At 42.6% G+C, this 72,089-nt stretch overlaps 1 pseudogene; it reads left to right on the top strand.

The window, feature by feature from the left end:
• The first annotated feature begins 25,470 nt into the window (after positions 1–25,470).
• On the top strand, positions 25,471–54,541 carry LOC111969458 (liprin-beta-2-like; annotated as a pseudogene).
• Positions 54,542–72,089: the final 17,548 nt, after the last annotated feature.

The following is a 72,089-nucleotide window of genomic DNA, read 5'->3' as shown; positions in this document are numbered from 1 at the left end:
CACACGTCAGACTCCATTACCAAGACCTCCACTCTTGACATGGCACTGACCCCTGAGAGCACTAAGGACATGATCATTACTGATGAGGATGTGAAGGATGACTCTGCTACAGATTTGATCTCCACCCTAAAAGACACCTATATGGAGAAATCCATCAGTGAGACCAGCCTGAAAGACCTCATCGCTGAGTATGAAGATGACAATGAGCTGAAGGATTTGGCTGCCTCCGCTACCACTGCAACTGATAATGCCAATGAGGATGCAAAGCTGCTGGAACTTGCAGCTCTTTATGACTACATGTTGACAGTAGAGACCAAGCTGCCTTTGGATCTCTGAAGAGCCAGTTGGCCTAATGAACATTTCAATGTAGCAAAAGCTATACTATGATCAATTAATAAAACATTTTTTCTGCAGCAAATTTTCATTACTGTTGAAATGTGACGCAGCATGTTTAGATTAGACCTATTCACCAAAAATAATACATATTACTGAATATATCAGCATAGAGTTCATTTGGACAATAATGATCCATAGGAATATTGCATTCTGTAATGTATGAAATAACATTCACCCACAGCGAATACAAATCAGACGTGTTCAATTTTCTCCCTCTGTCCGTCCCTCMCACATCCTGATGAGGTTTAKATTGTCATGTTATCCAGCCCTTAAACTGTTTAGCATTTTAATAACACCTCGCAAACTCAGGGCCTAATTACCTTTGTTACACATGCATCAAATAGAGTCCTCCTATCACCACATATCTGGGCCACCTGAAGGTGCTGTGTTACTGGTGGGTTTCCAACAGATTACAGGGGGATTGGTTAAATCAGTCAACCTAAATAAGGATGGTGGGAACATCCTCATACTACAGCACATCATTGTCTTTGCCTATATTACAGGAGGGGAGGATATATTGGTGTCATCAGAGTAATTGATTAGCACACATACTGTATGTGTCGTTTTATCACCTTGAATGGTGACAGAATAGAGAACTTTGAAACTATTGAATTAAGTGTTAAAATGCARGGTGAAAAATGCTCYGTTAGAAAATCACTTTGWGAATTTAGGTATTTTATGAATTCTCACAGGTAAGATTTCGGTCAAACTGCACTTTTCTGTCTCTGTAATGCCTGTGGTCACCAGCTGTACAGCCTCCCCAGAGCTGCATATTCCAGTGGCCTACATGCATGGATAATGAGCTGAGAGAAGTAGTAGTAGCAGCACATCGTTTAGGGCWACAGCCAAGCTGTMCTTCACCTGAGAAACCCCCTAGTTGTACATGACTCTCCACAATAAAGATCAGCCTGACATCAACATACTGTTGACAAAGTAGACATGGAATTAAATCAACATAACATAGATACTGTACATGTATGTAATTAAGCATGAYGTTTTTGATGATTGTTAWTCTAGAAAAGATGCAGAACATATTAACTCTGAAAGGGGAGGGAGAGAAGAGAGAGGGGGATGAATGGGTTGATATAGAGGAGAGACAGTAGGAGGGATGGTGAGATGTRTCCATCTATGATTTCAAATATGAATCTACCCAATAAGGGGATCAAAGGGTCTCTCACCCAGGTGTACACACAGACATGCACATACACATAGACATGCACGTACACACACCTACACACACAAAAGCACACACACACATACGCTCACACCCACTCCTCTATCCACATTAAGTGGTCAGGGCATCACAGTGATCTAGTTACTACAAGGACATTGAGAGAAGCCATTTCTTTCCTCTAGAGACAGCAACATTGATGAGGTCTCCAACAAGTCTGTGAAACAAAAGATTACATCATCATTTTAATCCAAGTACTTTTCATATGACTGCACAGTTAGATACATATTACTACAGTGTGGACCATTAATAGAGATCCACACTCTTTTCACACTTCGGTAGGCTATCTATGCCAGGGGCTATTCTAGATCCTGAGCTACGAGTATCCATTGACCTGGCCCATCATGGCTTTAAGTGACCAGTCTATCCTCAGGGGGATACTACTGACAACACATTGAAAATGGGTGGGGTTATATCCTGCCTGTTTGTTCCTGTCCGGGGGTATCGTCGGATGGGGCCACAGTGTCTCCCGACCCCTCCTGTCTCAGCCTCCAGTATTTATGCTGCAGTAGTTTATGTGTTGGGGGCTAGGGTCAGTCTGTATATCTGGAGTATTTCTCCTCTTATCCGGGTCCTGTGTGAATTTAAGTATGCTCTCTCTAATTCTCATTTTTCTTCTCTTTCTATTTTCTTTCTTCTCTCTCTCTTCTTTCTCTTCTTTCTTTCTTTCTTCTGTCTTTCTCTCGGAGGACCTAAGCCTAGGACCATTCCTCAGAACTACCTGGCCTGATGACTCCTTGCTGTCCAGTCCACCTGGCCGTGCTGCTGCTCCAGTTTCAACTTTTCTCTGCGGCTATGGAACCCTGACCTGTTCACGCGACGTTTTCATATATCCATTTGTTTGTCTGTCCCATACACACCTGGTTTCATTCCCTAATCATTCTACATGTATTTAGCCCTCTGTTTCCCATCATGTCTTGTGTGTAATTGTTGTTTTGTTATTGTGGATATTGTCGGGCACTTTACTTTTGTCATGTTCCTGTTTTTGGCACGTTAATGTTTTTATGTTGCTGTGTATTTGGAACAGAATTAAAGTGTGCCTGTTTACTACACTCTGCTGCTCCTGCACTGAATTCACCACCCTGTACACACCTTTGACAGTCATCTAAACATTTGAACATCTTGGCTATGTTCTGTTTAAACTCCACCGCGCGCAACAGCCAGAAGAGTACTGGCCACCCCTCATAGCCTGGTCCTCTCTAGGTTTCTTCCTATTGTTCTGGCCTTTCTAGGGAGTTTTTCCTACCCACTGTCACGACGTCAACCGAGCAAGCTCTCCTTCCGTTCGGGTGCCTCGGCGGTCGCTTCACGCCTACTAGCTGCTACTGACTCTTTTTCCTCCCCTCCTTATGTGTTTATTGTATCACCTGTTGAGGAATTGGCAATCAGGGTGCTTTATTAGTCAGCCAGCCTGTCTGCTTCTTGTGGGATTGTGTCTGTTTCTTCTGGATTTCGGAGTGGTTCGTGTTTTGTTATGGTTTTGCTCTCTATGTTTGAAGACAGGTGTTTATTTGACACCCAGTATCGGTTTGGACATTTTTGGTTTACGGGTTGGGAATTAAACTCACGTATTGAAGCTCTGCTGTTCCTGCGTGATTCCACACACACCCCGACACCTAGAGCGTTACAGCCACTGTTCTCTACACCTGCATTGTTTGCTGTTTGGGTTTTAGCTGGGTTTCTGTACAGCACTTTGAGATATAAGCTGATGTAAGGAGGCTTTATAAATACATTTGATTTGATTTATAATACTTTTATTTGATAGCCAGGCTCTATTACGGTCTGTCAGTTGCTTTTTTTGCTGGCCTGTCTTCCCTGCTCATTTAGGACATGATGGACAGTGTGTGTGTGTCGTCTTCATTAATGTGTGTGGTGCATGTTTCTAGAGCATGCATGCGTGTGCAAATGCATATAAGTGGTGTGTTGTGTGTGTGTGGTGTGCTTGGGGTGCGTGTGTGTGTGTGGTGTGTGTGTTGTGTGTGTGGTTGTTGTGTGTGTGTGTGTGTGTGTGGGTGTGTTGTGTGGTGTGTGTGTTGTTTGCATGTGGTGGTGGTGTGTGTTGTGTGTGTGTGCATGTGTGTCGTTGTTTGGTGCGTCCATACCTGCAAACTGTCGTTAGTGTCTGAGTGAAATGGATAAACTACTGTGATCCATCCAGTGCCTACAGAGTGTTAGCCTATCATGTTGTGTGAGCTTTTAACTAATCGCCTCAGCGGATGACACACAGAGTAATTATCAGGCTGACATGTAGCACTTAAAAGCTGACACTAACACGGCGCTGACCAGGGAGGTTGCTATCTTCTTACGCTACTTGTGGCTGCGATCTGCTTTTAATAGTGCAGACTAGGAGGAGGTATGAATGACGTGTGCATGACTCTTGCTCACTGGGCTGCATGTATTCACTGAGTCGACTCTTGGACTACAACAAGCATGTATTCTGATTGCCAACAGTAGTACTCGGTGAATGTGGCACTTGATAATCAACTGTATAATCATACTCAATGTGGAGTGATTGACCTGTGCTCAGACACTCTCTCCTTGCAAATGATGCAGGCAAATGATGAGAAAATTAAACTGCTGCAATAGGGTGAAGGCAGAGGTTGAGTAGAGTACAGGCAGAGAGAAAGAGGTAGAGAGAAGGAAAGAGAGCGACAGACATACACTTGCTGGATCTTAATTTGATCCAGTTCCTACAGCAGAAAATACAGACATACAGGCAGACTAGTCTATAGGAATAGGCTGTTCACAGTGTTCTGGGATATGTGGATATGTGTACTAACTTGATGATGTCACAATGCCCCGTTACCAGGATGGAGCACTATTATTATAAGGAACATTATGACGGTAACATGTTGCCACGGAACACACTTATGTCATAATCTCAGACCACATTGAAAGTGTCAGACAAGCTCAGGTAGAGCGCATTAGCTACATTCGGACGATCTCTCAACCTATAACTGATTTGATTGATTACACATTACACTACCTTTGTCGGACATGGTCAGAGACTAAGTACCCGTCCTGAGGTATCCCACAGGAGAAACCAAAGGAGACACGGAACATAAAGAAAACCCAAGAAGAAGAAGAGGATCCCTCAAGCCCTGACCTTTCTTCAGCTGTTTACACTGCTGAGCTGCGTCAAGGTGAAGAAAAACCCCTTTGATCCCTCCCAGAGTGGTGAGGGGAGAAAGGGAACAACGATAACGATACAAACAACAATAATGACTCTGATACTGGTGAGTGTTAGGAGTGTATATTATTAGTGCCTACATAGTACAATATATTAGGCTTCACTTGAAAAAACAGGTCATGTGTCTTAAAATGTGTTCACTACAGCTTGGCTACTCTGGAGGTGACGTGAAAAGGATCAAGGAAAGAGTAAAGGAAAGGTTGGGGGAGAAAATATGCATTGAATCTCAGGACCACAAATGCAGAACGACACGAGAAAAGAAAAAGACATTAAACAAAGACCTAACTCGGTAAGACATCCAAACTTGTTTATTAATGAGGATTAAACCAAAGCTTTGACAACTGATAATGACCACAATAAGGAAAACACAGCATATTGTGTTGAATCTGATCCTTTGACATGGCTTGACAAATGTGATAATGTCACAATGCCCCTTGGGATGGGGTAGGCCCTAATAGTTATTAGGAAAATTCTAAACAGAATCCATGGAACGTCCCAACTCTGACCTTTGACGTTGAAATTGAAATAGTTAAGGTAGGGGTTAAGGTTAGGGTAGGGGTTAAGGTTAGGGTTTAGGGTAGGGACGTCCCAAGGATCACAGACAGCACTAACCCTAGTTATTATGGAGTAACATTTTGACATGGAAACACACTTAGGAAATAATATTTGTGGTCAATCAAGCTAGAGCTCATTGGCTACATATATTCAACATTGATATTGTAGTTTGAAATATCAGTAGATTTCTAACTGATGTACTGATTGCGACACTGAGGTCTCCTCTGAGGATCAAGCAAAGGAGACCCAGCAGAAAGAGAAGAAGAAGAGCATCCATCCAGCTGTGGCGGCCCTGCAGATGTTCACTCTCTTCTGCTGTGGTGGGAAAGTCAAGCTGAGGAAGACTGGTCTCTCTCAGAACAGACAGAGTAGAAAGGACCAGGACAAAGACAATGCATCTGATACTGGTGAGTGTTATGGGGTGTCTGCTGATTAGAWATAGAATAAGATTGGCTCCACTTGGAAGAACCTGTCTTCAAAATCAAAATGTCTAATCTACACAGGCTCGGATGTGTCTGGAGGTGATGCTACAACAAAAAGGGTAAAGGACAAGAGTAATGGAAAGGTGGGGAGGGAGAAAGACCGTACTGAAGTTCAGCTGTTGAAATCATCTCAAGACCACGAACCCATAAGTACAACACCAGAAACAGACAAGGGAACTAATTCGGGACAAAGACCTAACTCTGTGAGACAACAAAACATGCTGTATCATATTTAATTGTGAGCAAAAGATCTTTCCAATAATGCTGTGTTATCATTGGGTGTTACAATTGTGTTATGCAGGAAAATCGAAGGACACCCCGGCAAGTGAAGACCCCTGTGGAGGAAATTTACATAAGACCTGACTCTCCGACTCTACCACGTGCCAACGTAAGTTACTGAAACCTAAATTACTATATGGACAGACAGAGATTCAAACATCTCGACAATTTCCCCTCTGACCTCAACCTAACCCCCCTTTTCCTCCGAGTAGAGCTCCCTCTCCCAGGTATCCCTGGCTAGGWACCTGGCCGTCCTCCCGCTGGAGTGGCAGCTACCTGGAGTCCCTCTGACCACCTCGTCTACGGCAGCTAGGACAGAGAGAAAGCCATCCTCTACCAACACTTCGACACATGCGCAGATGGAAACACAGACAACAGAAATGAACACATACACACAGACCACTGCAGCCTCTCAGAGCCAGACCTCCATGGTCTCATCGGAGACCWTGATAGATGTTCACACGTCAGACTCCATTACCAAGACCTCCACTCTTGACATGGCACTGACCCCTGAGAGCACTAAGGACATGATCATTACTGATGAGGATGTGAAGGATGACTCTGCTAMAGATTTGATCTCCAACCTAACAGACACCTCTATGGAGAAATCCATCAGTGAGACCAGCCTGAAAGACCTCATCGCTGAGTATGAAGATGACAATGAGCTGAAGGATATGGCTGCCTCCTCTACCACTGCTACTGATAATGCCAATGAGGATGCAAAGCTGCTGGAGCTTGCRGCTCTTTATGACTACATGTTGACAGTGGAGATCGAGCTGCCTCTGGATTTCTGAAGAGCCAATAGGCCTAATGAACATTTCAATGTAGCAAAAGCTATACTATGATCAATTAATAAAACATTTTTTCTGCAGCAAATTTTCATTACTGTTGAAATGTGACRCAGCATGTTTAGATTAGACCTATTTGTTTGAATTCACCAAAAATAATAAATATTACTGCCAAGGGAACAATCAAACCACTACAGGTAGGGGAGAGTGAATATATCAGCATAGAGTTCATTTGGACAATAATGATCCATAGGAATATTGCATTCTGTAATGTATGAAATAACATTCACCAACTGCGAATACAAATCAGACGTGTTCAATTTTCTCCCTCTGTCCGTCCCTCCCACATCCTGATGAGGTTTAGATTGTCATGTTGTCCAGCCCTTAAACTGTTTAGCATTTTAATAACACCTCGCAAACTCAGGGCCTAATTACCTTTGKTACACATGCATCAAATAGAGTCCTCCGATCACCACATATCTGGGCCACCTGAAGGTGCTGTGTTACTGGTGGGTTTCCAACAGATTACAGGGGGATTGGTTAAATCAGTCAACCTAAATAAGGATGGTGGGAACATCCTCATACTACAGCACATCATTGTCTTTGCCTATATTACAGGAGGGGAGGATATRTTGGTGTCATCAGAGTAATTGATTAGCACACATACTGTATGTGTCGTTTTATCACCTTGAATGGTGACAGAATAGAGAACTTTGAAACTATTGAATTAAGTTTAAATCTGCCGTTAGAAAATCACACACACGCTCACACCCACTCCTCTATCCACATGAAGTGGTCAGGGCATCACATGATCTACTTACACCGTTAGTCCAGTGTACGGTCGTTCTCTCCTCTTCCTTGAAGAGACCTGGACAAATAAACGAAGAACGCACGAACAGGAACAGACTAATAACGAACGACAAAACGAAAAGTCCCGTGTGGTACGAACATACAGACAACCAGGAGACAACCACCCACAAAAACAATGTGAAACAACCTACTTAATATGGTTCTCAATCAGAGGAAACGTAAAACACCTGCCTCTAATTGAGAACCATATCAGGCAACCAATAACCAACATAGAAACACAAACATAGAATGCCCACCCAATTCACGCCCTGACCAACTAAACACATACAAAAACAAGAGAAAAAGGTCAGGAACGTGACAATACCCCCCCCCCCCCCCCCTCAAGGTGCGCACTCCGGACACACCACCAAAGTCTAGGGAGGGTCTGGGTGGGCATCTGTCCACGGTGGCGCTCAGGCCCTGGGCGGGTCTGCACCCCACATAGTCAATCCCCGCTTCCGTATCCCCCTCCAATGACCACCCTCCAAATAAACCCACTATTTAAGGGGCCACCCGGGATAAGGGCTGCTCCGTACGTAGGGGCAGCAGCTCCGGACTGAATGACGGCAGCTCCGGACTGAGGACGGCAGCTCCGGACTGAGGGACGGCAGCTCCGGACTGAGGGACGGCAGCTCCGGACTGAAGGACGGGAGCTCCGGACTGAGGAACGGGAGCTCCGGACTGGCTGACGGCTCTGGCTGCTCATGGCTCGCTGACGGCTCTGGCTGCTCATCGGCTCGCTGACGCACTGGCTGCTCATGGCTCGCTGACGGCTCTGGCTGCTCATGGCTCGCTGACGGCTCTGGCTGCTCATGGCTCGTTGACGGCTCTAGCTGCTCATGGCTCGCTGACGGTCTGGCAGATCCTGGCTCGCTGACGGCTCTGGCAGATCCTGACTGGTTGGCGGCTCTGGCAGATCCTGACTGACGAACGGCTCTAGCGGCTCCTGACTGACGAACGGCTCTGACGGCTCGGGACAGACGGGCGGCTCTAATGGCTCGGGACAGACGGATGGCTCTAATGGCGCTGGACAGACGGATGGCTCAGATGGCGCTGGGCAGACGGATGGCTCAGATGGCGCTGGGCAGGCGTCAACTGGAGGTACCGGGCTAAGGACACGCACCATCAGGCTAGTGCGGGGAACAGCAACAGGGCACACTGGACTCTCAAAGCGTACTATAGGCCTGGTGCGTGGTACCGGCACTGGTGGTACCGGGCTGAGGGCACGCACATCAGGACGAGTACGGGGAGAAGGAACAGTGTGTACAGGGCTCTGGAGACGCACAGGAGGCTTGGTGCGTGGTGTAGGCACTGGTGGTAATAGGCTGGAGACACGCACCACAGGGCTAGTGCGTGGAGGAGGAACAGGGCTCTGGAGACGCACAGGAAGCCTGGTGCGCGGTGTAGGCACTGGTGCACACGTACAGGAGACACCATGCGCTCTACTGCGTAACACGGTGTCTGCCGGTACTCTCGCTCTCCACGGTAAGTACAGGGAGTATGCGCAGGTCTCCTACCTGACTTCGCCACACTCCCTTTTAGCCACCCCCCCAAAACTTCTTAGGGATAGCCCCCTATTTTTCAATTTTCGCCTAAAATGACATACCCTGTCACGCCCTGACCTTAGAGATCCTTTTTATTCTCTATTTGGTTAGGTCAGGGTGTGACTTGTGTGGGCAATCTATGTTTTCTATTTCTTTGTTGGCCGGGTATGGTTCCCAATCAGAGGCAGCTGTCTATTGTTGTCTCGGATTGGGGATCATACTTAGTCAGCTTTTTCCACCTGTAGTTTGTGGGATCTTGTTTTGGTACTGTGCTGTTTAGCCCTACTAAACTTTACGTTTCGTTTGTACTTGTTTTTTTTCGGTGTTCATTGAATAAAGAAAGATGTACTCCTACCACGCTGCACCTTGGTCCACTCATTCCAACAACGAGCGTATGTGTCGGGGGGCTAGGGTCAGTCTGTTATATCTGGAGTATTTCTCCAGATAAAATACAAATGTGTACTGTTAGTGGTACTGGAGGACTGGAGTTGGGAACAACTGCTCTACTACAAAATTATAGAACAAATAAGTGATTGGAAGCTGACTTCTTGTTATTATATGATACTATATGATACTAATAATCTTTCTCAGCTCTATCTTTCTCCCTTCCTCTGAACCGTAGAGTTGTATTGTTAATTACACAGACATTGCTCTGTCAGCGAGAGCGCATGGAACAGACATAGCATCTCTCCATCCCTACACTGAGGAGTGGGGAGCCATGAGGATGCACTTTGAAGTTCTCCACAGACTAGTTTATTGGTGGAGCACAATGATGGAAGGGAGGAGGTATGGAACGAGAGAGAGAGGGAGAGAGCGAGCGAGAGAGAGAGAGTGAGTGGAGAGCGAGAGAGAGCAGCCAATGGAATGTCAGTTCATCACTATGATAGGATTATTAGAGGACAATGATAGAGATATTAAAGTAATCCATTGGTAGAGCTAGTGTTTTTCCACACCTTCCACTCCTGTTACAGGAAGACACAGTGAGTGAGATTGAACAGGTTGGCACTATTAACCCCCCATCTGTCACGTTCTGACCTTAGTTATTTTGTATTTTCTTTGTTTTAGTTGGTCAGGGCGTGAGTTGGGTGGGTTATCTATGTTGTGTTTCTATGTTGGGTTTTTCGTTTGGCCTGATATGGTTCTCAATCAGAGGCAGGTGTTAGTCATTGTCTCTGATTGGGAAGCATATTTAGGTAGCCTGATTTCTGTTGTGTTTTGTGGGTGGTTGTCTTCCGTGTCTGTGTGTTCCACACGGAACTGTTTCGGTTTTTGTTCGTTCAATTTATAGTTTTTTATTTCAGTGTTCAGTTTGTTCTATTAAAGTTTCATCATGAACACTTACCACACTGCACTTTGGTCCTCCTCTCTTTCTCCAGACGAAGATCGTTACACCATCTCTTTAAATCCTCCTCATCAACAGCAAACAGCCATCAGCCATTCTGAGACACACTTAGATAATTAATTTGATGATACAGCAGTAGCAATACAAGAATATAACATCTATAGAAGAGACAGGAATGCTTATGGAGAAGGTGTTGCTATATACAGTATATTCAGAGCCATTTTCCTGATCTTTTGTCAAGTGTTACTGAAGTGTTATGGTTGCAGGATCACTTGGCACATCTAAAACCTTTCCTTTTGGGGTGTTGCTATAGGCCACCAAGTACTAACAGTCAGTATCTAAATAATGTTTGTGAAATGCTTGATAGTGTATGTGATGTAAACACAGAGGTCTACTTTCTTGGGGACCTGAATATTGACTGGTTTTCTTCAAATTGTCCACACAAAAGGAAGCTTGTCACAGTGCCAGCAAACTGGTTCAGGTTAATAATCAACCTACCAGGTGTTTATAAACATTACAGGAACAAGATCATCCACATGTCTTTTTTTAAATTATTATTATTACATTTTTACTAACACTGTAGAACTTTGTTCTAAAGCTGTATCCATACCCATTGGATGCAGTGGCTAGCTATATCCAGGAGTTCCAAAAGCTGGTCCTAAAATAATGTGAAGTGATCGTACGAAAGATTTTGATGATTGCTTGAAAGAAATTTATAATAAGAAGATTTTGGGAGCTGTACTGTTAGATTTCAGTGCAGTGATATTATTGACCATAACCTGTTGTTGAGAAAATGTATGTGTTATGGCTTTTCATTCTCTGCCATATTGTGGATTCAGAGCTACCTATCTAATAGAACTCAGAGGGTTTTCTTTAATGGAAGCTTATCTAATGTCAAACATGTAAAGTGTGGTGTATCGCAGGGCAGCTCTCTAGGCCTTCTCACATATTTTCTATTCATACCAATGACTTGCCATTGGCATTAAACAAAGCATGTGTGTCCATGTATGCTGATAATTCAACAATATACGTATCAGCAACCACAGCTAATGAAGTCACTAAAACCCTTAGCAAAGAGTTGCAGTCAGTTTTGGAATGGGTGGCCAGTAATAAACTGGTCCTGCACATCTCTGAAACTAAGTGCATTGTATTTGGTACAAATCATTCCCTAAGTACCAGACCTCAGCTGAATCTTGTAATGAATGATGTGGCGGTTGAACAAGTTGAGGAGATTAAATTACTTGGTGTGTCCTTAGATTGTAAACTATCATGGTCAAAACATATAGATTCAATGGTTGTAAAGATGGGTAGAGGTCTGCTTTTTTGACACCACACTCCACAAAGCAATTCCTGCAGGCTCTAGTTTTATCTTATCTTGATTATTGTCCAGTCGTGTGGTCCAGTGCTGCAAAGAAATTCCTAGTTAAGCTGCAGCTGATACAGAACAGAGCAGCCAACCTTGCTCTTCATTGTAATTAGAGGGCTAATATTAATACTCTGCATGCCAGTCTCTCCTGGCTGAGGAAATACTGACTGCATCACTTCTTGTTTTTATAAGAAACATTGATGTTGGAAATGTCAAATTGTTTGTATAGTCAACTTAGACGCATCACTGACACACTTACCCTACAGACATGCCACCGGGTTTTTTTTCACACTCCCTGGGTCCAGAACAAATTCAAGGAAACGTACAGTATTATACAGAGCCATTAGTGCATGGAACTCCCTTCCATCTCAGATAGCGCAGCTATAGTGAACAGCAAACCTGGATTCAAAAAAGAAATGAAGCAACACCTCACAGCACAACACCTCTCCCCCATGTGACCTACTTGTTGTGTGTTTGTTCTGACATGTATGTGTAACTGATAGATGCACACACAGACTACATGTTCATGTTTCTAAACGTATGTAAATTGTAAAGTATTTTGTCTGTAATATCTTGTTCGTTATATGTGGGACCCCAGTAAGACTAGCTGTCCACCCTTGGTGTCGGCTAATGGGGATCCTAATAAATCAAATCAAATCAAGAGGGGATACGCTGTGCTCAGTGCAGCAGTCCAGTCCACCTCCTGTCCTGACTGAGCAATTGATTTCTCCACTCTCTGGGAACTGCATTAGCCAGAACACATTTGTGGAGAGAAGGTCAGTGTCATCATGATGACGGAATGTCAAGTTCACTAAACCCAGCAGTCAATCACACAGGCAGACGCATGCACGTACACACACGCACAAACGCAGGCAGATAAGCAGGAATGACTACACACACACATACACATATATTTGTGTATTGATTCTGTTATTACAATACCTTGCAACATTCACTGAGATAACACCTTTAGACCCGAGTCCCAAGGTGCAGTATATCAATCAATCAATCACATTTATTTATCAAGCCCTTCTTACATCAGCTGATATCACAAATTGCTGTACAGAAACCCAGCCTAAAACCCCAAACAGCAAGAAATGCAGGTGTAGAAGCACCTGTATATTATTCCTCACCCTACCTAGTTCTGCTTGGTTTCATGTATGAAGTTAAAATGTTGATCCTGTGATCAACGGTGGATCGTGCCTGTGACCACAGTGGTGGAGGTCGTAACACAGAGACGTGGCCTTTATTTGTTTAGCTAATGGCCATCACTAAAAGGAATCCAATAAGCCGTCAGGATACACCCTGTGGCCATACAAGTGTCTAGGGGTCTGAAAGGAAGACTGGTAGAGTGCATAAACACACTGACAGACACACATAGAAGAAAACACACATTGTCCCTCTACAAAACACTTCCTACCAACACACCCACATATAAACCCCTATGAAACACACACACCCTGCATTTATCTGGCCGCTAATGGTCTTGGCTGGAGGATGAAGGCATTTGTTATGGTCTTCAGGAGAGGCCAAGGTTTGTACATCATCACTACCCAGGAGGCACCGCTCTGATCCCTCCGCGCCAATCTTTGTGTGCAGCTCTCTGAGGATTCACCCAGGCTCACTGCCCTGGGAAGCAATCTATTCTTCACTGGACTGTACGAGCATTTCTGCTTTTACAGAGAGCTGCTTGGCCAAGCTGTAGCCAAACACTGAACTGGCAGTTTTGATCATTTTCAAATTAATAGCAACAATAATGATCTTTACTCTCATTGGATATAAAATATATTACGTGTGTAACAGTCGTGGGAGGATAAAATACTCTGCAGAGAGAGCGAGAGAGAGAGCGAGAGAGAGAGAGCGAGAGCGAGAGCGAGAGAGAGAGAGAGAGAGAGACAGAGAGAGAGAGAAAAAAAACAGGAGGATTCATTGGATAAATGGACTGACATTTTTTAAGCGAATCAATTCAGTTACCCCACTCCATCTTGCGCTTGTGTGTTCCCTATGTTATGATGTGCAGTCTACGTTATGATGTGTAGCCTATTTTATGATGTGTTTTTTGCTGAACAGTATATTAGACAGAACACCATTCATGATTGCCATACACACAACATTTGGTCATTGACATACTGTATGTAGTGATTTGATGCTCTCTGGTGGCCTTGTAAGGCATAGCAGCACATCACTGCCTCCCCATGCTCTCCTATACAGATAGCAAAGATGGTGGATAATGAAGATGCTACATAAAGGATGTTAACCATAAAAATAAAAAGGTCAAGGTTCCTGTCGGTGTAAGTGGGCGTTTCCGCCGTGCATTCTCAAAGATGGTCACAAAGGAGAGGGAACGCCCACTTAGACAGGAACCTTCACAATTGTTTTCAACAGGAATCTGCCTGATAACCGCTGGCTCTGGTCTACCTAGTCCCCCTTCACCACCGCTCACCCCACCCTGCCCGATCAGAAAAAAAATTGCCTGTGAGATGTTTCGCTTTCTCTACCGTCTCTGCTGATAGGACAAATACACTGTCAAAAGAACACACAGGTGAATGCAAATGGAACAGAGGAGCAACAGTGGAACATAAACGCTCTATTACAAATGATTCTGCAACACAATACAATTTCATTTGGGTTATGTGAACACATTACACTACAGAAGACACAGTGCATGTACCATATCATTAAAGTGCTTTTGTTATTCCCTGGCCAGAAATAAAAGCCTTTATTTTGCCGACAACCACGGTTGTGACTAAAATAGGCCTAAACGTCGAAATGTTCATTATACACTCTTAGAAAAAATGTCTGTCCCCATAGGAGAACCCTTTTTTGTTCCAGGTAGAACCATTTTGGGTTATATGTAGAACCCTCTGTGGAAAGGGTTCTAATTGGAAAATAAAGGGGTTCTTCAAAGGGTTCTCCTATGGGGACAGCCAAATAACCCTTTTAGGTTCTAGATAGCACTTTTCTTTCTAATAGTGTACCAAAGACCTTGAAATAACGACAAGATATCGGTGGTAGGATGATGCTGTACTCTGGTTCTGGTCAAGGACTTGATATAATCTGACTAATCTGATACATTTTGTTGTGGTGCAGTTCAGTTGGTAGGTTATCACTCCTCCATTGATTGCATCTCTGCCACTATGGAGCCAGAGTGCTATGAAATAACAACCTTATCTGCGATTCAGTAAGTAGTCTACGTATCGACCCTTGGGTGTGTGTGGTTACAACACATTGGCAAACATACAGTACCTGTCAAAAGTTTGGACACACCTACTAATTCAAGGGTTTTTCTTTATTTTTACTATTTTCTACATTGTAGAATAATAGTGAAGACATCAAAACTATGAAATAACACATATGCAATCATGTAGTAACCAAATAAGTGTTAAATAAATCTAAATATATTTAATATATTAGCCACCCTTTGCCTTGATGACAGCTTTGCACACTCTTGGCATTTTCTCAACCAGCTTCACCTGGAATGCTTTTCCAACAGTCTTGAAGGAGATCCCACATATGCTGAGCACTTGTTGGCTGCTTTTCCTTCACTCTGCCGTCCAACTCATCCCAAACCATCTCAATTGGGTTGAGGTTGGGTGATTGTGGAGGCCAGGTCATCTGATGCAGCACTTCATCACTCTCCTTCACATAGCCTTTACACAGTCTGGAGGTGTGTTGGGTCATTGTCCTGTTGAAAAACAAATGTCCCAGTAAGTGCAAACCAGATGGGATGGCATATCGCTGCAGAATGCTGTGGTAGTCATGCTGGTTAACCTATTTAATCCCAACGGTCACAATAGTGACCGTAAAAAACGTTTTCAGTTATAAGGCTCTAAAAATGTTACTGAATGATGTATCAATGCATTTCCAGCAAATATTGAAATAATAAAGGGTCTCAATGAAAGATGTGCAGTGTCACATGTTTAGTGTGAATTGTCACATGACCAGAGCTGTTTACTTCCTGGTTGCACCATGAGAAGAGGATGGCTGCATCAAAGCTCCCAAACAGAAGGTTAGTAAAGTATGTTAACATAAAGTTAGGACAAGGATTTTTGGTACACATCATCTTTAGGGTGTCTAGTATTGATATATGCATTTGCAATTACTCAACTTTGTTCAGTGTGGTCATAGAATGAGTAAACATGTTGACGGCAACAATAGTGACCGGCGGGATAACACAGTGCATCTAGGTATTCACATACTTATACACATACATAGTTCTTGTTTTACCTAACTTTCTACTCTGTTCTTTCTTTTCGTTTCACTTTGAGTCAAGATCTGGATATGTTTGATCTAGGTGACCGCCCAGACAAAGCATGCAACATTGCAGTTATCCCTCAAAATGAGAAAGATGCTGTCCTGAGTGATTGTGATAGCGATGGGTCAGATATGGACATTTGCCAGCCAGGCTGTTGAATTCATATGCTGAACAGATCATGACAGGAACAACGTTCCAGCAACAGTGTGTGAAAACCTTGTGAAGACTTACAGAAAACGTTTGACCTCTGTCATTGCCAACAAAGGGTATATAACAAAGTATTGAGATAAACTTTTGTTATTGACCAAATACTTATTTTCCACCATCATTTGCAAATAAATTCATTAAAAATCCTACAATGTGATTTTCTGGATTTTTTTTCCTCATTTTGTCTGTCATAGTTGAAGTGTACCTATGATGAAAATTACAGGCCTCTCTCATCTTTTTAAGTGGGAGAACTTGCACAATTGGTGGCTGACTAAATACTTTTTTGCCCCACTGTACGTATATATAGGCACTCATTGTGCAGTGGCGCTTTTTAAATATATATATATATATATATGTATATTTGTATTTTGTTCAGTGTAGGTCTCTACTTGAATGCATATTCTACAGGCTACCTCTATCCTAAATGTTACCTTTATGTTCAGTGGGAATGAATCACATGACTGCTATACAGGTGTTAGTGAATGTTGCACTAAAATGTCACAATGACAATGTTACAATGAATATTGCACTAAAGTACAAGTTAAAATGTTACAATTAAGTTACAATATTAATGTTTCAATACATGTTGAACTAAAGTAACAATGTTGAAATAGGTTGATGGTTGTTGTCTTTTTGTCTTTGCTCTCAGTATTCATATCTTGTTGTATAAGGGTTTTTGATGTATAAAATAGTCACACTAGAATGTGACGGGGCATTCTAGTGGCAATGCTGGGGACTGCTAGTGACAGAGTTTTAAATGTGTTAATAATTGGATTGGGATATATAAGAACTTTGATAACTGCATAGGAGAAATATGTTAATTCCGTTTACATCCCATTATCCCACCGGTCACAATTGTGACCCACCATAAAACACACTTTTTCACCTACTTTTCCATTAAAATATTTTTAAAAAGAATGATTGATTACTTCAAAGGGTTACTAATGACATTTGATTTGGATATTTTCATGTCTGGGGAAAAATGGGTTAAGAGTGCCTTGAATTCTAAATAAGTCACAGACAGTGTCACCAGCAAAGTACGCCCACACAATCACACCTCCTCCTCCATGCTTCACGGTGGGAACCACACATACGAAGATTATTCGTTCACCTACTCACAAAGACACGGCGGTTGGAACCAAAAATCTCAAATTTGGACTCATCAGACCAAAGGACAGATTTCTACCAGTCTAATGTCCATTTCTCGTGTTTCTTCATCTTATAGGTGTCCTTTAGTAGTGGTTTCTTTGCAGAAATGTGACCATGAAGGACTAATTCAGGCAGTCTCCTCTTGAACAATTGATGTTGAGATGTGTCTGTAACTTGAACTCTGTGAAACATTTATTTGGGCTGCAATTTCTGAGGCTGGTTACTCTATTGAACTTATCCCCTGCAGCAGAGGTAAATCTGGATCTTCCTTTCCTGTGGTGATCCTCATGAGAGACAGTTTCATCATAGCGCTTGATGGTTTTTGCTACTGCACTTGAAGAAACTTTCAAAGTTCTTAAAATGTTTCATGCTGACTGACCTTCATGTCTTCATGTCTGGACTATCATTTCTCTTTGCTTATTTGAGCTGTTGTTGCCATAATATAGACTTGGTCTTTTACCAAATAGGGCTGTCTTCTGTATACAACCTCTACCTTGTCACAACACAACTGATTGGGCAGTGGGCAGTGTTCGGAAGTTCAGATGACTGACGTGCCCAAAGTAAACTGCCTGTTACTCAGGCCCAGAAGCTAGGATATGCATACAATTGGTAGCATTGAATTGAAAACACTCTAACGTTTCTAAAACTGTTAAAATAATGTCTGTGAGTATAACAGAAGTGTATGGCAGGCGAAAACCCGAGGAAAATCCATCCAGAAATTTCAATGCTAGCCTATGGGATATACAAATAAATAGGACCCAGATTGCAGTTCCTATGGCTTCCACTAGATGTCAACAGTCTTTAGACAGGGTTTCAGGCTTGTTTCTTGAAAAATGAACAAGTAGTTGTAGTTTATCTAAGGTGTCCCTCATTAGAAAAGTAGTCTTGTTGCGCGCGTGAATGAGGTGCATGCTCTTTGTTATTTATCTTCCCTTTTGAACATACTATTCTCCGTCTTAAATATTATCGTTTATTTAGATATTAGACTACCTGAGGATTAATTAGAAACATCGTTTGACTTGTTTGGACGAACTTGACCGGTAACTTTTGGATTCGTTTGTATGCATGTTGAACGAGGGGATTACTGAAATCAATGGTGCCAACTAAACTGACATTTTTGGATATAAAGAAGGACTTTATCGAACAAAACAACCATTTATTGTGTAGCTGGGCCCCTTGGGATTGCAAACAGAGGAAGATCTTCAAAAGTAAGTGATTTATTTTATCGCTATTTGTGATTTTTTTTACGCCTGTGCTGGTTTGAAAAAGTATTTTGATGTTGGGCACTGTCCTTAGATAATCGCATGGTATGCTTTCGCCATAAAGCCTTTTTGAAATCTGACAACGCGGTTGGATTAACAAGAAGTTAAGCTTTTAAATGATGTTAGACACTTGTATGTTCATGAATGTTTAATATTACGATTTTATAATTAGATTTTTCCAACCTTACCGGATGTTGTCGAATTTGAAACGATAAAATAAATCACTTACCTTTGAAGATCTTCCTCTGTTTGCAATCCCAAGGGTCCAAGATTCACAACAAATGGTTGTTTTGTTCGATAAAGTCCTTCTTTATATCCCAAAAAAGTCTGTTTATTTGGCGCGTTTGATTCAGTAATCCACCCGTTCCACTAGTTCAACATGCATACAAAGGAATCCCAAAAGTTACCAATAAACTTCGTCCAAACAAGTCACACAACGTTTCTAATCAATCCTCAGGTACCCTAATATGGAAAAAAATGAAACAATTTAAGACAGAGAATAGTGTGTTCTATACCGGAGATAAATAACGAAGTGCACATCCTCATCCACGCGAGCCACAAGACTACAGTCCAAATGACAGCCACCTTGAAAAACTACAAATTCTAGCTCATTTTTCAAAAAACAAACCTGAAACGCTTTCTATAGACTGTTGACATCTAGTGGAAGCCATATGAACTGCAATATGGGAGCTATGTATGTGTATATCCCATAGACAAGCGTTGAGAAGGACAGTGACCTCAAAATGTATCTGAACTTCCGAACACTGCCCCCTAGCCCTAATAGGTTAAAGTAAGGCCCCTGAACTCTCGTGTATTTTCTGCACTATGCAGTGATATGGGCAGTGACCATGTAACGCTTTTACAACATAGAGAAGTGCGTTGTTATCAAGGGGCTAAGTATTGACACTTTTTTAAATTGAGAGATGATCTTAAAGTTTTCTTTACTGACCAGAATTTTCACTTGTCTGACCGCTTGCATGATGGCAAGTTTCTCACACGACTGGCCTATCTGGATGATGTTTTTTCTCGCCTGAATGATCTGAATCTCGGATTACAGGGACTCACCTCAACTATATTCAATGTGTGGGACAAAATTGAGGCTATGATTTAGAAGTTGGAGCTCTTCTCTTTCTGCATTAACAAGGACAACACACAGGTCTTTCCTTCATTGTATGATTTTGTGTCTGCAAATGAACTCAAGCTTACAGACAATGTCAAATGTGAAATCGCGAAGCACCTGAGTGAGTTGGGTGCTCAACTTTCCCGAAACGGATGACACAAACAACTGGATTCGTGAGTCCACTTACTGATATCTGAACCAGAGAGCCTCATCGAAATTGCAACAAGCGGTTCTGTGAAAATTTAATTTAATCAGAAGCCACTGCCAGATTTCTGGATTGGGCTGCACTCAGAGTATCCTGCCTTGGTAAATTGCGCTTAAGACACTGATGCCCTTTGCAACCACGTATGTAGCCTCATTATTGTTATTTTATTGTGTTATTATTTTTATTTTTTTTGACTTTAGCTTATTTAGTAAATATTTTCTTAACTCTATTTCTTGAACTGCATTGTTGGTTAAGGCCTTTTAAGTCATCATTCCACGATAAGGTCTTAACCTGTTGTATTGTGACAAAAACAATTTGATTTGAATATAGACCAAATAAGAGGATTATATGATTACATCTGTGAACAAAGGATGTAATACAATGTGACAATGTGCATTAGGTTTAAAGATTTATATATATTTTCCTGTGAGTAGGTTTGTGTGTGTACGCGTGTGTGTGTAATAATACTGCAAATAGTCTAAAACAGGGTGTAGTGACAGAGATGATGGCTGTCACCATTCTGTCTACATCACCCATAGGGTTTTCACTTGGACTTTGTTATGACAGCCACTGGTCCATATTTGCATTGGTTATCAGTATCCAACTGTCTGTCATCCTGTCCTCCTACTGTATGTCCGTCCTGCTGGTCAGTACCATCTTTATTCTTATTCAACCTTGTTTCCAGTAAGACAGTATTTTATAACTTCTGTATTCTCAGCCTAAGGGCCAAATTACAGCCATAAAAATGATACCAGGCATGAAAAAATAAAGAAACACAAGACAATTAAGAAATCTAGAAATATTCAAACGAGCAATGTCACTCCGGAATATAAGTCTCTAAGGTGTAGGGTGGAGTATTGGGTGGCAGCTGACTAGTAACAGTGACTAAGGATTCAACAGTCTGCTGGCCTGGAGATAGAATCTGTTTTTCAGTCTGTTGGTTCCAGCTTTGATGTACCTGTCTCCACCTTGTAGATGGTAGCAGGGTGAACAGGCTGTGGCTCGGGTGCGAGGTCCTTGATGATCTTCTAGGCCTTCCTGTGACTCTGGGTGCTGTTGTTGTCCTGAAGGGCAGGCATTGTGCCACCAGGAGTTGGGCAGACCGCACCACCCTCTTGAGAGCCCTGCAGTTGCGGACGGTGCAGTTGCTATACCAGGCAGTGATAGGGCAGTGTGCAGTGCGAATGTGATTGTGTCATCCGTGGATCTTTTGGGGTGGTATGCAAATTGTATTGAGTCTAGGGTGTCGGGTATGGTCCTTGACTAGTCTCTCACAGCATTTCATGATGACAGAAGTGAGGGCTACAGGGCGATAGTCATTTAGTTCAGTTACCTTCAGGACATATGAATGAAGTTAACAAGTTATAGAAATAAAGGGAAGACAAATGGAGTACTTGATCAAGGACAATTTTTTAACCACCCCTTTTTCATGGTTTTCAAAGTCTTGTCTCATCGCTGCAACTCCAGTACAAACTCAGGAGAGGCAAAGGTCGAGAGCCATGCGTCCTACGAAACACAACCCAAACATGCCGCACTGCTTCTTGACACAATGCCCACTTAACCCAGAAGCCAGCCACACTAATGTGTCAGAGGAAACACCATACACCTGGCAACCGTGTCAGCGTGCACTGCACCTGGGCCCACCACAGGAGTCACTGGTGCCTGCCAAACGTGGACAACACTGGGCCAATTGTTCGCGGCCGGCTGCAACAGAGCCTGGACTCGAACCCAGAATCTCTAGTGGCACAGCTAGCAGTGCGATGCAGTGTCTTAGACCACTGCGCCACTCAGGAGGCCCACAAAAACAAAACACAAACAATGCCAAGGTTGCGCTCCCATCCCAAGTGGATAGGACTGCTAACAATGACAAGAACTCCGCCCGCAAAATGAGAGGAACATTTAAAGCCAAAAGCCACATCCATGGAGGATATTTACATGGGGAAAAAGGCTATTGTTGTTTTGCTGTAAATGGATCTAAGAGGTAAAGAGTATTCCTTAAAGCTGCAGTCATCTGAGTGCTGATTATAATCTCTTTGACTGGTTTTGCATTATAGTCCATGATTGTAAACTGTCCCATCTCTTACTCCCCTCCCTTCTGCTCCTTCTGCCCCTCTCCGTCTCTCTCAAACCTTGCTCTCTCCAACTCTACTCTCACTCCCTCCATCCCCCCCCTCTCTCTCTCTTTCTCTATTTCATTTTCTTCTACCGGTGCATGGTGATCCGGTGAGTAACAGTGTATGAAGTAGCCCGTTGCCATGGCGTCAGATGCCAGCCACATGCTGGAGGCAGCTTTGGAGCAAATGGAGGCAGCCTTGGAGTAAATGGATGACATTATCGCTGGTAAGTTTCCATTTTATTATGACCTCCTCAAAGACAACCCGGCTTGCAATTACTGCTCTCTTTAGACTGGTATTTGATAATGTCTTGAAGGTTTAATTGAGATTTAAATAGATTAACTTAGAGTAGGAATGTTACAATGTGTTCAGTACTTTCTAAGCATAATCTAAAAAATGGTGTACTTTAGATTTTACATGAAATGAGGAAAGGAAAGTTCCTCTTGTGATTTTGAAGTTTGAGATACTGGGATTGAGTTTGTTCCAACTAGAACTTATTTACTGGGGGAAACTCTGCAGGTTTTGATTAGATGGTCCTTGTCAGTAGGCTACTGTACATCAACCTTTCTGGTTGTCTTTGAAGCTGCCTCACTTCTTCCCCCGCCTGATCTATTCCATTCATACTATCATTTTTATTGCATTTACATTTTGGTCATTTAGCAGACACTCTTATCCAGAGCAACTTACAGTCAGTGCATTCAACTAAGCTCCATAAAACCACATATCACAGTCATAGAATGTAAAAACGTTCCTCAATAAAGCAGCTGTCAGCAATAGCAAGAAAGACAAATACAACAGTAAGGTTTGATTTATATTTTCTTCATCCTTGTCTGTAGTTGTCCACCTCACTCTTTAACTAGCTCTCACTCCATGTTGTTACAGGGGTGATACATTTCAGTCACCACTGTTTGTCACAACCACAGCAGTATATCAGATGACTCTGTTGGGGTTCCTGTAAGGGGCACAAGACACACGGCTCTAGTAATGGAGATAGCATAGTGCTAATGACCCCCAGCACACTGCTCTAAGACTGAGAAAACAGTGACATCACCCATAAAGATGGTAATACAGGCTAGCATAATGCTAATAATGCTAATTCTAGCAATTCCCGGAATAGGGCGACAACTAAGGTGACATGAGATCATGAATATATATCTGTGCAGACTAGTGCAATATTTAACTTTTTAGGGATAGGGGGCAGCATTTTCACTTTGGATGAATCGCGTGCCCATAGTGAACTGCCTCCTACTCTGTCCGAGATGCTAATATATGCATATTATTATTACTATTGAATAGAAAACACTCTGAAGTTTCTAAAACTGTATGAATTATGTCTGTGAGTATAACAGAACTCATATGGCAGGCAAACTTCCAAACAGGAAGTGAGAATTCTGAGAAGGGTCGATGTTAAATTCAACGCCTATTCAATTCCTTGTAATATATGGATCTGTTTGCACTTCCTACGCCTTCCACTAGATGTCAACAGTCTGTAGAACGTGGAATGAAGCCTCTAGTGTGGTGCCAATGTAAACCGAGATTTGTGGATATAAATATGCACATTATCGAACAAAACATAAATGTATTGTGTAACATGATGGCCTATGAGTGTCATCTGATGAAGATTATCAAAGGTTAGTGATTCATTTTATCTCTATTTCTGCTTTTGTGTGACTATCTTTGGCTGGGAAAGAATGGCTGTGTGTTTTGGGGATTTGGTGGTGATCTAACATAAATATATGTTGTGTTTTCGCTGTAAAACATTTAAAAAACCGGACACCATGGGTAGATTAACAAGATGTTTATCTTTCATTTGCTGTATTGTACTTGTTAACTTCTCTGCGCTACGGATCCCTTTTACGGGATCATTTTCCTAAACAACCGCTGAATTGCAGGGCGCAAAATATTACCAAAAATATTTCTATTCATGCAATCACAAGTGAAATATACCAAAACACAGCTTAGCCTGGTGTTAATCCACCTATCGTGTCAGGTTTTGAAAATATGCTTTGCAAGGAAAGCAATCTAAGCTTTTGTGAGTGTATCAATCAATGCTAGAACAGTTAGCCTTATATTAACTTGGTTAGCTTGGTCACGAAAGTTAGAAAAGCAATAAAATTAATCGCTTACCTTTGATAATCTTCGGATGTTTGCACTCACGAGACTCCCAGTTACACAACAAATGTCATTTTTGTTCGATAAATAGTACTTTTATAACAAAAAAACGCCATTTGGGTTGTGCGTTATGTTCAGAAAACCAAAGCTTCGTTCCAATCGACAAAAATTCCAAAAAGTATCCGTAATGGTCGTAGAAACATGTCAAATGTTTTTTATAATCAATCCTCAGGTTGATTACATAATCGATAATATTTCAATATTCCGGACCGTAACCTACTCAATAAGAGAGAAAAGGAAAATGGAGAGCTACCCTCTCGCGCACAGGAACTAATCTGAGGACAACTGACTACATTTTTCAAAATAAAAGCCTGAAACTATGTCTAAAGCCTGGCCACAGCCTGAGGAAGCCATTGGAAAAGGAATCTGGTTGATACCCCTTTAAATACAGATTTTTTTTTTTTTATCACGTCCGGGTTAGATTTTCTCAGGTTTTCGCCTGCAGAATCAGTTTTGTTATACTCACAGACAATATTTTGACAGTCTACCTACCATTCCTGGTCTGTACCACATCTGTGACAAGCATGTGTAGCAGAATGCTCCCTCTCTCCGGTGCCCCTTCAGAGAGATCACAAAAGTAGCTACATCGATGGGTACTTCAGAGAGAGAGAGCGAGAGGGGGGGTGGTAGAGCCAAAAAGAACAATGCTTGTGTATGAGACGGAGAGGGAGAGGCATAAAAAGAGAGAGGAAGACAGAAAGAAGAGAAAGAGAGAGAGAGAGAGAGAGAAGAGTTGGTTTTTGTGTGTGTGTGTGTGTGTGTGTGTGTGTGGTGTGTGTGTGTGTGTGTTGTGTGTGTGTGTGTGTGTGTTGTGTGTGTGTGGTTGTGTGTGTGTGTGTGTGTGTGTGTGTGTGTGCGTGTGCGTGTGCGTAAGAGAGAGCGCGAGAGAGAGAGAAAGAGAATAGAGAGAGAGAGGGAGGAGAAAAGGGAGAAGAAAGGGAGGGAGAGAGCCAGCTGCGTGGTCTGAGTCGTAGAGCTGCAGTCTGATATTAGAGACCATTTCACTTCTCAGCCTGCCTCTGTCTGGGCTCCAAACCACACAGCCAGGGTCCGAACCAGACACAGCACACCATAGGGTCCCCACTACAGTCTCTCTGCAGCAGACAGAGGGAAGAAGAAGATAGAAGGATTCAGAGAGATTAACAGTGATATAGTATCTTTCTTTCTGAGCTCTACTTTATTAATCATTCTCTCTGTCTCTCTGTCTCTTCTTCTCTCTGTCTCTCTTCTGTCTCTGTCTCTCTCTGTCTCTCTCTCTCTCTGTCTCTCTCTCTCTGTCTCTCTCGCTCTCTGTCTCTCTCTCTCTCTCGTCTCTCTGTCTCTCTCTCTCTCTCTCTCTCTGTCTCTCTCTCTCTCTCTGTCTCTGTGTGTGTGTGTGTGTGGAGCCTCATTGCCTTGCCAGGATAAATTGCAGTGTAGAGTTTGAGAACGAAATAGTCAAAGCTACAATGGGCCAACAGAATGGAGTATAACATAGATTTTTATAAGCATTTTGCCTGGCTAAAAAAGGTAAGAGACTTTTTGAGTTTCACCTTTCATGCATTTACGCTTGCTACATCTGTTATAGAGGAATCTGGTTTTTGTTATTGTACACAGACAGTGAAATTCCTTGCATACTGAGAGATGCACAGGAGAAAGACTTGTGTTGTGGAGTGGCTCATTGTAACACAGATAGGAAACATTGATAGTACAGACTCATCTGTTTTGACCGTAAGCTTGAAATTTGTACGTCATACTGTCCTAAAAAGCAACAAGGTGGCTCTCCCGGGTGGCGAGTGGTCTAGGCACTGCATCGCAGTGCTAGCTGCGCCACCAGAGTCTCTGGGTTCGCGCCCAGGCTCTGTCGGCAGCCGCCGACCGGGAGGTCCGTGGGGCGACGCACAATCGGCATAGCGTCGTCCGGGTTAGGGAGGGTTTGGCCGGTAGGGATATCCTTGTCTCATCGCGCTCCAGCGACCCCTGTGGCGGGCCGGGCGCAGTGCGCGCTAACCAAGGGGGCCAGGTACACAGTGTTTCCTCCGACACATTGGTGCGGCTGGCTTCCGGGTTGGAGGCGCGCTGTGTTAAGAAGCAGTGCGGTTTGGTTGGGTTGTGCTTCGGAGGACGCATGGCTTTCGACCTTCGTCTCTCCCGAGCCCGTACGGGAGTTGTAGCGATGAGACAAGATAGTAATTACTAGCGATTGGATACCACGAAAAGGGAGTAAAATTAATTAAAAAAAATAAATAAATTTAAAAATTTTAAAAAAGCAACAAGGCAGTAACTGCTCATAGCGTGAAACTGAGAAAAATTGCTTTTATTTACCTTGGTTTCACAGTAACTTTATGCAGTTACTGCTAGCATGACCGCAATTTTCTCCAAAACAGAATACAATAGAGGCAGGATACTTGTCCACATGATTAAGCATGTATTTAATGTTGCAAAAAGGACATTAACTCATTTTTGACCAAATGAGCAGTTACTGCCTTTTTGCTTGGTAGGGCAGCATAGTACTCACCTGTTCTGTTGTCTGTAATTTCTACACCTTCACAGAACAAGGCCGATATAGGGAAAAGCTTGGGAATTGTTGAAGAGCAACAGGTAGCATTCAATAAAACATGGTAACCAGCTTTCTGGAAAACACTTTACATTAACATTTTAGTCATTAAACAGCAGGTCCCCCATGGGAATCCAACCCTGGCATCAACCACCTGAGCCACACGGGACCCAACTCTCCCTGTGTTTCTTTACTGAACAGGAATAATATCATATTTTACTTATATAAGTTTAGTTCATTTTTATTTTTACAGGGACAGTGCACATTAATCAACGATTCAGTAAAAGTGCCGGTTTTAGCCAGCCAGCAAATTTTCAACCGCAGTCCCTGGGCAGGTTCTTAAAACAATTACAATACAGACAAACAATGAGCAGTGAGCACATGCAGAGCAACATTGAACAATAGCACAAAAAGCAACAAAACAAAATACATAAAAGCAAAAGTGTTTCCACACCTCACATGCTACAGACAACATGGAAAGCGGCAATACACAGCTGGGGATTATGTTCAACAAGTCTGATTGGCCTTTAACCATTTCTTCATTTTTTTGTGAAGGTGAGATAGGTGGTGCAGTTATGTGTGTCTGATGACAGTGGGTTCCAGACATGGGAAGCTCTCACAGAGAAAACAGATTGACTAAAGGTGCTTTTCCTTATTAAGGGAACTATATCCATAACTCTGCAGGCGATTATGATTGGATGAGCATCTACATAGCCTTCATACATGGTACGATAACAGGAAAACTTGATTTCCGTATGGTTCAATTAGCTATATGGCTAATCTGTCAATCCATCTGTTGAGGAACTTTTACTGAATTTCAGTGAAGAATGTGTAGTCTGTGGCTAAATGGATGTTATCTAGGATAGGAGGAAAACATTTAAACGAGTCACTAAATGGGAACCAGATCTGGTATGGTGAGCTTGTGCACCAGGCTTAACCTGTTTCACGGTCCCTGTGGCCAATCAGCAATCAAGGTCCCAGTCACCAATCAACAATTAGGGGCAGGAAACATGTGTCGGGAGAAGTGCATACTGGGATGCGTGAAAGATAAACACCAGACAGGTCAAGAGGTCATAGTACCTGAGGAGAATAGATGAATGGATGGGCAACATGTTTTTTTCACTTCAGACTTTGTCGTTCCTCTGGGAGGTACAGTACAGAAAGCACCTGAAATAGACCTGATAGGACAAGACTGGATGTAGTTACGATCAGCCCATTCCTGAATTCTCCTTCACCATCTTGTTGTCATTAGGGAGATGTGATTAACTCTTTGCTGGCTCGTACCATCTGGACCTCGACGTTACAGGTTAACTTGTACGCAAAATGGCCTGATAGATGATTATATACGAAGTCTCTTTCTCTTTTATCAAACTGACTTGCTTATTTGGACTTGTTTACAGGATGTTTATGTTGTGCAAAAATGTGTTATTTGCAGCACTTGAAATAGCTGAAGAGAGAATGTATTTACATATTCTATTGTTCAAAAGATATATGGCTATATGCATACTTTGTCTTCTTTTTCTTATGACTCTTGAAGGAAGTTAAACTCCAGCCACATGCTGTAGATTCTGAATCTTCAACAGTTAGATCTGAAGAGTATTCTTACATAGTCTATTCTTACATAGTCCTCACAGTCACTTTGCCACAAACTTTTTGGCTGTAAAAAGTCTGGATTTCTCAGTAATTTGCTCTAATTTTGTTTAATTCTTTATATGAACGGCTAAGCAATTATTTAGGAAGGCCCGAGGTCTTGCACACTTGGTCGAGAAGCAAATATCAAATTATTAGAATACTAAAAGGTTCAACATCATTTGATGAAAGCTTAAGAAGCATAAACCTCTTACAGAATTCCACACTCGCGGCCACAATAGGTTATTTAAAATGTGATACCAGTGCTGTGTGTGTGTGTGTGTTCTTGTTGTTCTCTCCAGAGTCTGAGCTTTCATTTCAGGGAGCCCTGGTTCAAGATAGAGCTGACACTGTGGGTAACTCCTCTCACTTCACAGTCGTATTTGTACTGACCACAAATTGACCAGTAACTGATCACACCTCTGTAGGTAAACCAGCGGTCCCCTGTGAACGGCGAGACTAACCAAGAACGATTGACACGCTTAGAGGGAGACAAAGAGTTCCTTGCCCTCCAGGTAAGATTACCTTATGGCATGAACAATACATGCATGTGCATGTTTTGCATTTGTGTGTTTGTATGGGAGAGAATAGTGTGTTTCGCTGCACATTGGCATATAAAAGAGTTTTGTTAATGGATATACCCTTCATCTATAGAAATTATTATTTAAATTCAACTGAAGTTGAATCCCCCGAGTTGAATATGAGCCTACTGATAAACAAGAGGATACATTACACTGCATTGGCCCCCTTATGTATCAGTTATAAGAGAGGGAGGAAGAGAGAGAGAGACGGAGGGGGAGAGAGAAAGAGACAGAGAGAGTTGAATATGAGCCTACTGCAATACAAGAGGATACATTACACCGCATTGGCCCCTTGGTACCCTCTATAAAATATAAACAGTAGTAGCTCTATCATGTATCAGCCATAAGAAAGGTAGGGAGAGAGCAAGAGGGAGAGGAAGAGAGAAAAAGAGAGAGCAAGAGGGAGAGGCAGAGAGAAAGAGGGAGGGAGATAGAAAGAGAGGGTGGCAGAGAGAGAGAAAGAGAGAGAGATGTAGAGAGAAAGAGAGGGATATATATATACACTGCTCAAAAAAATAAAGGGAACACTTAAACAACACAATGTAACTCCAAGTCAATCACACTTCTGTGAAATCAAACTGTCCACTTAGGAAGCAACACTGATTGACATAAATTTCACATGCTGTTGTGCAAATGGAATAGACAAAAGGTGGAAATTATAGGCAATTAGCAAGACACCCCCAATAAAGGAGTGGTTCTGCAGGTGGTGACCACAGACCACTTCTCAGTTCCTATGCTCCTGGCTGATGTTTTGGTCACTTTTGAATGCAGGCGGTGCTTTCACTCTAGTGGTAGCATGAGACGGAGTCTACAACCCACACAAGTGGCTCAGGTAGTGCAGCTCATCAAGGATGGCACATCAATGCGAGCTGTGGCAAGAAGGTTTTGCTGTGTCTGTCAGCGTAGTGTCCAGAGCATGGAGGCGCTACCAGGAGACAGGCCAGTACATCAGGAGACGTGGAGGAGGCCGTAGGAGGGCACAACCCAGCAGCAGGACCGCTACCTCCGCCTTTGTGCAAGGAGGAGCAGGTGGAGCACTGCCAGAGCCCTCAACGGTCAGAAACAGACTCCATGAGGGTGGTATGAGGGCCCGACGTCCACAGGTGGGGGTTGTGCTTACAGCCCAACACCGTGCAGGACGTTTGGCATTTGCCAGAGAACACAAGATTGGCAAATTCGCCACTGGCGCCCTGTGCTCTTCACAGATGAAAGCAGGTTCACCACTGAGCACATGAGCACATGTGACAGAGTCTGGAGACGCCGTGGAGAACGTTCTGCTGCCTGCAACATCCTCCAGCATGATCATTTTGGCGGTGGGTCAGTCATGGTGTGGGGTGGCATTTCTTTGGGGGCCGCACAGCCCTCCATGTGCTCGCCAGAGGTAGCCTGACTGCCATTAGGTACCGAGATGAGATCCTCAGACCCCGTGTGAGACCAATATGCTGGTGCGGTTTGCCCGCTGGGTTCCTCCTAATGCAAGACAATGCTAGACCTCATGTGGCTGGAGTGTGTCAGCAGTTCCTGCAAGAGGAAGGCATTGATGCTATGGACTGGCCCGCCCGTTCCCCAGACCTGAATCCAATTGAGCACATCTGGGACATCATGTCTCGCTCCATCCACCAACGCCAACGTTGCAATCACAGACTGTCCAGGAGTTGGAGGATGCTTTTGTCCAGGTCTGGGAGGAGATCCCTCAGGAGACCACCTCATCAGGAGCATGCCCAGGCGTTGTAGGGAGGTCATACAGGCAACGTGGAGTCCACACACACTACTGAGCCTCATTTTGACTTGTTTTAAGGACATTACATCAAAGTTTGGATCAGCCTGTAGTGTGGTTTTCCACTTTAATTTTGAGTGTGACTCCAAATCCAGACGCCTCCATGGGTTGATAAATTTGATTTCCATTGATCATTTTTGTGTGATTTTGTTGTCAGCACAATTGTAAAGAAAAAGTATTTAATAAGAATATTTCATTCATTTCAGATCTAGGATGTGTTATTTTAGTGTGCCTTTTATTTTTTTTGAGCAGTGTAATATGAGAGAGGGGGGGGGGGGGGGGTGAGTGGTTTGCCTTAATTGCAGTGTAGTTATGTTGTTTGTTGTGCAACAAGGGTTAGGTACAAGGGCAATACTTCTTAAGTGTGTGTGTGTGTGTGTGGTGTGTTGTGTGTGTGTGTGTGTGTGTGTGCGTTGCGTGCGTGCGTGCGTGCGTGCGTGCGTGCGTGCGTGCGTGCGTGCGTGCGTGCGTGCGTGCGTGCGTGCGTGCGTGCGTGCGTGCGTGCGTGCGTGGTGCCGTGCGTGCGGCGTGCGTGTATGTACACTATTTCTCAGGGCTGTTGAGTAAGGGTTTTTCTGCAGTCAGGTCCAGAACTTGCTGGCTACAACACACCTCTGTTTGTTGGCAGATGTGATGACTTGCTGTTGTGTATAGGTCTCATGTTCACACTAACACATTCCCTCCACTAAAACTCCACCTGAATTGGCTGGTTGAGCCTGCCTTTTTGTAACTGATTGACTCTTTTCGCTAGTTTGTTTTCTCAACAGCTTTATCTATATCATGAGTAGTGCAGAGCCGGCCTGATGGGCTGAACTGAGAAAAACTCCTGAAAGGACAAAGAGTCCTTCATTCAGCTTTGGAAATATTTGCACTGTTTAATCTGGCAGTGTGACGTGTATATCAATTAAGGAACTGATATGTTGTGAAATGGATGGCAGGCAAAGAGAGGTGATTTTAATGACTTTGAGAAAGTGCATGTGTATGTTGGGGTTAGATAACTTCCCAGGTCAGGAGGAGTAAAGGGTGGAGCCAGGAAGGGGGGAAGAAGGGAAGGGAGAAGAGAGAGTGGGAATGAAGGATGAACAGAGGTCAAGAGGGTTGACAACATTGAAAGAAGGGGTCAGAAAATGTTGAAGTATTGCTGTCTACTGGTGTGACTAAGTTTCTCCTCCATTACACACAACACACACACACACACACACATACAACACACACAGGTGAGCGTTCTGACGGACCAGGTGGAAGCTCAGGGTGTAAAGATCAGTGATCTGGAAAGTTCTCTGGAGGAACACCAACACAAGCTAAACTCTACAGAAGAGATGCTGCAGCAGGTAAGGACCTCACACACTGGTCCTCTTCCATTCATACAAACCTTTGAACCTCAACCTTATTCACAGTCTCAGTTTAGACTGGCTTCRGTATGATATCAACTTCCTCGTTTTGTGTGGTTATCAGGTTCACTTCCGTATCTTCCCGTTTCTATTCAAATTGGGATCTGAAAGTCTGCATCACAGCAGCACAACCATTATGCCTTCTCCCTTAGACTGACATCATGACATTTGCTTTATGTGTGACTAGAATACTTTTAAATAATGCATGTGTGAGCATGTGACATCCAAAGCTTTCATCTACTACTTTGTATTTTAAGACTAGCACACATCCATGGTAAAAATACTCCTCATACAATAGTCTTATATTCAGTCCACTAGCAGACTACATTTAGACATACTCTGTCTCCTAGCAGACTGTCTAGACATGCTGAGTCTCATGGTAGACTGCCTCCTATAGAGTCCAGCTTCCCAGGAGGAAATTCCTCCCAGGGATTCCAGTGAGCCAGGCTCTAGATCTCTGACAACCCAAATGTTTAGTGTGGTCTGTTCCCATCCAAGACTGATTCTTAGAGTGCAGCGTCTGTCTGCTCTGGTAGGTTTGGTCGTGGTGCTCTGCTCTAGGGCTGGTCTGTCTGGGCAGGTGTGCACAGGACAGAGAGCGTAGTCGGTCACACCCCTAACCACCCGTGTGTGTGTGTGTGTGTGTGTGTGTGTGTGTGTGTGTGTGTGTGTGTGTGTGTGTGTGTGTGTGTGAGAGAGAGATCTGTCATCAGTAGAGGTGATGTGTCCATGTCTTCCACTCCTGTGAGGTGCAGTAGAGTTCAAGCTCAGAGCAGACATGGAAACTCAGTCAGAACCAAGGATCCTCTTTAAAACTAAGCTAAGATAACTTCATGACAGCAACATGCATGAAAAGGACTATCGTCAGTCCATACAAACTGGAAACTGAGGTAGGACAAACTTAGCATACTAGTAAGCGTTTTTGCTACAGTTTATCATCATTCCAAGGAGAGGCTTTCAACTGCTCCAAAGTTCCCCTGAAAAAAATCTGTATACTAGGCCATCTTTGGTAGACTGTCATTAAATGCCAACAATGCATTTCATTTGGTAGCCATTGCAAACTTCGATTCTGTTGCAAAAAGTTCATTAAACAGAAGCAAAATAAATTAAATGGGGAGGGACCTACCTGCATTTGTCCAAAATAAACTTTTGTTTTGCTCCGTTTGTTTCCATACAAGGATCCAACCTTTTTTTACAATTTTCACCTAAAGTGACATACCCAAATTTAACTGTCTGTAGCTCAGGACCTGAAGCAAGGATTCGCATACTTTGAAGTTTGTGGAAATGTGAAATTAATGTAGGAGAATAGATATAGATCTGGTAAAAGATATTACAAAGAAAAAAACATGAAACATTTAAAATTGTTTTGTACCATCATCTTTGAAATGCAAGAGAAAGGCCATTGTTATTCTAGCTCTGGCACAATTTAGATTTTGGCCACTAATGGCAGCAGTGTGTGCAAAGTTTTAGACTGATCTAATGAACCATTGCATATCTGTTCAAAATGATGTATAAAGACTGCCCAAATGTGTCTAATTGGTTTATTAATACATTTTCAAGTTCATAATTGTGCACTCTCCTCAAACAGTAGCATGGTATTATTTCACTGTAATAGCTCATGTAAATTGGCCAGTGCAGTTAGATTTACAAGAAATGAAGCTTTCTGCCCATATCAGATATGTCTATGTCCTGGGATTTTTTTGTTACTTACAACCTCATGCTAATCACATTAGCCTACATTAGCTCAACCGTCCCACAGGGGAGACACCAATCCCGTAGAGGTTAAACGGTAAACAGTTTCCATAATGAATACACCCCTGGTTAACTCTGTACAGCAGGGTTGTTCTGAAGGGCCGGGTTTGTTTCCTTGAGACGTTGTCATTATGAGGCTTTGTACCTGAGCCGCAAATCTCTTACTAGTGACACAGCTCTAATATTTTCCATGTGCACTCTCCCAGAAACCTCAGAAAACAAACCCGTTTCTCTTCAAAAAAGCTACATTTTTAAATGCCCATGATTGGACTGCCTCAGTGCTTCAGATATTTTCTTTGGACCTTTCTAAGGCTGTGTTTACACAGGCAGCCCAATTCTGCTATTTTTTACACTAATTGGTCTTTTGACCAATCACATCAGATCTTTTCACATCAGCACTGTTTCAGAGCTGCTCTGATTGGTCAAAATACCAATTTGTGAAAAAATTTCAGAATTGGGCAGCCTCTGAGACTTTGCACCTGCCTGAAATCAACCTAATTAGCTGTTGAATGAAATAGGGACTTTCAAAGCAGACCGTTTTTCTGATAAAGAGGGATAATTAGTGGACCAAGCAAGGTCCTAATCAGCATCATGTTTGATTGATAGAAATCCTAATTTAAATAGGAAGGCACGTGCTGAGCCTCTACAGTATTTCTAGTTGTTGTTGTATGGAAACTGTGCAGGGTTCTGTGGGCTCGTTCACACTCTCCTCTGCATGCTTTGTACTCGTGTGTCTGCATGTGAGAGGCGCAGTAAAATAGTGCCCAGAAGCTGTGTATATTTAGCCGTGTGGACAGCGTCTGACTTTGAGAGAATTGAACAGAGCTAGATGGTAGCTTCTTTAGTGTCCAGTGTAAAAGTTCTGTTTGGGCTTGGTGTGGTTGTACTACTGTCTGTAATGGTGTGTCCGTGTCCATTTGCATGATTGGTGTTAACAAGTGTCTCCCCTGGTGGCAGGAGCTTCTTAGCAGGACGTCACTGGAGAGTCAGAAGTTGGATCTGATGGGAGAGGTGTCTTACCTGAAACTGGTGGACATGGAGGAGAAACAAATTCATGGAGTAGCGAGGAAGCATAAAGCAGAGGTAAGGACACAGACACACAAATGAGGGGTGATGAGTGTAATCCTAAACTTTTATGTATGACTGAGGCGGTTAGAGTTGAGTCCCTGAGAGAGACTGTACTGTAGCAAATCTGATTACTTTAAAAAAAGATAAAATTTTTTAGAATGTGTTTAGACATGTATAGGGAAGATGAATTATTTCCATACTCTAAGGGGGTTTGTTTCACATCCCTTGTGATACTTCTATTTAAGTGAGCTTTGCCAGGAAATGACAGGAGTGCATGTACAATTCCTGATCATGTTTTGGGAGATAAAGTCAGCAGCATTGTTGTATGACAAACATATGCTAAAGACAGAGTAAAATGTACTCCACCCTCTTCCTGGACTACCTAGGAATGAAACTACTCTCCATGGAGTCATGGCTCTGTGTTTTAGTTCAACCTGAAATGTATGTTTGTTTAAGCCCATATGGTATGTTGGGTTACCTACACCCATCACCACATGAAGGTAAGGTCCAACATTTTTCCTCAGAACTTCAGCAAAACCTGATACGATGACTGCTATGGTGTGTGGTCATCCACACCCCCTCCCAAAATGGCTGCTGACCATTCCCCCCCCCCCACCCGCCCCCCCCCACTTGCATTACTTGACAAAGATCCAGAAAAACTAGATGTGTAAGTCCAGAACTGGCATAGTCCTTTAATGGGTCCTGTAAGACAAAGGAGCAGATATTGTATGTTACGAGAACTACCCGTGTGTAGTTACTGTCAAAACATGGCTTGACAAAGAACCTTTGTGCCCCAGAGCACATCCAGTACTATGTGAAGCCGTGTTGGCATGATGGCTGACTGGGTAAACCTGAGGGTGCGTAGGCTTTAACTCTGCGACAGGTTTTAGTCTAAAGTCCTGATGTTGTTGAAATCATGACTGGCCTATTGTATGAGCTGCAGAGGAAGGTGGTTAGTGTCAAATGAGGAAACCCCACCCCTTTCAAGAGCGAGTAACATAACACTTTAGACAGGAAATGATCCATACCTGTGGTTTGTAATGTAGATGATATTTAGTAATATAAGGACACGTGTTGCAGTAGTCTTTCTGGTCATGTACACACTGCCTTCCCTATGACAGCTGACTGGAGAGAATGAGACCTCTGTTTTGAACATTCTGCTGATTTTCCATGTGTGACCATTCAAGCATATAGCGTGTGTGAATATGCGCACGCACACATTGACACTCATTTTGGAGGCCTCCCTGCTGTGGCGCGAAGTCACTAAGCTCATGGTTATATATAGCTTTGGACAGCTCTGCATATCTGTCATATCCTCTATACTGGACTTCATGTGATACTTCCACAGTCCAGGTATAGCTCTATGGTTGTTTACACTCTAAGTATGATAACATGCCCTTCTCTAATGGACTAGACTGTTCATTTCATGTGGCAGTAGCGTACACACGTGTGAGACTATGTACCTCTTGTTTTCACTCCAGTAGGTTAAAAGCATATTTACCCTGGCCAGACAACTATTTCACAGGCCCAGAGTGTGTTTAGATCTCGCAGTGCTTTGTTTCTCATTGTGGTTCACTCAGACATATCAAACCAAATCACTGTATGGCTTTAAACATTCCATCTGTTTACTTTAACTAAATGTGTAGAAAATGTAGTAGTATATCGTTGAGGAACACCAGACACAACTCTTTCCTTTTTCATTCTTCCTCTTTGGTTTTATTTTCCTTATTTCTCTCTTCCTGTTAGAGTGTCGTGAACTTGATAAGTGAGCTGCAGGAGCAGATGTGTAGGTTTCAGCAGGAGATCAATTGCAGGATCCGGGAGAAAACAGGCCAGGCTGACAGCAGCCTACAGGAGGCCTGCGACACTGGGTCCACGGAGGCCCAAAACCCAGACCAGGGGCTTGCCTGTGAGGGTAGCCCAGAGGTACATGACAGTGGGCTGGAGGAGCCTCCTGACGTGATTCCAGGAGTGGAGAATAGCTCCAGTACTTCTGAGGAGCAGTGCTGCTGTGGCGAGAGTGTAGGCAGAGAATGTCTGCATGACCTTTGACCCCAAGCATGTAGTCATCCCATCACTGTATGGAATGATCCCAAGGCTCTGACACTTAGATTTATGCTTGCACTAAGGAACCCCTCACCACAACGCTTACACATGCGTAGGTCATGAGACCCAAACCCAATGCAATCCCATGACTTGTGTAGATAAGGGGGTTGATGCATGCACTGTACTGCCTCATATAAGAGGCATTTCACTGTGGTGTTGTGAGTAGTTAGCAGATAGAACTCATGGACTAATTGACAGTCTCCAGACAATTAAAACAATCCATTATCTGATGTACATTTGTGACAATGACATGTACAAGTTGTAAATCATTTTATCAATGTCCCCAGGTCATACTTCAAGAGATCAGTCTTCTCAAGGAGAAAGTAGACCATCTTGAAGACCAGAAGTCCCAGTATGAGAGGAGACTCAAAGCAACAAAGGTTAAACACATTAGCCTACCTCATCTCCTGTTATGTCTAGACTGTACTAGTAGTGCCCAGATTCCTCTGCTAACTACAGCTTTCCTAAACTGTCCAATCTGTTCTTCTGCCCAGTTGGATGAGTCTTACAGACAAGTCATTCACAAAAGGCTATTTTCTTAACAAATCTGCAGACCATTTTCTTTGTAGAAATGGATTTAAATGGTGGCACAGTTCCTTGGTTTCTTTTGGCGGTATTACAATATCTTGGTTAACACACACCATAACTCGCTGGCTCGCTACCTGGCTCTTTTGCTCGCTCTTTCACTTCCCTGCACTCTTTACCCCTCAATCTCTCCTTTTCCTGAACTTCTTCATTGAGCTATTTTTTTTATTTTTTTTTTACATTCACTCGCCTCCTCTGTCCCATCTGCTTTTTGTTCACACTATGCATTTTAACTTAAATTACTGCTAGTGTATAAAAGCCTTGCTAAAATGTCTTTTTTTGCTGTACATGGTCATGTTGCGTGACTGAACTTCAGTGTGCCCTATGTAAAACATATAGCCTGCTCTGGAAAGATGAACCAGCCAAATCATGTAAATATCTGCTTTAGATTTCAGGTGTATTTTGCTGCACCTACTATTACATCTGCTAAACAGTTTATGCCACCAATAAACTTAGTCTCAAAGTTATGCGGACATTTTTGTTATGAGTGTTGACTTATACTTAGTTTGTCTTTCTGAGTATGTGTTTTTAGCTTATGCATGCTCCTGATCTTACCATGTCCCCCTATCCCACACAGGCACAGATATCAGACCTCCAGCAGCTCCTGCTCAGTAAGAATGCGGAGTTAGACAGCCTGCATGCACAGCTCCTGGCCAGACCACTGTCCGCTGAGACCTCCGAGAGAGGTAAGCACCCAAGCACTTCTTCCAAACTGCATAACTTTATTACAGGGTTTGTTATTCTGTAATGAAGGGATTGTATGTCCTTTGTTGGTGACTAGTCAATAGGTTTGTCAGTCATGGATCAATAACATGCTGTGCCTGTGAGTGGTGTCTAACAATGGTTCTCTCTCCACCTTGCATTTCCACTGTTAGAGGATATGTTTAGGAGAAGGCTCAACAATAAGCGTAAGCCTTAACACTATTTTAACAACTTGAACACTGCTTCAACATCTTGTCCCTTACCTGAATACACTCATTTCACTCTTTCATACCCTGTTGTGGGGCTCCAAGAAAATCAAACCCAGGAATGGACATTGGCTTCCTCTGTCTGGTAACATTTTATGAGCTTATGTTTCTTCAACTGAGTAGATTATTGAATCCCTGATCAGAATTTCCACTGGGAAGGGACTCTTCATCTGTTTCTTACTGTCAGCCAACTGGTGTCCAGTAACAACCTTGATATGTCATTATGCTCTTGCTACTAGAAGTATAGATAAGTGATTAAGTTTCATTTTCAGAAAACTTTTCCATTGCCCATGGCTGCCTGTCAACTTTCTCTACTTAATTTCTGCTTCATTGTATAGACCCCTAGCTCATACTGTTGATTTGTCCCTGGCTAGGTGAGACGTTTCCATCTGAGAAAAGCTCTGCTCCATCGATTATACATATTCCAACTATATGCCTAAATGGGGTAGAAAATGAAAGATTGCAAATACATTGTCATATTATGGTACTGCATAAGGTACATGATGGCAACTACACTGACTCCTCTTTCGACAGACCAGGAGCTCCAAAGGTTAAAGACGGGGATGGAGACACTGCTGGTTGCCAATGATGAAAAGGTGAGTAGGCGGCTGTCAAAGGTTACTATTAATGCATGTTTGTCTCTCTTGGTCCAGTAGTGAGATCATTTGCTATACGTCACAAAATAAAACATTGAACTGTCTGATCCCATTGCTTTGTACAGTGTATACAGTTGGGTGCCATTGTATACATTAAGCAATGTTGGCATACACAGCACGACCATCACTGTTTGAATGGCAGGAGCTGCTGGAAGGCTGCTGGCGTACGTAACCACATCAGTAGCACCACCCACCGCCATTTACAGCACAGAGCTTTTGTACTCTTAGTTGCACCCACGGGTGAAATCTTTGAACAAATAGGCCTCATGCGTGCTCGCTCTCTCCGCAGCCATTTTAGGCAAAGTCACAATTAATGAGTCTTATATGCCAGACCTACTTTTGGAGTTTGGTCCATTAAGAGAAACTAGACCAGGGCACTGGCACCACTTCAAAACACACGCACGCACTCAGTTACCACTACTGATTTCCAGCTGTGCCCATGTAACCACTTTTCTCAACTCCTATGTTAAAAGCATATGGAGAAAGCCAATTAGTGCCTTGCTAAAGTATTCAGACCCTTTGGATTAATTCAACTTTTGTGTTAGTGGGATTAAAATGGATGTCAACAATCTAGAGAATATGCTAATGTGAAGTATTTGTACATATAGACTGTTGCATAAGTATTCATCCCCTTTTGTTTAGGTAAGCCTAAATTAGTTCAGGAGTAAAATATGGCTTAACATATCACAAATTACCTGGACTCACACTGAAATAATAGTAATTCAAAAATCCAGTCAACCCCTAACGCTTTTAAGGTCCCACAATCAAGTGTTGAATTTCAAGCACAACCACAGAGCTTTGCAAAAGCCTCAAAGGGCAGTGATGGGTAACAACCAATCTGACAATGAACGTCTCTTTAAGCATGATCTGGTTGATACTTATGTATTTAACCACCCAGACACAACAAAGATAGTCCTACTGAGCTGCAGGACAGGAATGACACTGCTCAGGGATGTTACCATGAGGCCATTGGTGAGTTCAAAAATGGCTACGGAGTTCAATGGCTGTGCTTGGAGAACTAAGGCTGTATCAACAACATTGTGGTGACGCCACAATCGCCTAAACAACAGTGACAAGAATACAAATGTGCAGAATGCATGCAACAAGGCACTAAAGTAATACAGCAAAAATACACTTTTTGGCCTAAATGTAAAGCCTTAGATTTGCGCTTAACACATCACTGTAACTGCCTCATTTTCAAGCATGGTGGTAACTGCATCATGGTATGGGTATGCTTGACATTGGCAAATACTGGAGTTTTTCAGGAAAAGCCTCATTACTGTCTAGCCATGAACCTCTATCAAGATGTTGGGGATCAATGTATTTTATTAGGATCCCTGTTAGCTGTTGCAAAAGCAGCAGCAGCTGCTCTTCCTGGGGTCCACACAGAACATGGAACATTACATAATACAGAACATTAAGAGACAAGAACAGCTCAAGAACAAAACTACCTTTTTAACGCACACGTAGCCTACATATCAACACAAACGATCTAGGTCAAATAGGGGAGTTGTTGTGCAATGTGTTGATTAACCTGAATATTTTTTTTTTTAAACAAGGTTTGCTGATTTGAGCGACATGAGATGGAATGGAGTTCCATGCAATAATGGCTCTATTGTATGTTTTCTTGAATTTGTTCTGGGTTTAGGGACTGTGAAAAGACCCCTAGTGACATGTGTGTGTGTGTGCGCGTCAGATCTGTGTGTAAGTAGACTATGCAAACAATTTGGGATTTTAACACTACTGTTTCTTAAATAAGTTATGTCTTTCCTCAACAACCGGCTGTGATTGGGAGTCCCATAGGGTGGTGCACAATTGGCCCAGCATCGTAAATATGATTTTTTCCTAAACTGACTTGGCTAGTTAAAGGTAAAAACTCTTAACCAAGAGACTGGCATGCATAGTATTTATATCAGCCCTCTGATTACAATGACATGCAAGATGGGCCAGATGCAGCTTAACTAGGTCTTTCCTTGCAGCACTTGACCACAATCCAGATGAGACAAAACTGGAGCCTGCGAAACTTGCTTTTTGGAGTGTGGTGTCAAAAAAGCAGAGCATCTCTTTATTACGGACTGACCTCCACCCATCTTTAAAACCATTGAATCTTTGTTTTGATCATTACTTGGCATTAGATTGTAAAAAGTAATCTAGTATCAATGTGTTCAACAGTCACACCATTCATTACCAGATTCAGCTGAGGTCTAGAATTTAGGGAAGGATTTGTTCCCAAATGCAATGCTCTTAGTTCTAGATGTTCAGAACCAGTTTATTACCGGCCACCCTTTTCAAAACAGACCAACTCTGTAAAAGGTATCATTGACTTCATTACCTGTGGTTTCTGACGCATTTATGGTTGAATCATAAGCATACATGAATACTTGGTGTAGTGGCAGCTCATTGGTAAAAAGAGTGCCTAGAGATCTGCCCTGTGGTACACCACACTTTGTCAAATGTAGAGTTTAATGATAGCTTCAATTAGTTTGTCATATCATGGATTCAGAGCTGAGATTGAAAAATCCTAACATTTCTCAACTCTAACAGTACAGCTCCCACAATATTCTTATCAATTTCTTTCAACCAATCATCAGTAATTTGTCAGTGCAGTACGTGCTGAGTGCCCTTCTCTATAAGCATGTTGAAAGTCTGTTAATTTGTTTAGAGAAATTGTATTTGGTCACTTTTTTTTTTTTTTTTTTTTCTCCAACCGTTTGCTAAGAGCTGGCAGCAAGCTTATAGGTGTGCTATTAGGATTAGTAAAGGCTGCTTTACCACTCTTGGGTAGTGGAAATACTTTGGCTTCCCTCCAAGCCTGAGGACAAAGACTTTCCTCTAGGCACAGATGACATGACCCATTTGAAGTGCCTATAAAGTCCTCAGTAGCTTTCCATCTAAGTTGTCAATGCCAGGAGGTTTGTCATTGATAGGTAACAATTTTTCCACCTCTCCCACATGAACTTTACAAAATTCATTTAAAGAAAAAAATATTTATACATGAATACGATGGCTCACTGTTTGGCGTTTCCTGCTAAAGTTTTCCCGCTTTGCCAATAAAGTCCTTAAAATAATTGCCAACATTAAATGGATTCATGATGAATAAGCCATCTGAGTTTTTTTCCATTTATATAATTGATCTTGTATTCATAAAGCAGTTTCTCTGAGTTTAGTCACAATTTGCAGTATGTCAGCCAGTCTGCTGCGTAGACAACTTAGTGGCCACTCCTTTTGCCCCATCACTTTTAAATTCCTCATCAATCCATGGAGCATTAACACTGTTAGAAGTGTTTTCTTAACAGGTGCATGTTTATCAATAATTGGAAGAAGCAATTTCATCAAGTGCAGCGTTTGGATGCTCCTTTCATTAATTACATCAGACAAACAAATATATGTAACATCCACTTAAGACTCATCGCAAAATATTTTGTATGATTTCTTATACACTTTTAGGACCAGCTTTTGGAAAGTTGGCTTTCCTGACTAACCACTATAGTGTGATCACTGAATCCAATGGTTACGGACACAGCTTTAAAACAAAGTTCTACAGTATTTAACACAATGTGATCGATACATGTGGATCTTGTTCCTCTGGTGTTTGTAAACACCCTCGTAGGTTGATTAATATCTTGAACCAGATTAAAAACACTGGTTAGTGAGAATCTTCCTTTTTGAGCAGACAGCTTGATGTATCCCAGTCAATATTCAGGACTCCATGAAAGTAGACCTCTGTTTACATCACACTATCAAGCTTTTCACACATTTAGATACTGACTGTTAGCACTTGCTGGGCTATAGCAACACCCCAAAAGAAAAGTATTTTAGATTTGCCAAGTGAACCTGCAACCACAACACTTCAAAAACATTTGACGTAAGCTCTTCTCTAAGCATTACAGGGATTTGACTGAATATACAGTGCATTTGGAAAGTATACAGACCCCTTGACTTTTTACAAATTGTTACGTTAGCCGTATTCTAAAAATACTTATTGTTTTTAACCTCATCAATCTACACACAATATCAATCAAATATATTTATAAAGCCCTTTTTTATTTCATCAGATGTCACAAAGTGCTTTACAGAAACAGCAAACAATGCAGATGTAGAAGAACGGTATCTAGGAAATACTCCATAGAAAGGCAGAAACCTAGAGGAACCAGGCTCTGAGGGGTGGCCAGTCCTCTTCTGGCTGTGCCGGGTGGAGATGATAAGAGTACAGGGCAATCAAGGCCAGATTGTTCTTCAAGATGTTCAAACATTCATGGATGACTGGCAGGGTCAAATACTAATCGGTGTTTGTAGATGGTGCAACTGGTCAGTACCTCAGGAGTAAATATCAATTGGCTTTTCATAGCCAAGCATTGAGGTCGAAAACGGCAGGTCCGGGACAAGGTAGCACGTCCAGTTAACAGGTCAGGGTTCCATAGCCGCAGGCAGAACAGTTGTAACTGGAGCAGCAGCATGACCAGGTGGACTGGGGAAAGCCAGGAGTCGTCAGGCCAGGTAGTCCTGAGGCATGGTCCTAGGGCTCAGGTCCTCAATAAGCCATCCATCCTCAACAGCTCCCTCCCATAATGACAAAGCAAAAACATTGCTTTGAGCGTTGAGTCTTCTTGGGTATGACGCTACAAGCTTGGCACACCTGTATTTGGGGCTTTTCTCCCATTCTTCACTGCAGATCCCCTCAAGCTCTCTCAGGTTGGATGGGGAGCGTCGCTGCACAGCTATTTTCAGGTCTCCAGAGATGTTGGATCGTGCTCTGGTGGGGCAACTCAAGGACATTGAGACTTGTACTGAAGCCACTCCTGCATTGTCTTGACTGTGTGCTTAGGGTCGAGACAAGTCTCAATGTCCTTGAGTGGCCTAGTCGGAGCCCGGACTTGAACCCGATCGAACATCTCTGGAGAGACCTGAAAATAGTGGTGCAGCGACGTTCCCCATTCAACCTGACAGGGCTTGAGAGGATCTGCAGATAAGAATGGGAGAAACTTCCCAAATACAGGTGTGCCAAGCTTGTAGCATCATACCCAATAAGACTAAAGTCTGTAATCACTGCCAAAGGTGCTTCAAAGTACTGAGTAAAGGGCCTGAATACTTATGTAAATGTAATATTTCCAGGTTTTTTAAACCTGTTTTTGCTTTGTCATTTATGAGTTTTGTGTGTAGATTGAAGAGGGGGGGGAAACTATTTAATCCATTTTAGAATAAGGATGTCACAAAATGTGGAAAAAGTCAAGGGTTCTGAATACTTTCCAAAGGCACTGTATATACAGCAACACATCCCCCGTGAGCATGTATGTCTCTTCTATAGATGCTATTTTCTTGTTTTGCTACTGCTGTATCAAATGAATTGAGTCTTAGAAATGGCTAATATATGAATGTTATTGATTTTATTAACCTTATTTCTAATGCTACATATCAATTTGGGCAAATTTTAGCCCTTTCCTTGGTACCTTATCACAGAGACATAATACTGAAAATAGCAAACAAAGCATTTTTTTTTTTTTACATTCAGCAGTCCATTTAATCAATTGGTTTGTGTGCTGCGGGGTTGAAGCTACAAACCCATAGGCTTGGTTCTCTCATCCCTTCCAGGCTTCTGGGAGGGAGAGTGGACAATGAGCCTGTCATAGGGGATGTAAGCAACGTCCCCACGTGCTCTGGCAGCTTTCATGGCTGGGATCAGTTATTTCCTCTTCTGGCACACAGCTTCTGGATAGACCCAGTTGAGGAAGATATACGTTCTTCTCAAGTTCTTGGCTCTTTCCAGAACCTCTACCTTGTTCTTGAACCTCAGGAACTTGATGACTATCGACCTGGGCCTGTCACCTGGGTCGGTGGGTTTTCAGTCCTGTGAGCGCGCTCTACCTCAAACTGGTCCATCGTCAATTTCTCAGATCATTTCCCTCACTTTGTCCTCAGACTCCGTCCAGGTTTCATGGAGATTCGGCAATTCCGCCCACAACCATGTTCTGCCTTGATAGTCTGATTTTATCCATCATTATTATCATGGATTCACAAACGGAACTGATGACCTCTCTCAATGACTTAGACTGCTTTCATCTTACTGTTCTCCTGTTTCTACCCATCGTGCTGACTCTGGGGGAACTGCAAACTGTTCTTCAGTTAGTTGAATCCACCAGTATTTTGACAAAACACTTAAAGCTATTTTCTTGTAACAACTGCTTGTAGGACTTTGTCATGGTAGCTAGCAACATAGGTTACGCTGTTTCTCCTCACAGTTCCAGACAGGGCAGGTCACAGGGAAGATTGAAAATAACAAACAGCAGGGATCTCGACAGCCACAAACTCGGGACGATCTGCGGTCCCAGCCACAATGGCTAACCACTTCGCAGGCTGCATTCAAGCCCTCAACCCCGCTAGGTAAATAACTCCTCAGACCTGGCCTTAGTTGGCAAGATCACTGGACAGAGACTAGCAGTCCCAGCAACTGATTCCAACTGTCGTGGGATCCAAACTAAAAAGTTAGCTAGCTACTAAAACTTTTCAATACATTTTCAAAACACAACTGAGCTCTCCCTCGTTTCATGTTAAACAGGAAGTGACGATAGTTATTAAAAAAGAAAGGCAAATATTGCACAATTCAGCTGTGCAAAGTTCTCAGACTTACCCAAGAAGACTCATGGCTGTAATTGATGCCAAAGGTGTTTCTAACATGTTTTGACTCTTGGAGCGGAATACTTGAATATTTGAGTTATTACATTTTTTTTCCACTTTGGCGTTTTGTGTAGATTGACAATTAAATCAATTTTAATACCACTTTCTAGTACAAAATGTGAAGAAATACTCTGAATACTTTTGCAAGTCACTGTATGGATTAATCTTTGTTACAGGACCGGCGTATTGAGGAGCTCACACTGCTCTTAGTCCAGTTCAGAGACATTGTGACCCCAAGAGAAGGTAACAATCTCCCCTACCAAACATTGTACTACTCTAGTTATTGATATATATTTTTTTTTAATTAAAAGCTACCGAAAGGGTAAAACATTCCTTACATTCAAATGTTATAATGACCCAGAGAAAACAGAACATTTCCATTACTCATGATGGTATGAAGCAATGACACTTTCTTTGATAGCTCCACCCACTATCCTCTCAGTATCCAATGAGAGGACTCCGTCGAGCAGCAGCAGCGAGGAAGAGGAGCATGGAGTGGTGATGAGGACAGTTCCTCCCAGTGCACTCCCTGAGAACACAAAGACTGAGGTGGGTCAGAGGAAGGGGAATGTTCAGATGGGGAAAACATTGTTCTCTCAGCCCCAAGCATACATTGACAATTACTCCAGTTTTCAGTATCAGCATAATATGAAGGTTGAAAGTGCCTTTGGATTAAAACATGATTGATCCTGCCTAATATGGTTCAGAAGTCTCATTTTCCCACAAGTCTTCTGACTATTGAACTAGAGGCTAATGCGCTACAGTCATATACCTCGTTCCCTGTCCTTATCTCCATCTCTCCTCTGGTCCAGATGTCCTTCAGCGGTTCGTCCCCCCAGCTTGTGTCCCACCTGCCAACCCAGAAGGAGAGAGAACTCTGGTGAGACTCTGTGAATGGAATACCTTTTACCGGACATCACACACAAGGAACTGCACATAAGGCATAAGGACATAAGGGACTGCACTAATCAATATATTTCATTGGGAATGATCAGATGATAATGTATTTTTATCAGGACGCGTCCCCGACTTTTATCAAGCAGTATGGACAACCTACAGAATGGATCTTCACCGACGGTAGTGGAGACATTGTCACCTGTCAACATTTACTGCCCAGAGTAGGAAAATCTGACTAGAAAGTGCTTTACACTTTTCTTCTCAATCTGTATCACAGCACTAACTCCTTGTCAACTGACTGTTCTTCACCTTTCCTATCTCTAGCATGTAGTGGTGTTTCCTGTAGAGGCTGAAGTGTCTGAGGTATTATTACTGTGAACAAAACTCTTCACTTTTCATATCTAACCATTACTGTTCTCTTTCTTGTTTGGGTTACACTTCTGACCACATGATTGTTTTTTGTCTTGTCAATCAGAATTTTACAGAAGAAAATCTGTATTAAAATAAAACATTGTATTGGTCTAATTGTTTCATTTATCGGTGTTTGTTCTCCAGAATGGGCCTGTAGATAACAGGTGCCAGACCTTGCCGGTGAAGGCCTCCCTACCAGAGCATAATGGAGAGTGCAGTGAGAACCAGAGGTCTCCAGAGGGGAGTGAAGATGGCGACTCAAGTAAGCCTGAAGCACCCCACCGCCACACTGTCCATAGGTGCTTCAGACACCTTCACCTCAGAATATACTGTAGGTTTCATTGTATCTTATGTTGCATGGTGGACAGACCTGCTCTGAGATATGTGCTTAGTTCTGGCCCCTTCTACACCACAGAGCACAAAGCCCCAGATAGCTGATCAGACCAAGAACTGGTCCTCCCTTTGAGAAAGGGCACATACACAGGACTCTGATCAGTGGATAGTGTCACTTTGATCATAGCTAATAGCGGTGAGGCCCCAGCCGGAGCAAAGGTTTTCAGGGATATTCCTGACATATACCATGTTTACAGCCACACCCTCTTTCTGATCGACCACACTGAACCCAACCCAATCCTCTCTCTCACAGACCACGCTTACCTCAATTCCACCTTCTCTTTCTAAATGACCAAGGTCCACACAACCCCACCCTCTCTCACGGACCACACTCACCTCAACTCCACCCTGGGCTTTGGAGTGGCAGAAATCAATCCCATGAGTATATGATCCTCCCTTAAAATGAATCTATTTTGGCCTCCCAGCTGTAAATGGTGCCATATTATGGATGCAGTGGTGGGATTTTGTGCTGTGCACATAAACAGGTACAGGCCCAGCAGCTGGAACCCCTTTCTATGTGCTCTCACTCCTGTTGGGTGCTCGGTTAGAGCCAAAGGCCTCGAATACAAACATGAGAAAGCAAAGCGCTACCAATCCCCTAGTGGACCTATCAGTGAGTCTTAAAGGGGTCTGACACGCATAACTACAAAGATTTTAGACAAAATACTTCACAATTTACATATAAAACATGTTAATGGTTTTAAGTGTGCGTGATCATTAATCAGTTACACATGTCAGTACATACACACAAGTAGGTCACATGGGGGAGACATTGTGCCGTGAGGTGTTGCTTTACTTGTTTTTTTTAAACCAGCTTTGCTGTTCACTTGCACTATATAAGATGGGAGTCATGCACTCATGCCTCTGTATAATACTGTACGTTTCCTTGAATTTGTTCTGGACCTGGGGACTGTGAAAAGACCCCTGGTGACATGTCTGGTGGGGTAAGTGTGTGTGTCAGTGATGTGTGTAAGTTGACTGCATACATCTTGGAATTTCCAATACATTCATGTTTCTTATATTTCAAGGATATGTACACGTAAGGGTGTTCATGGCACTAGCTATGAGTTAACATGTTTGTGCTAGTCATCTCTCCACAGGCTATTGGCAATAAACAGAATTCAGTCATTAAGACTGAAGGTTCACCGCCTGTATGAAATGTACTTGCACATAGATAACATCAGCTATTTGTTTTGCGGTCCTGGAAAGAAATGACTTTTTTGAACCAGTTGATTGCTTTAAATTTCAAAAGCAACTCTAATGAAAGCTAAACCAGAACCTTCACCCAGATGTAAACATCCGATTGAAATGATTCAATGATAGATACACAACTAGAAAATAAATAATATTTTTGTTCTTTTCCCCCCTTCTTACAGGAAAGACGGAGAAAATGGATGACACCTCATCCTCTGACCTTTCACCCCAGTCTTCAGGGGCAGAGTCAGGTCAACAGACTATTGGCTCACCAGAGCACCTGAAGAACAATAACAGTATCAGAAAGCTCTGGGGAAAGTGAGTGGGTATATATATTTTTTGAAAATATATACAGTAAATTGGCAAGCTTTGCGATGTGAATGACTCCCAAGTCTTGTAAAGTATGTCTATGAAATCAAATACTGTCCTCTCTTCCAGGATCAGGCGGACCCAGTCAGGGGGTCTGCAGGGGGAGGAACTGGAACCAAACCAGTTTAGGAGAGGGGGGCTGCGTGCCACAGCTGGGCCAAGACTGACCCGGACCCCTGAGTCTGGCAGCTCTGCTCGGTAAGACTGCGTTTGGGGGATGACTCCTTGCCAATAATCTATTGGAGAATTAGGTGGTGTCATGAAATAAAAATGTAACACTTTATTTAGAGCATCTACAGATGCTATATCAGTAACATTTCTACTAACCTTAACCCCTACCCTAAACCTTATTTTAAACCTAACCGTAACCTTACAGTATCAAACAGTTGCTTATCAACAGATGGTTTGTTGATAGTATGCCCATATGTAGAGCATATACAGATAAAAATTCTGGACTATCCAAATAAATTGTGCCCAATATGTGACCGACCGCCTCAATTTGGTCTTAGTTGGGCAAAAAAGTATTTAGTCATTTTGAAACATTTGAAATAGTTTTTTACATTAGATAAAAATAGCATAACTGGTGCATTTTAACACCAAAAAATCCATGCATTTAATATATATCAATCTAGCAAACCAGGCAACTAAAGGCAACTTTCTAAACAATGATTTTGCTTAGTTTCTAGCTTGTTAGACGTTATGAACGGTACAGTGAAATGGATACTTGCATAGTGAAGTCTTTTGTTTAGACATGTAGCTAGCTAGCTAAACAATGAACCATAAACCCAACTCGTAATATTACTACCCTGCATGAATCTACAGGTAAAGCTAGCAAACTAGCTAGGTTCAATGTTAGCTAGCTAGCTAACATTAGTCTATAACTAGCAATGTAAATACATTTACATTTACATTTAAGTCATTTAGCAGACGCTCTTATCCAGAGCGACTTACAAATTGGAAAGTTCATACATTCATCCTGGTCCCCCCGTGGGGAATGAACCCACAACCCTGGCGTTGCAAGCGCCATGCTCTACCAACTGAGCCACACGGGACCACAATAAATAGCTCTGAGATACAAATATCATTACTACACAGATCATACACGTAATGTTAGCTAGCCAGCCAGCTAACGTTAACAGTACGCTTTAACGTGCAATGAAAAATAACGTTCTAACAAAATTAGAAACATAATATCTGAAAATGTAGCTAGCTAGACTCTTTTACCTGTATAAACACCTCTCCCTCTTTGTCACAAATGCCATGGTTGCCCTTAGTTTGAAAATGTAATCCAGACAAATTTATACTACAGCCTTCTGTTCTCTTTGACTCCCTCTCATTTGCAATCAAAAGCCTGCATTTTCTCCATCTCCTTAGTTATCATACTCTGCTTCCACCAAGCATTCCACTGAGTTCAAAACTCTGTCTTCCCAGAAAGTGAAGAGCCTTAGCAACACTGCAGTTCGTGATATCTTTCAAAAAAGCCAGTTTAGAAAGGATTATCTTAAAATACTGAGCAGCTCATGTTATAGACAGAAACATGCTACATGGCAGACCAATCTGAACTCATCTCTCGGCATGTTCAGCCCAACCATTATCTCTGCCAATCATGGCTAGCGGCAGGTAGCCTTGCGGGTAGGAGCGTTGAGCCAGTAACTAAAAGGTTGCTGAATCGAATCCCCGAGCTGACTAAGTAAAAATCCAGATGCGCTGAATATGTTGATGTCGATTAAGGCAGCCCTCCGCACCTCTCATTCAGAGGGGTAGGGTTACATGCAGAAAACAGATTTCAGTTGTACAACTGACTAGTTATCCCCCTTTACTGTTTGTCCATGGTTAAACCAACTAGGCTCGTAATTTTACAAACAATTTTCATTTACAGACGGCATACAAGTTTGTTTTTAAAGGAACATAAAAGTTTGCATGTACCAGAATACATTTCTGCAAAAGCTTTTTGAGAAATTATGAAAAAAATAAATATATTGTATAGTATTGACGTGTGACATATGCCTACTTTACTGAAATGAGTCACATATGTTTGCTACTGCACCTGTTTCAATATAGGGTATACTGTTCACATCATATAGATGTTGAGTAGGCCAAGTACAATACATGTAGACAGAAGCAAAACAAGGTTTTCCATCAGTGTTCTCTCTCGAATTCTTGATCTAACTTCTCTCATTCTGTCTATCAGGGATATGAACACTCCATTCAGCCAGTGGACCAGAGAGCAGGTGTGTGGTTGGCTGGAGGACTATGGTCTGGGCCAGTACGTCAACCTGACCCGGCAGTGGGTCGACAACGGACAGACGCTCCTGTCCGCAAGGCCACAGGACTTTGAGAAGGTCATTGAGGGCGAGAGGGTTTCTACCCTGATGAACTTGACATACAAAATTGTTGCTTGTATGGTGCCTATATTAGGACAGCCTCAGGGTAGCAAGTAGGTCAAGTCAGTCACTCAGAACATTTCAGTCTCAGCAGGATTCCATATGGACACTGCGTTGTCATAATACTCTCTGGAGAACATGTAACACTGCGGGAATCAGGATCATGTTGTTCTGAACTTATAAACATAGTCATTGATTGGCTTTGGGAAACCACAGTAAAACCTTGCATGTGTTTGGGAACCTTATTTTTTTGTAAATGTTTGTGTCCACAGGAAATGGGTATCAAACACCCGCTACACAGGAAGAAACTACAGCTGGCTCTAAGGGGGTTCAGTACTGAAGCCCTGGAAAAGTCCTCTGAACTGGACCACATCTGGGTTACACGTACGTCTACGACTTAAGCTGTACTTTTAAAATCTACTATATTCAGACATTGCCAGAAGTGTGGTATTTTATGTGCACAATGAGTCAACTGCATTGTCTGTAGGATATTTTGCTGGAAAATGTTCCTTGTTTAAAAGGAAGTTAAAATCGTTAGCTCTGCTTGGTCACATGCAGGATGGTTGGATGACATAGGCCTTCCTCAGTACAAGGACCATTTCCACGAGGGGCGAGTGGACGGCAGGATGCTCCAGTATCTCACCGTGGTAAAGCTAAACAATGATTTTTTTTTTTTAAGTGAATCCTTCAAAAAATGTTGAGTTTACGTGCTCATGTGATATCATCACCATTTAATATACAATTAGTATAAAATGGTTCCCATACAGTGAATACGCCCTAGCTTTCCAACTGAACTACACTACCTAAACTGTTTCCCAGAATGACCTGCTTTTCCTGAAGGTGACCAGTCGGCTCCATCACCTCAGTATAAAGTGTGCTATCCACGTCCTCCACGTCAACAAGTTCAACCCCCACTGCCTCCGACGCAGGCCTGGAGAGGAGGTGAGAGGGTAGGGACCCTGAGGAGGGAAATGAGGGGAGAAGCAAAAGATGGATGAGAGGAAAAGTTAGTGATGGATGAGAAATTAGTTAATATTTGTTTAATGATAAGATTTTACTGCTCAGTGGAGGAACTCTCATTTCTCTCTCTCCCTGGTCAGAGGAACCCCTCTCCCTCAGAAGTGATCCAATGGTCCAACCATAGTGTGATGGAGTGGCTTCGGGCAGTGGACCTGGCTGAGTATGCACCCAACCTACGGGGCAGTGGGGTCCATGGAGGTCTCATTGTGAGTGGACTGCACCTCAGAACATGCATGCGTCCCAATTCCCCAAACTTTTCTGAAGTGTGCAGCTGCACACCCCCTGTCATCTGCAGGTACACACTTTGGAAGAAGACTGGAGAATCGGGATTCAGCACTTAAAAATGATTGTGTTCCTACCTGAGTGAGCTCCAGCCCTCTCCTCTACCCCTGTACTTTAGATTCTGGAGCCGTGGTTCAGCTCGGAGACCCTGGCCATGCTGCTGAACATCCCCCCTCAGAAGACCCTGCTCCGCCGCCACCTGGCCACCGCCTTCACTGCCCTGGTGGGGACACAGGCCACTCTGGAGAAACGGGAGTATGCCAACGCCACCGGCCATGCACCCCTCACTACCACTGCCAAAGTCCGGGTACGACTGCTGTGTGTCCATGGAAGAAGGCCTGAGATTACTGTATAATGTACTGTGTACATGTAATGAAATCTGCTTAATTTTCTGTTATTGAGAGTTTTAGAAATGATCCACAGTAGTTATTGTTCAATGTACATACTGTGTACAGAGAACCCTAGCTTAAGCCCTTGTCTTCCTGTATTATTTCAGCCCAAGAAACTTGGTTTCACCCACTTCAGTCACCTGAGGAAGAGGAGCCCGGATAATTTGGCGGACTACATCTGCCCTATAGACAGTGGGGGCCTTTCGGTCATGAATGGCGGCCGTACACAGGGGTCCGAGGCCTCAGCCCCATCCTGGACAGAGAGTCAGAGGCGGGAGCAGGTGGGGCCCAAAAGCTGACAATGACGCTCCCCTCAGCCAATGACTGCAAATCTTATGGCTTTTAACACCGCCCCACATGCCTATGTAAACACATCCCTCTCTCCCTGAATCAAGGTGCTGATTTTGTGATTTGGTGTAAATTCTAAAGCCGTGATTTTGTTTTTTTTCACCAAATGGTGATTCACTGGACAAGCTACTGTGTGTGTGTGTGTGTGTGTGTATATAATGAATATCAGCAGGATGTGCTAATTGGGTATTTGCTGGATATGCTTATTAAGTAATTGACCTGGATATGTTGAAATCATGACTGACCTGACAGGCTAAATGAGGATTCATAATGCTATGGTTGTATAATGGTTCCCTTTGTTAGCTGCTCTCTGCGTTCCTGGAAAAATGAAATGGATTCAATTTTCCTATCTTCTGCCATTGCTTCAGAACACAACTCTTATGATGTTACTGACCATTGTAGCCTTCCTCCTTGCTGGATATAGCTTAGCTATTAACTGCCTTGAGTTATGGTACAATATACAAAAGATTTCCAATTCTATAAGCTTGTTTGATTTATTTTGTGCTATATTTAATAATTGGCAAATTCATAAAACAAGGTGCTCTCATGACAGTTAAGGTTTGCACACACTACCCAACTCATTGGCCTATAGTTATATTTTGAAAATAAAGAATAATTTGCAGGTGATTATGTTTTGTATGCTGCATGTTTGGTTCATTTGAATCCTAAATGCATTATTTAATGTGGTGGAAGGTGATTGGGTTAAAGGCCACAATAGCCAATATTGACTCTGAAGCAAAGTGCTCTTGCTGACTCCACTATAACACACATCACGGATTATAGACAATGCTACATCGGCTTCAAATAATTTTTCCGTCAATGCACACCTGAATTTACAGCATTGCTACGTCTGTACTATTGTATATAATCATGTGACTGGTAAACCATGAATGCTAAAGTTTGATGGATGCCATCAGGCATCCACTGAGGACAGTTCTGTCTCCAGCTCAGACTCTGAGGACAACATGGTGAGTTTCAGCATTGTTTTTCAGAGAACTGATGATATGTTCTTTATCATACAGTATGTAATTTTCCCCTATGGTGTTTCAGTGATGCTATGGCTCAAGTTACAATGCTACAGTAAGAGTATAATTCAGTATGTTGGACTACTGTTACGTACCATGCGTCTCCATGTTATTGCAACATGGTCTTCATTGTATCCTCAGGTCCATCAGTCATGCTTTAACTTCTGTGTAGTCTACCTATGTGTTGTTCCAGTGTGAAGAGACAACGTTGTGAACAGATTCTGCTTTGGAACTTGTGAGAAGCAGAAACAAAACTAGCAGAAATTCCCAGAAAGTCCTGTGTACTCACCCTTGTGAAGATCTGAAGTGGAGGATGGCTCTCTGAAGGATATTTTTAGGTCGAAAGCCCACACCATTTATTCAGCTATGATGGAGGGAATTCAATGGCTGTAAAAATATATATACAGTTTATCAATGCAACTTTCTTGATCAAGAATGTTATTCTGTTAATGATGAAATTAAGTGACTGCCTTCATATGTCAGAACAGGCAGACGTATCCAACAGTTGGATTGGAAGAACAAAACACGAATGACAATTTCAGACACTATTAGAGTACCAACACCTTGAAAAGTACGAACAGGAAAACGACATGTTATCTTCGTTAGGAAAGAAGTGCAGAAAAGAAACAAACATTCAACAGGGCAATTTAAATTAGGGCTTTTCTTGCATTTCATCATTAGCAGTTGGAGGAATGTCACATGATTTACCCAGCTTCAGACAATCATTTCACTCCTCTGCTTGTCCACGACTGATTTTGTAGACATGGCAGCAAAAGGTATTTTGTCTGGTCAATGTGAACAATTATATCTCTGTCAAAGAATAGTTCATGACTATGTCTGAAAGAGGGGAAAAAGTAAGTCCGGTGATCTGTTTGACTGGTCTAGCACTGCCCTCTACTGGTTGAAAAAGGCAAGGACATGTCTTAGGATTGGATTCCCTTGAGTTTTATAGAATTGAATAACAAAACAGGAATAACCCCGTTACACAAGTATTTTAAATGAAAGGCTCAGCGTGAAGGTAAACCATTTTTTCCAATGTTTCTGCCTTTAATTCTCATTACAATATAATATACATTCTCGATATCAAGTGTTTGACCTCGTTTCCTTGTTAGTATGTACATAACTCAAAGACCTATGCAGTTCTGTGTAGTATGCGTTGTATGTGCAGTCTAGTTTACTAGTGCAGCACCAATCGTCAACGTAATGCGAAAGACCTATGATGCATGTTGTGGATGAATTACTGTATATGTCTTTGGTACATTTTCTTTCTCCTCTCTCAGCAGTTTACATTGTTTTTTTTTGACCGTCAAGGATGTTTTAAAGTGTCTCAAAATAATATTTTGAGTTTACATTACCAGTTTACATGAACCAGACTAGGGTTATATGACAATACATGTGAGTAGCTTGTATCCTGGCTACATGAACAACCTAGCTGATCATAATACCATGGTCTCATCTTTGTATCTGTGCCATGATACCTTCTGTGACAGCATGCAGTGCCATTGAGGCAATCTCCATTTTGCAGTAGTCAATTTTCTTCTTTATGATTGGCTGATCCCTCCTGATGACCCGGTTGGGCTTGACTCCAACAGGGTTACAAGGAAGGATCAGCCAATGAAGTTGGAAATCCCACCCAGTTGACTATGTCAGAGAGCAAGAGGCGAAGTAACAGGGATAACTGGGCCTAAAATCTGTGTTCTCCAGCAGGTGGCACTTTTTCATTTTTTGTTTGTAGGTCAATGAGAGGCTTATTTGCTCGAATAGAAGTTTCACAATGCTCGGTTGTTACGAGTGTATTGATATAAGTAGGACATGTGACATCCTGACAACTTTGAGAAAAAAACACTGGCCTAGATTCAAGTCAGTATGTGACGTCCATCCATGTCTGAGGACGTTGGGAGATGCGAAACCGGCCACTGGGGGCAACCGTGAGCTCTGTTAACTTCAAATATGTTTCCGTTTTGCTGAGTATGGTGGATGGGTATAAGCATCTGCCTCTTTCGAAGGATGCATGTTCAAATCCAATAGAAAGTTGTTTTTGAGATTTTTGTTTTAAGCCTATCCCAAACCTTAACCCTTACCTTAACCATTCAGTGTTAATGCCTAAACTTAAAAATCATGAAACTAAATAAAGATTTCTATCATCCTAACCTAGGTGTAGGTTACATCTCACTTTCCAGTGTTCAAACTTGTGAACAAAGGATTTATGTTAATGCGACTCTGTGCAGTCAATGACAATGTCTGCTATGGTATAATGCTGGGAGCCACTTGTGGATTTGACAGCTCTAACGCAGTTCCACCTCCGACACGTCAAAACAACCCCTGTGCACAGGGGCGCAACCATGGTTTTAGAAGCGGGGGGGATGTTTTTATTTTTATTTTTAAGATTGTAATCCAGTTGGATAAACACTCCAAACAGCTTACCCGATGCTCAGAGATGTCCGCATGGTCCTAAAACAAAATTAGGCAACTATGTGCATCACATTCCAATGATAAAACTGGGTTGGGACAAAAATGCAATTTCAGAATGTGTGTGTGTGGGGGAGGACATGTGTCCCCCATCCCCTGTGAAAGTTACGCCCCTGGCTATGCGGATGTCAGGAAAAGAGGATCTGATTGAATAGAGCCCTTTATATTGGAGCGCATCTGCCCTCTCATTGGCTAGAATGGTCCCACCTGATCTTGCCTCCTCCCGACTGCCTTCCATTTTTTAAGAGATGTTTTTTCATTTTTAGCGCGGCCACTTTACAATCTGGTCAATATAAGGGAGAATCTGTGACTACATTAAAATGATGGAAGCCCTCAATGCCGCTATCCATGCCTTTTGTCCACTAGATGCCTCTATCATTCTAGAGAAGGGATGCAACCTGTTGTCAATGTCTCTAGCCCCGTTTACACCGGGTGCTAACATGCATCCTTTGTCCTGATTGTGTCCTCATCCTGATTGTGCCCACATTTGTAGATGGGTGTAGACCACATAGAGGTTGTCAGGCATGCATTGTGTCTGGATATCTCACAAGTGTAGATGGAACTGGACAGACAAACCATTTAAATAATGTTAGTGCAAAGGATTCTGTTTCAGTGGTTGTCCTAATGTCCTGCAGTCTGCCAGCCGAGGACAGTGGTCATGTCCCCTCTGGAGCCATCTAATCCTAAAGTACCCTCCCATCCATAGCCCTCTCCTTCTGCAGTCTACAGAAACCTCCACTTGGAGCTCTCTCCTCCTGCAGTCACCTCCCCTCTGGAGCCCTCTCCTCTTACAGTCACCTCCCCTCTGGAGCCCTCTCATCTTACAGTCACCTCCCCCCTGGAGCCCTCTCCTCCAGCAGTCACCTCAGTTCTTGAGCCCTGTCCTTCTGCAGTCATCTCCCTCTAGAGCACTCTACTCCTGCAGCACAGCCTCCACTAGACCAAACACAATAATTAGTGAATCTTTAACCTCTGCATATCATTAGTTCCCTAACGAAGGACATCCAGATCAATGATTGGAAATGACAAGATGATAAATAAATTAGTCCCACCGATAGTGTGCCACACCAATCAATGGCCCATGTTAAATGCTTATTAGAGGAAGAGAGGAGGAGGGAAAGGAGTGGGTGTGGAGGATGGGATGGGTTGGAGGGGACAGGGATGTGGCTGAGGCTGGAGGGGAGATGGGGTATATATGAAGATATTGGTCTGTGGGTTAAACTGTAGGAGGTTGTCTGTATGTGATTGGCGTTATACATGTGGTAGTTTCAGAAAAGTTTGGCAACGGCGGTACTGTAAATATCATGTTGGACTGTGAAGATTTGACTGATGTTCCACACCAGCAGGTGTCAGTGTTGTCTGTAGAATAGGTTGCCGTGACAAAGCCTACTAACACCACTTATAACAAACACACTGTCGTTGATTGCTCTTTTTCTACAATTTTGTATTGTGCTGTCAGGCCATTATTATCTCTCAACTAAGAGAAATGAGTGTGTCAATTAATTTCGACTGAAAGTGCCTATTGTCATCTAACAAAGGTTGGACCTTGCTGGAAGTAAACACTTTAAAGTCGATTTACAGAATGATAATGAGAACTTTTGTCTTTCAATGTTCCTTTCCCCACGTACTTTATAATGGTAGAGTTCCCAGTCCTGCTGGTGTTAGTCAGGGCATCAGCGGGGACATCGTAATACTATCTCTGTTACAGCCCCTCATCTCAATGTGACACATTTGTCAGGACATACGTGATGACAACACCCACCCAAATGTCTCTCTGACGGGCAGGAGGTGAACAGGGGTATGATGCCAACACAGAGGACATGATTGGATGTCACGGCACCGGTCAAGCACAAAGGCTCATCTTGCGTGGTCCGATGGACACTTATTTAACAGGACGTCACAGTCAGGATGGCCATTGGCCAGATGCCCTAATGGGAGTCAGGATGGTCAAGACAGATGCCCTAATGGGATCAGACACAGTGTTTCAACTCAACCGCCCAAATATGGTGGGGACAAAAGAGCATTCCGTGTGGAAACAACCTTAAAGCTGGGGGTATGTCTTTGAACTGCTCTGTAAGTGTTAGCAGTAAGTTGAAAGACCTTTCCTCTCCTCCATTTTGGCCTGTTTTCCTCCTGTAATGTTTGCGTGTATGTGCGTGTGTGTGTGTGTGTGTATGCGCGTGTAGAGGGAAGGCCTTGTTTATAATGGTGCATCTTAGCTAATTTCGGTAATGTGATCCAGCTCCCATTGGCTGACAGTTTAATGACTATTATTTGTGTCACCCTTCTCATAAAGCATTGGCTGTAAATGGTGGTGTGCAGAAAACTAGGGTATGAATGACAGCACGCCTTGCTATATGATATCTATTGTTTTAATTAAGTGAAAGCGATTGTGACATTTATTGGATTCCAAGTTACTTGTTAATGGCAGTCAGGAAAAAAGTCTGAGTAAATTATCATGGCTTATATTACATAAATAATTTGTAAACCCTTTGCTAATGATTACACATTATTCTCCCACTGTGCCTGTCCATTCACTTGAAATATATCACATAAAAAAACTTTGGATCGGTAAGGCATTGAAAAAATGACCCTCTTGACAAAGTCCTACTCCGCTTGTAAGTGTGCCTGCTTGCTTGCTTGCTTTTGTGTGTTGTTGGTGTTTTACGATTGTTACAGAATTTTTTTAATCAGACCTGTCTTTCTGTAAAGAGCAAACTTGCATTCTCTATCAAGAGTGTTAGAAGTCACAGTAACAACCAAATCTGAAAGCACCTCCCTTCATCACCCTGTCGGTGTGTCTGTCTGTTTGATCCTTGAGCTCCCTCAGATGTCTGGAGCGGAGCGTGATCATGTTGTTGTATGATGTCACTGGTCGTTCTTATCAACAGGCTTGCCACCAGCTTGCCAGTTTGGGGAACATATTCCTTGGCAGGGTGGCACATACGTCACACACTGGTCGTTGGACGAGCCGAGGTCGGATCTGTCTCCCGCACACCAGAGTTTTCTGACAGGCCTGCCACAACGATGAGTGCGTAATGCGGACGTGGCCAAGCGGCCTGCAAGCCAAGCCTGACATGCCGTCAAAAGGAGCAGCCAGACGTCCGCATAAGCCTCCTTCTGCCTCGTCAAACCTCACAGCCTATCTTGTCCTATGCGGCTGTGCTGTATCAAGACCTCTGCGTCTCCATCCAACCTGCCTGTCTGTCTGTCGCAACCTTCACTGTATCAAATGGAGCAGTCCTATCTGTGTGTCTCTGTCTTATACTGTGTGTTTCTCTAGCATTATGTAACTTGTTGGGCGACCAGGCCACATTCACATAGAAAACTGAGTTATAGATCTGTCATTATCATTGAAAGCAAGTCTAAGAAGCCATAGATCTGTTCTATGTCGCTATTTCTATGCATCCCGTTCTTAAGTTTAGTTTTTGCATCTTTTACTTTCAGTTTTGTTCACCAGCTTCAAACAGCTGAAAATACAATATGTTTGTTTATGGGAAAGATACTTCACAGCGGTTTAGATAGTACAGTGATTCTCTACACTATACATACTTAATTTTTCACATAAACTGAAATTAGGCAAACTAATTTGGCTGAACTATTTCTGCATAGTGCATCTGTTATGTTTAATTTCAATTCCCAGTTAAAATATACCAAGTGAATTCCTTTATGTTGTCTTATTCTTCAAAATGGAGTTATATTTCAGGATGTTTCGAATGAGCAATTGGAAGCATGGGAAGTCTTTCAGAATGTGCCTTTTCAGTGATTCTCTAACCTCTGCCTGTCCATCTGTCCTTCTCTCTCCCAGTGGTCTGAGCTGGACAGACAAACAGACAGCCCAACTAACGTCCCAAAACAAGCTTGATGGGGTATGATTCAGAGGACTAACTGAGATCTGTTATGATCGGCCGCCCGCGGCACCCGAGGGCCTTTTTACAGGCTCCCGAGACAACTCCCTGTCATGTGTACTTAGGAGCTGAAAAAGGACTGGCCTTTTTGCTGCCTGGAAAATGTGGTGGGAACATGTTGAGACAGGGGAGGGATCAGTCACGGAGAGATGAGAGAATGATAGAGACATTTAAGGAGTCCTTCAACACACAAGAGATCGAGCATCATGTCATTGCTCTCTGAGGACATTTAGCAAACGCTGCACACAGACCTTTAGGAATAGGATAGATGTACTGTATCTCTCCCACTCGTGGAATCTAATGGAACAACATAACCACAGCTTACTGTACAGACAACATCATTGAGATTTGATTGATCCACTCAGACGAAGGAGTTGAATACAGAAATGGTATACTACTGTACTATTGCTTTCATTTTTTCAAACAGGAGGTTATTTCAGAGGCCTTTTTCTTCATGTAACAGTGGGAGATTATAGCCAATATTGGTGTAAATTAAAAAGTATGATAGAAAATGTTCTCTCTAAACTCTGTGATCATCTATGATAAATGTACTAAATTACTATCCATCCATGTGGCTTTTGAGTCCAGTATGTATTACATGAAGCAACATAACTTCATTTTGCTTTACATTCCCCAACTCGGGAGCATGCAGCCGTGCCTTTCAGCGCCTTGGACTTGCCTTTCAGCGCCTCTCCTCTCTCTCCTCCACATCATAAACATGACACCCTGGGAGCACCAGCTGCAGGTCCACCACCATAAAGAGTCTTTATGTGTCCGGCCATGCAGTCATCATTCATTCATAGGCTGGGGTCAGGGGAGACCATGGGGAGTCTGAGGAACCTGGGGCCCTCTGTGTCTTCAAACTGGGGAGCAATAGAGAGGAAGGAGAGGAGGAGAGCAGTGTTGGAGAGACATAGAAGAAGAGATTTTGTATACAGGATAGCGAGATAGAGATGTGTAGAAAGAGGAACACACATGAGCTGGAGTATAGGAGAGAGCAGGAGAAGAAAAATAGACATGAAAACGTTGAGTAATAGGGAGCGGGAGAGATGGAGGAAAAACTTTGAGGTCAAACATTTGCACAGTGTGTTATGGTGACCTCTCGCTTGGCTGTTTTCTCAGCCTTGTTCCTGTGAACCTGGGCCAGAGTGCTGTGTAGAGAGGTGCACAGCCTGGGTTAAATAGATCTGTCAAGGCCTGCTAACTGTTAGAGAGGGGCACAGCCTGGGTTAAATAGATCTGTCAAGGCCTGCTAACTGTTAGAGAGGGGCACAGCCTGGGAAATAGATCTGTCAAGGCCTGCTAACTGTTAGAGAGGAGCACAGCCTGGGTTAAATAGATCTGTCAAGGCCTGCTAACTGTTAGAGAGGGGCACAGCCTGGGTTAAATAGATCTGTTAAGGCCTGCTAACTGTTAGAAGAGGAGCACAGCCTGGGTTAAATAGATCTGTCAAGGCCTGCTAACTGTTAGAGAGGAGCACAGCCTGGGTTAAATAGATCTGTCAAGGCCTGCTAACTGTTAGAGGAGCACAGCCTGGGTTAAATAGATCTGTCAAGGCCTGCTAACTGTTAGAGAGGAGCACAGCCTGGGTTAAATCGATCTGTCAAGGCCTGCTAACTGTTAGAGAGGAGCACAGCCTGGGTTAAATAGATCTGTCAAGGCCTGCTAACTGTTAGAGAGGGGCACAGACAACAACAACATGTGCCACAACAACAGAGCTGGCCAGCTTCACACATGTATAGAATTAAATCAATGTCCATGTATTTGGAAACAAAGACTTAGGGATACATTTCCATTTTTGTAATGCAGAAGCATTATAGAAAGACCTAACAATACCGTAAAAATTATAATGATCTCGCAGTATGAATTCATTTGAAACTTTTCTTCAACAATGTGTGATATGAAGAGACGATTCTTTAACTAGAGTGAAGTAAATTGAGCAATACATAAATAGTTGCCTCTTCATAACGCACATTGTGGATGAAAAGCTTCCAATTAAATAATGCTGCCAGTTTATAATGAGGTTTATGGTAATTTTGGGACTTTGCACAATGCTTTTGCACTACTTCCATGTCGCCTTTAAATTATAAAAAGTATAAACGGCTGCCCGCTAGTACACTTCGGTCATTTTAGAAACTCTAATACAGTGTTTTACTTTTGTTTTTAGAAATGACAGGAAAGAGAAAGAGAGAGACAGCGAAAGAGAAATGATGCACCTTGTTGTGAAACTCTGTCCATCTCGATGTAGCGTTGGAGGTTGTTGCAGCTGCCAAAAACATCCTAAAAGTGCTGAAACTCCAAAGAGATCCCATGTTGGTGGGAAACTAGCAGTTTCATAACCCCAGGCCAGCGTTAGTGGTGATCAAGAGTGACATCAATCATCAGAGACCTTCATGTCCAATGAGAACACCTGTCTGACTCTCAGGGTGAAACTGGACAGAGGGATGCCACAGCAAATTATGTTTCATATGTGCTTTCCTATGTAATAGTGCACTGACCGACAAGAATTACTAGGACACACAAATAGAAACAAGTTGTATTGTAGACAATATACCACACTATATTTGGAGTATTTTTTATATTGTTATTTTTTATGAAGTTTGTATACCAAATTGGGTCACTGGAGTAGGCCTGCACATAACGATAGTAGGCATAGCCTACACTCTTCGGAAAATATGTTCCATAAAGGTTCTTCAGCTGTCGCCATAGGAGAACCCTTTTTAGTTCTAGGTACAACCCTTTTTGGTTCCAGGTAGAACCCTTTTGGGTTCCATGTAGAGCCATCTGTGGAAAAGGTTCTACATGGAAACCAAAAGGGTTCTACATTGAACCAAAAGCGTTCTGCCTGGAACCAAAAAGGGTTCTTAAAAGGTTTCTCCTATGTACATCCAAAAAGCTTTAGTATCTCTGTCAGACCACTCAAGCCATGCGTAGGGTGGCATTGAGGTTCAGAGATATTTGTTGGATTTCCTGGCCAATGTTCAATGCCCTCTGAGCAAGCTTCCGCATGTAGAGTCAGTGAGTTGTTCAGAGAGAGAGAGAGAGAGTGAGAGCGAGAGAGAGAGTTACAGAGAGACAGAGTGAGAGAGATCAGATTCATACAAACCTATGGTCTTATATATTGTAGCTACTTTAAGACAGACCCAGCATGATTAGACTACCAGAGTGACAGTCGACGGGCTGGAGAGAGGGATTATTTCACTCCCAGTGGTATCCATGAAGAGAAGTATGATGGATGCTATTATGGATGAAGTAGGCCTATATCAGATTTTGAAAAGTGAGCGAGTCATTAATTAGGGGTGAAGCTAGTTGTGGACGGACTGTATGGAGGATAAATTAAGAACACGGCTGTATCAAACATGGTCGGTTTAATATCTTTGTAACAAACAGTATGTACTCAACGTCGCTGCTGGCAGCTTGGCAATAAAAATCTATGTTTAGTTTGGGTAAATTATGTAGGAACTGTTCCTTTTATATTGATCAGCATAGGCTACTTTCTATTTGAGGCCTTCTCTTGATAAGTGTTAAGGTTGATTGTGAATCTTGGATGATGTGTACAGTCTGATATGAGAGGAGACATGGAGCAGAGGGCTGATACAGTGGATGTAACGTGAACACAACACTTAGACAATATTGTGAAAGGAAATAGAGGAAGAAAACAACAACAAACTAACCGTGTTCCACAAAATTACACACAAAAAACAGTCTCTGATGAATTGGCACTTAATTACCACTTGATTAGCATAATTATGCATGTTAATAGCATCTCAAATGAATTGCAGTTGTCAGAAGGGAGGAAGCATCTGTAGTGGTGGCTGACTGATACATATTTCTTCCCCATCCAGCAGCGTTGTGTTACTCTTCCCCCTAAAGTGTTACCCATTAATCACTACACAGTCGTTTTCCTTTGGAGTGAAATTTAGAGTTTTGGGATAATTGGCCCATTATGGGACGCTCGTCACATCTGTAATAGAGGGCTAACGAGACCCCTGGTGTGATGGCATTCAGAGAGGAGGATGGCAGAGTTAGAGCATTGCGAGTGGCATGGCGGGTGGAGGTGGAGCACGCACTCGTTCTCTTGGTGAATGCCTACATTTTTCATTTCTGACACTTTATTTGTAAAACTTTGCTATCTAAAAATGTTTTGATCAAGGCCTTATGTGTAATGATTTTATGAAACATGTTAAAAATTATGCTACACTGTCTTAGCGAAGAACAAAAAAGGTTATACATTTTTTTGGAGCTGTATTGGGGTTGTCTGAGTATATCTGCTAGGTAAATTAGAATGTTTATCAATAGCTGTGTTCCTTGTTGGAGGATTGGCTAACACTGGGACAACACAAGAGACAGACGTTGATATCAGGGTCTTGTGACTGATCAATAAGGAGTCTTGAACTCTGAAAAACCTTCCTGTGTTTGGTAATGAGCAGAATGGCAAACAGGCCACTGGGGCCAGATTACACACTGAGATGGCAGCTTGAACAAGGGAAGTGAAGGGGGGGGGGTAGACAAGAGATGAGAGGGAAATGAGAGACAGAGGGGAGCGAGAGTAGAGTGAGTGAGAGATAGGTTTCGACGTGTGCCAGGGTATTCTTACTGCCAAGAGAATCAGGAAAAAAAGAGCTACGATTTCTACACAGAAAATTGTCCACATAGATATAATCAGAAACAGTGTAGTAGCACCATTGATCCAGAGAGAGGCTCCTTAGACCTTCCTATTCTTCACTTCTCCTCAGGCTGACTCACTCTGGAGACTGACTGGAACATCATCAGTACAGTTTCAAAATAAGTTACACTGTCTTTGACACTATATTATTCAACCAGTCCTAATTTCTCCATGAAATTCAACAGCGATATCGATCAGATTAAATAGTAATGAACAAAACAGACAAGCATGAATAGTCTTTAAAAATTTATGTTTCCCTAGATAGGTCATACAGTCTTCCCTTTCAGTCAGTGTGCAGTGTTTCGCCAAAGTGTGTACTTTTGTTGAGTGTTTATGGATGCCTAGTGGGTGCGCATGTGTGTGCGTGAGTACGTCCGCGTGTCTGTGTGTTCTGTGTGTGTGTGTGTGCATCCGTGCTCATGTGTGTAGGCTACTATATGAGTATCTGGGGAAAGGGAAAGAGGATACTTAGTCAGTTGTACAACTGAATGCATTCAACTGAAATGTGTCGTCCGCATTTAACCCAACACCTCTAAATCAGAGAGGTCATGGGGGGGCGCCTTAATCATCGTCCACGTCATCGGCGCCCAGGGATGCGTGTAATGGGATGTTCCAGTGCGGACCGCTGGCTTGGTATCCTTCTGTCAATCCAATAGTATACAGACTACCTCCAAAGCCAGTGAACATCAACAGGGTTGGTCTTGTATTTATATATCTTAGCTGGGCCCTCCACTGCATATGCATTAGCCTGCTCCTGTAATTGGGGTTTGAAAGGTGGCTGAGATGTATGTGTATGCCTTCGTTCCTTAATAAATGCTGGGTTGAAGTGATTTAAGGACTGCTCCGTTCCACTGCTTTTTACAATGAAAACAAGCGTGTCCCTGCAGTAGAAATGACAACACAGGGAGGTTTAGGTAAGCCTCCACTCTTTACTTTGGCGAGTAATGCAAGAACGCTAACTGTCTGTTTTAATGGAAATTAAATGTGTTGGCATAATCTCTCTTTCACATGCTCTTTGCTCTGCTGCCATACACATAACATATGTGCACCCCTACAGACAGGCACAAACACACCTTCATAAGTGTTTCCTCTCACAACATCATCATCTTAAATGTTCTGTTTCTGTTTCGATGTTCTGAGTAAAAGTGTTTCCGGGGGAGGATAAAACAACCATGGTGTTGGGCACACACAGCAAAGTACTTTTAAGAGTACTTAAAAAATTAGCAAATACCTCCATCTGTCTTGTGTTAAATAAGCCTTCACCTCTCAAAGGCAATGACATGCATGACAGGAACACACTCTGGCAACCTCTCTCTCACACACACACAGACAGACAGAGAGATAGATAGAGATAATCCAGTGGTTTGCCTTAATGAGAGAGAGGCCCCTTAGTGTGATAATAACGTACAGTATTTCAACAGCCAGTAGTCCTCTCTCTCTGAGAACGCAAAGCATTAACAGAATGGAACACAGTATTTAGGGATACAAACATTGTATTGCAAAACTATAATGTGAAAAATACAAAGGTGAAGATACAAAGGCAAAGAAACATACACTGAGTGTACAAAACATTAGGAACACCTGAACTTTCCACGATATAGACTGACCTGGTGAATCCAGCTGAAAGATATGATCCCATATAGATGTCACCTGTTAAATCCACTTCAATCAGTGTAGATTAAGTAGAGGAGGCAGGTTAAATAACGATTTTTAAGCCTTGAGACAATTGAGACATGGATTGTGTATGTGTGCCATTCATAGGAGACCTTCCCAGAAGGACAGCCGTCTCTGCAGCACTCCACCAATCAGGCCTTTGTGATAGTGGCCAGACAGAAGCCACTCCTCAGTAAAAGGCACATGACAGCCGTTTGGAGTTTGCCAAAAGGCACCTAAAGGATTCTCAGACCATGACAAAGATGATTCTCTAGTCTGATGAAACCAAGATTGAACTCTTTGGTCTGAATGCCAAGCGTCACGTCTGGAGGAAACCTGGCACCATCCCTACGGTGAAGCATGGTGGTGGCAGCATCATGATGTGGGGATGTTCATCTGCGGCAGGGACTGGGAGACTAGTCAGGATCGAGGGAAAGATGAAGGGAGCAAAGTACAAAGGGATCCTTGATGAAAACCTGCTCCAGAGCGCTCAGGACCTCAGACTGGGGTGAAAGTTCACCCTCCAACAGGACAACAACCCTAAACACACATCCAAGACAATGCAGGATGGCTTCGGGACAAGTCTCTGAATGTCCTTGAGTGGCCAAGCCAGATCCCAGACTTGAACCCGATCGAACATCTCCAGAAAGACCTGAAAATAGCTGTGCAGCGACGCTCCCCATCCAACCTGACAGAGCTTGAGAGGATCTGCAGAAATGAATCGGAGAAACTCCCCAAATACAGGTGTGCCAAGCTTGTAGCGTCATACCCAAGAAGACTCAAGGCTGTAATCACTGCCAAATGTGCTTCAACAAAGTACTGAGTAAAGGGTCTGAATACTTATATAAATGTGATATTTTTGTTTTTAATATTAATATATTTGCAAAAATGTCCTAAATCCTGTTTTTGCTTTGTCATTATGGGGTATTGTGTGTAGATTTTAAAAACGATTTAATACATTTTTGAATAAGGCTGTAACCTAACAGAATGTGGAAAATGTCAAGGAGTATGAATACTTTCATGAATGCACTGTAACTGATCACATAGTTCAGCTCTGATTCTGATACCGTTTGTCATATCTGCATAGGACTGCTGAAGGTTTCAACAACACAGCGTTCACTGTTCCCTACCTCTTTATCTCATTTAGCTGCCTTATATCTGTATGCTCTGTCCCAGGTTTCAGAAGCTGATAAACAGATTGGAAATTTAATTAGCACAATTCCTTAATTTTCCTTATTTTTGTCATGTAAACTCAATTGGAGAATCCATATTGTTTTCCATTGAGTTTGTAACACTTTCCCCTTCCATAAATAAGTGTTATTACAAATCTTATACTGTATAGAGCGCAACTGTTTGAAAAATACTAGATGATATTTAGTGACACTGCTCTTCATATCCGCTCTCAGGGTTTTTACTCTGGTCTCATTGCTCTTCCAGTATAGGCAGTCACATGATGCAAATTAGTCATACAAGAGACATGACATGCCCAAGAGTAAGAGAGTGGTGAAACTATCTCCACTTTCCTCTAATATTCATACTCTTCCAGTGTGAAAGAAGGCATGGAGAATACATCCAGCCCTCTCTGAGAGTTGAGGACATTTTGCGGACTCTCCATTTCGGCCTGCGGATTTGAATCCTTTCCTCCAGCGGGAATCAATGGCGTGATGGATCACGTTGACGTCCCCTTCCCCTGAGCTAAGACGACACTACCGCTTTAGCAGACGATATTTCCTCCCGCTGCCACTCTCTCTCTCTGTGCGTTTTTGGCACACCCCGTGGAGGTGAAGATGAAGGGATGGAGGGAGGGATGGGTGGAGGGAGCTGAGGTGTCTCAAGGTTGCAGCTGGCAGGCAGGAGCATTTATGGATCTAGATGGAGGATGAGGTTTGAGACAGGCCCTGACTCCATGTCTTCTTGGGGAATTCTCCTCAGGATTATTGGACTCCCGTTTGGAACATTTCCTCAGAAATTATTCACTTTATGTTACACAGAACACATCAGTTTACAGGTTAATAAAATGCATATAATTTGGAAAAGTATACTTAAACAAATAAAAATGGCCAATTTAGACATTTTCTTTCATTCAATGTGTATCAGATATCACAACTTGCCTAAACTTTGCATAAACAATACTGAGTATGTCCTGACCTTTGTATCAGCTCAACCAATCCAGTCCACTATTTACCCAAAATGGTGCACCAAAGTCTCTAAAACTCTCCAATAAGTATAAATAGCATCTAGTTGGACCAGTAACCGAAAGGTTGCTGGATCGAATCCCTGAGCCAACAAGGTAAAAATATGTCGTTCTGTCCCTGAGCAAGGCAGTTAAACAACAACTGCTCCCCGGGCCCCAATGATGTGGATGTCGTTTAAGACAGCCCCCCCTGCTGGTTTCGGGTTAAATGCGGAAGACACATTTCAGTTGAATGCATTCAGTTGTACAACTGACTAGGTCTCCCCCTTTCCCTTTCTCTGGCATGGAAGGGTGTATTGGATATTAACTTACAGAAGACCAGCACTCCCTCACTCCCATAGACAGCCTGTTAATGCCCTAATGTCCCATTTGCATTATTGATGAGCAAACCCTGTGTCACCTCAAACATAGACTATTTAAGGGGAATAATTTTATGCAAACTACATATCGATGGCCTAATGATCAATTGGTCCCTGGTTTTGTGTTAATATGCAACTGTTGCAGTGTGATATGCATCTTCAATTAGACCCGAGTTGCCCTGCTCAAACAAGCGGTGTGACCCAATGCATTGTGGGTGATGACATTATGCCACTGACAAGTCTCCATTTTGGGTCAAAGCAGCAAACAGCAGGGGCATAAACAGAGTGCAATGATTTAAAAAGTAACTGAATTGTCTTTCACAATATTTCATTGTGTGAAGCTAAGTCAATTCTATGAAGACTTTTGATCCTGTACAACAAACACCCCTGATACGTAATGCAGCTTGGACACTCTTCAGGGGTAATGGTTAAACGGTACAGTTGCCAGGCAGAGACGGCATGTTTGAAAGGCTGTTGATGGATAAACATGTCCCTCTTGTCTTACATAACCACATTTACTGGTGTTTACTAGACCTGAATAGAGATTAGTCTGTCTTGTTTCCCTCGTTTTAGGAGACGCATGATAAGATAATGATTGAACATCTATTGATAAAAAAGGAGAGCCTCTAAGAGCTCAGATCCAAAAATGTAATGTACAACGTTTCGACAGGTAAGCTGTCTTTATCAGGGTATATCGTTGGACATTACATTTTTGGATCTGAGCTCCTAGAGTGTGCAGCTCTCCTTTATTTTCAAGTTTTCCACTCCGATAGCCAGCACCTCGCCTAAATAGGTGTGCGTTTCTTTTTCCTCTAGATTGAACATCTATTGATAACATAGAGCTATTGATACCATGTCGTTAATTTTGGTGTAGTAGAGGACTTTTGTTTTGATTCAACTGAGAGTATAACATTGCTCCCTCGTCTTCTTCTAAAATAATTTCAGGAAAAGATTAGTCATAGAGTAGTATTACCGCTTAGATATTTTCCTTGGGAGTTTTGGTTATTCCATTTCACAGTAAGGAACTTACTCATTGCCCAAGCCAATACGTTCTGCATATCTTTTAATGACAAGAAAAAGTTAGGGAAGATACATTTACTGATCTGATTGATGTCCAACCGTTTCAACTCCTCTTCAGGGACGCCTCATCTCTCCAAAAAGACAATAATCAATGATGAAAGCAATTCTGTTTGTTGCTCACACAATGATGCAAATGGGCTCTGCCAGCGTTGCCATTGTGTTCCTGACAAATTGGGGATCTGGTTTGTATTCCGAGAGAAAGCCTGTCTCTTACAGAATGGAGCACGGCTGGCACAACACAGAGGATTTATCTTTCTGATTGATTGAAATCATACATTGATGCTTATCCGTTCAGCAGAAACTTTTGAGCAGTGAATGAGTCTAAAAATAAATTGTTCAAAATAAGATTTTTTAAACAATCTCCCGCAAAAAGATGGTAATGTTCAGTTTTGTAATATATTGTTGTTGTAGTAAATACATATTACAGTGTCACTGTTTAGTCAGGGTCTCTCAGCTGCGTCTGGTTTGTTCCATTGCCAGGGATTCGATGTCAGAGCGAGAGATTGATTATTGTTCCTCATATGGAGTGCGAGGGGACACTAGGGACATGCGTGTCTGCGCATTGTCATTTATATCTATGACCTACAAGATATATGGATGTCAACACTTCCCATCCAATCAAAGATGGATGGTGAATATAAATGATTTAGCAGTCTGGCGTGGAGTGAATACACCTGCAATGGTCTCAGTCCCTCAGCCTGCCCTAACGCCTTGTTTTTTCAGGGGGGCCTGTTTTGTTTTGAATGTGTGGAGAGAGTCAAACACACACACACACACACACACACACACACACACACACACACACACACACACACACACAC

Source organism: Salvelinus sp. IW2-2015, linkage group LG10, assembly GCF_002910315.2.
Source record: "Salvelinus sp. IW2-2015 linkage group LG10, ASM291031v2, whole genome shotgun sequence".
NCBI classification, from domain to species: domain Eukaryota; kingdom Metazoa; phylum Chordata; class Actinopteri; order Salmoniformes; family Salmonidae; genus Salvelinus; species Salvelinus sp. IW2-2015.
This window is presented reverse-complemented; position numbering and strand designations above follow the sequence as displayed.